At 41.2% G+C, this 72,089-nt stretch overlaps 2 protein-coding genes across 2 annotated transcripts; both read right to left on the reverse strand.

Moving 5' to 3' along the window:
- Positions 1-3,137: 3,137 nt before the first annotated feature.
- On the reverse strand, positions 3,138-20,929 carry LOC137003440 (GTPase IMAP family member 8-like; the record flags this gene model as incomplete). The annotated part of the gene is made up of 5 exons (XM_067363595.1): positions 3,138-3,754; positions 12,825-12,898; positions 17,297-17,522; positions 19,147-20,643; positions 20,899-20,929. Coding segments are annotated over 5 exons (2,445 nt in total), but the record flags the coding sequence as incomplete, so codon positions are not given.
- A 5,476-nt stretch (positions 20,930-26,405) lies between these two features.
- Positions 26,406-31,239, reverse strand: LOC137003448 (golgin subfamily A member 6-like protein 26). Its single transcript, XM_067363609.1, has 3 exons — positions 31,236-31,239; positions 30,453-31,097; positions 26,406-28,885 (listed from the first exon to the last, which is right to left on the reverse strand). The coding sequence occupies exons 1-3, from the start codon at positions 31,237-31,239 to the stop codon at positions 27,033-27,035; spliced, it is 2,502 nt and encodes an 833-aa protein (XP_067219710.1). The 3' UTR covers positions 26,406-27,032.
- Between the last annotated feature and the right edge of the window lie 40,850 nt (positions 31,240-72,089).

Here is a 72,089-nt window from a genome sequence, read left to right on the forward strand (position 1 = left end):
ACGTCAGTAACTGTTTGGCATGTCTGTTCTTCCTATGTAGAGTAGCGTATCAAATTAATGAGAGTATAAACCCTTTAAGTTAAACGTGCTCGTGTTAATAGCTTTTATAGTTCTGTTATGTTTGTTCTGAAAATAGACATGACTTCTTTCCTCAATCTAATTCCTACATAACTATTCTAAAACAATATTCTAAAACAAAATTCGGAAGCAATATTACAATTTTAAGATCCTGTGTACTAAAGTCTGTCAATCATCATTAGAGCGCCACCCTCAGGCTGAATAACACAAGGGCATTCGAATTCTGCCAAAAGTGTGTCTGATGTTTTCAGCGATTAGACTATAGCAAAATGGTTATCATAACCAACTCAAGCGCTAAGATCCAGAATATGCCCTACCGTCATTTCCCGTTAAAATAAAATTAAGTGAATTATTAAATAAATGAGTAAATAAATAACAAGCAAACTTAAACTTGTTTGCTTAAAACTTCTGCGAATAATTGGTTGATGCAGGTACAAAAAGACGTTTTGTACCTGCACAAAATAAATAAATACATACATAAATATATAAATAAATAAATTGTCCCCCATGTTTGTAGCTATAGCCAACATGCACTGTATGAGTTGCAATACATTGTATATAGTTGCCGGTGGGCTTAAATGGGTTAACATTCGTTAAACCAGTTGTCAAAAAAAAAAAAAGAAAAAAAAAAAAAAGGGAAACTATATAACCAGTTTCAAAAACGCTTAAGAATAAAGCCTCAGACTAAAATGCATGTTTGAACCATTTTAACTGAAAGAAACTTGCACTGACATATCCATTCGCGCAGTATGTGTTCTTTATAAAACGAGACATGCAGTTGAATATGTAAGTTGCGCAGCAACACCAGATTTCAAAGTAAAAATATATAAAATGTTTTATTTATAATCAGTGGAATATAATGAAATAACACTTTAGGCGGGGAAACAACAAAACAAGACATTCGGTTAGACTTTATTTTACAGTACTGTAGTTACATTGCACTTACTCAAATAAGGAGGCTACTGATTAACTAACTAGCCTACATGTACTTACTATACAGTTACAATTAGGGTTAGGGTTTGGTTTAGTGTTAGTTACTTGTAATTATGAATAATTTACTGTTATTACTATAGGAAGCACATGTAGTATCGTGTAACTACGGCACTGTAAAATAAAGTGTTAACAGATATACTTTCTAAAGGTTTTAAAAAAAAATCTTACCTTCAAAATTAAAATAAATCAAATACATAAAATATTCCCTTCCTCTCTCTGCTTAAAGGTACAATATGTAAAATTTTTGCAGTAAAATATCCAAAAACCACTAGGCTAGTGTTATATATTTTGTCCAGCTGATTACAAACAATATCTCTAATGTTTTCAACTACTTGTAAATCATGAGAAAATTCCCATTCTAAACAGTGACACGGGGCAGTACAGTCACCTGTCAATGACGTCAGTTACCCTTTGTTACCGCCTTTACTGACGTAGAAACCACATGACAACAGTGCCGTGGACAAATGCGGAAGTAGTGTCTAGCGTCCAGCAAACCACTAGCTTGCTTCAAGCAGTTCCTTATTTACTTCTTGCACGTTTTATGGTGTTACTTATTTATGGGACATAATTACTGTTTACCATCTGTCGCTGGTTCTGTCGACAAGGACAGCTCCCGTAAACTCATGACCGGAAAAGCGGAAGAGGCGCCGGCGGCTGTGTCATAATAAAAGTCCCGCTGCTCGTGAGGCGTGTGTTGATCAATCGCTCCAGCTCCTCGTTCAGCTCCCACAACACTTGGTCCTGCTCTGCTTCATACTACAGTAACGTTAATAAGCGCATCCACGAAAATGAGTTCTTCCAGACTCCAATCCCTATTCTTTTGCACCGTACGTTGAGATTGAGACCACATGTCCCAAGTTTCCGCTCTAAAACTTGGCGTCATCAAACTACGCCTTTGTTTTGAATAGGCTTCTAGTGACCTCTAGCGGGAAAAAATATCACAAATTGTACCTTTAAACACAACAGTAAATATAGAATTTAAAATTAAATGGCATCCACCTGCCTACAAATGATCCAAAAAAAAAAAAAAAAAATCTGACAAAAAAAATAAAAAATAAAATAAGCAATGTTTTAAGTAAGTGAACAAAAACAGAAGTTTTTCGTTTGCATTCTCTGTGTAGCCTACAGATGACAATGTTGTCAAAATGATCCCGTTCACACAGATCTGTGAAAAATCTAAAATCGCTGTATTACTAATGTCGCGTCAGTAGATGGCGATGTCACTGTTTTTTTACGAATTCATGTTTTTGTCGTTTACACAGGGATAATAATGGTATCATTTTCAACAACTTACACTTTGAAACTCAAAGAAAGTTTTCAGCTCCACAAAACACCATTGTCTTGTAAATAAACGGTCAAAAGACAGTTTTCTGTTTTCGGTTGAAAACGGTGTCATCAAAAATATCTTAATTCATGTTCTGAAGATGAATGAAGGTCTTACGGGTGTGGAACGACACGAGGTGAGTAATAAATGACAGAAACTTCATTTTGGTGTGAACTAACCCTTTAACGAGCTGGAGGTGTCAATACCAGACCAGTGAAGTGGATAGTGGGAGCAGTAACAGGGAAGAACAAACAGAGAATACTCAGAGACCAGCGCTACATCTTACACCAGCTACAAAAATAAACATACGTCTCTATGGAGGTAACAGTATATCCTAATTTCAGCAGGTCATTAGCATACTTATACTATAATTATACTATGATTTCCCATCATTGTTTTTCTTTGTTTGACTGAAATGATGCGATGGTCAAAATTATACTGTTTATAGAGCCCTTTGCATGTGATCCACATTTTGGAACAACAATTCAAAGAAAATAACACTGTTTAAGTAGAAAAAAAAAGATATCAATGCAATATTAATACATGATTTATGCAATAAGTTATGATTTACTGTCCTGTTCTTTATCATATAATATGTTAAACTTTTTAAATGAGGGAATATGTGGAGTGGAGCTGTTTTCATCAACTCTCGAAATAACCTTCAAATTGATTTACAGTAGTAAATAGTCATATGAGAATGACACAGTTGATTATCTGTGACACAACTCACAGCAGCAAGCTGTCAAATGTGAAACTTTAGTCTTCTTCTGATCTTTGGGAGGTTTTCTTTCACTTGTGTCTCTTCCACCTCCTGTCTCACATTCTTGCATTTGTGCTCATAAAAACGCTTAAACTCTTTAAAATGTTTGTCCTTCTTTTTCACTAACTCCTCCAGCTCTTTAATCTTCTGGTCTTTTTCCTGCCCGGATTCCTTCAGTTGTCTAATGTTCTCCTCCAGTTTGGTCTTTTCATCATAAAATTTGGCTGTTAATTTCTCTATCGTTTGACTGTATTCCTTTCTCAGCTTTTCCTCTTTCTTCTTCAGCATTTCTTCCACATTCTGAAACATGTCACTGGTGTAATACTGATCTCCATTCTTGAACAACATGTTATCAACCTTCTCCAGGAACTGTAAAACCTGTTTGCGGTCATGAATTTTTGTGTTGTCGAACACATGATACCGTCCACCACATGATTCAGTGAGCTGTGTTAAATCAGGTCCTGCTTCACTCAGAGTTTTCTCAATGTCTTCTGTCAGTTTATCACCGTGAGTGAAGAGGATGATTGTGTGTTTATCTGCTTCTTCTCCAAATATGGCACTGATCCTCTCCACTGAACGCTGTTCTTCTTCAGTGAACAGACAAGAACATGGGAACAAGTAAAAGTCAAGTACAACAACATTCTCCAAAATGGTAATCTTTTCTACTTCTACTGTTTAGTGTGTTTTACCAAAAAAATGTTCAATGATGTGTTTGTCTGTTTATAACAGCAACCAAGAAAAAGGCGGAGCAGAAAAAAACAGGTGGTGGGCCTGCACCCCCACATTATACCCCGGCAGAAGAGTTGGCCCTTGGGTTAAATGTGAACCGACCCATTGTGGAGGGCATCCCTGGGGGAAACCAGTAACAGCAACACCTTCATTTCTGGTAAAAGAGTTTTAAATGTATCTTGCTACACTGTAAATACTTTGTTGCTGCATTAAATTAAGTGTGCCTATAATCCAAATGGCTGGTACTGTCATTTCTACTGAATAAATATTGAGTAGTGATGAATTGCTTTGACTTGTGAAGTTGAAAACTGTATAACCTAATTCAAAAAATTGTTGCTATGTTACTGATCAATTTTTTTCCTAGTGTAGTTCATTGTAATCAGGGCTGGGGAGTAACGAAATACATGTAATGATGTTACGTATTTAAAATACAAAATTTGAGTAACTGTATTTCGTTACAGTTACATTTTAAATAGATGGTAATCAAATTAGAGTTACTTTCAAAAAGTATATTATAGTATTTTTACAGTACGTTTTGGAAGATCATTTAGTCCATCTCTGCAAGATGGACATTTCAGGATAAGAGATGGACTAAAAGTGAACTCCCACACCTTACTGCCAGATTCTGGAAGATAAATTCTTCAAACAGTGGTACAAGAGGATGTGGTGCTGGTCCTTCAAGAGTCACTCTCAAGCTGTCTGTCGATAAGGCCTATAAAAACCCAGTCTTCATGTATTTTATAACACTTCAGCTTGTGATTCTTATTAAGAGCGGGTCATTTTTTAGGATTCTTCACCTAACCTAAGTCTCTGAGATCCTGACACCTCACACTTCTGAAGACTCCAGGTAGGTTTCAGTACTGGGAAATGGTGGCGCTGGAGACTAAAGGGTTCCTGATGGTTTCACACTTAATTCTTCACCTTAATTCTTAATTATTTTGCAGTTAACATGTGTCTTTTCTTTTCCAGCTGTTTTTGTATGACCCTCTCTTTTTTGGCTCATTTTGCCTGTAAAAGAAAACCTGCCTAATAATTCTGCACACCTGAATATAAGGCATTTTTCATTTCCAGCCTTCATGAACAATTATATATCACTTATAAATTATTAAAAACAATATTAATAGTAGTTATTAAGATTGATGTGGATTGGAATTGGTAAAATGTGCTTGGAAAAAAAATATGATCAGAAAATCAACTTGCCTAATAATTCTGCACACAGTGTATAATGAAATGTGTTTGCTTTCAAACATGTATTTTACAGGATCTTCCTTCAATTTTTTTCCTTAATCTCTAGACCTTTCAGCTGATTTCTTGGGAGCCATTCTAGTTAAAAAAATAAGAAAAAATAGTTTTAGGAAGTAAGGCATCTCATTTAAGTTTCATTGTAAAATAACACTATTATGCTTCTTTAACTTAATTTATAAACACATAATATGATATAGATAGTGACACAAAACATGTCATTACCACCATCACTTGTCATTACCATCACAACAAGTTGTGTGTTGGTAATGACGTGTTGCGGTAATGACATTTTTTTTGTTTTTCAGGAAAAAAAGATGCTAGGTCATGGATTTGCTAACATCACTCAACAGCTAGTACAAAAAGAACTTTAAATACACATAAATCATGTGAATATATACATATATTTATCACAATATTGCCGCTACAGCATTAATGGTAATGACGCTGAATAAGTCTACTCAATGATCAGAAGGAATTCATGATTAAATTACTTACTTTTTCAGACATCAAATGTCACTGTTCTTCCATGGCTGACATGTGCTCCCCTGCTGGTCTTCATTTCCATGGTTACGGCATAAACAAGTCTTACCCTCAAAAAAATCCTTGTTGTAATCATAGACTGTCGCGGTAATGACAGTATTGTTGTGGACAATACTAAATTGTTAAAAATATTCACAAATTGCACAGATATGAACCCAAATTATGCATCAAGTGCCTTTTTAAGTTACTGTTTAAACATATATTGTGATTTTTTAATGAACTGATAACATTTTATCACATTTTCAGAGCAGACAAGTTTTAAAGTCTGGGTTGGGGACAAGGCTTGAGTAGCCAAATATTAGTGATGAAAACATTTTTAAACATGGAAATCATACTGATTTTTGTGTATAACATTTTTTGGTGGTGCAATAAATATTATTTGACATAACTAAACTATTTATTTTATAATATATTATTTTTTTAACATGAATGTATAATCTGGGGACATAAAAGTTCCCCTAATTGAAGAATCACCCATATATTGTTCCGGTAGTTTTATTTCCTCAAGGGAATGAAGCATTATGCGGTAACACTTTACAATAACAGTACATGAATAACCATGAACTAATGCCTAAATTAATAGTTACTTCCACATGAACTCATGATTAGATAAGATATGAACTAATCATGAACTAATGAAGAGTGATCCTTAACTACGACAGGAGTCATAAGGATTCATGCATGAAAACAGCAGCCTTAACTATGCGTTAATACATGTTTGATAATTAATGCATTAATTAACATTTAGGGGTAAATTAAATAAATCAGCCTCCATAAGAGTAAACAAGAAGTACTCTGAATTTGAATTAAACGTGATTTAATACTGTCATAATTTACATTGTAATATCATAATCTGCCATCTGCAGCTTTGTGACAAATAATTGCAATGGCACATGATTATTTAGCCATTACAGTTTTTTACAGATGCTAGGACACATTTCTCAATACTTAGGTCACTTTTGCAAAACTCTTCACACAGTGAGCACAACAGAAGTCTATGTGGGCTAAACTGAGGATCAATTATCATTGCTTTGGCACAAAATGCATTCAATGACTACATCTCTCAAATTTCATGAATTCTTTTCTCACTCAGACACAACAACTGCCCAAACTCTTTGTACGTACAGGCCAATTTGCACACGCTTACATACTGTTTTCAAAACTGTTAAACTTGTGTTCAAAACAAAAACATAATACAAAACTCAATAAGACAGCAATTTGCTACATTCCTACAGTAATATTTTAATGAAATATATTTTAAATCTTAAAATTAAATGCTATAAAAACAATTGAATTGTATCTGTATCAGTGGATGGTGTGTTACAAATTCTTGTATTTTGGAATTACTCAATGCAAAAAAATAAAAATAAATAAACGACATAAAATATTGACGAATTCTGCTTCATGTCTGATTCATTCCAGTAACATATATTGCAGTGAATTATAAACAGAGATGTGTCCTTGTTTTACACAAGAAAACATTGTATAATGCTACATGTTGTTAGTGTTTTTCAGGTCATTGTTTTGTGGGTGACAAAGTGTGTTTGTCGGCTGTCAACCTTTGCTAGTGTTCTGAAAGAATGAGTTGATTTGAGACCTGAATAAAGTGTTTTGGTAGATTTAGTGCATTTTGAATGTGAAATGAACTGCTTTGCCAAAATGAAAGTTGGTTAGGAGAACTGTGTGAAGAGTTTTGCAAAAGTGACCTAAGTATTGAGAAATGTGTCCTAGCGTCTGTAAAAAACTGTAATTACATAGATCTGTCTAATCAAATGTGGAAAATAGACTAACTACCACTAATAAATTTAATTTGATCTAAACTGTTTTCTGATTTTTACAGTTCATTTATATTTGAAGAGTTCATTTGCAAAAACCGATAAACGCCATTTAAAAAAAAATGAACTAAGTGCTGTGCATTATTCTCCATATATAGCACGTTCTGTACCCTAAATCCATTTTGTCAGAAGAGCCGGTTTTGCCCACTTTCAGGCATCGCAAGTTCACGTTTTACAGCAGAAGCCGACAAGCGCCCTTGTTTGTGTACAGACAGAAACCGATAAGTCCGTTTTAGCGAATCAGCGCGCAGTATTCAGGTCAGGTGACAAGGCTTCTAGTCACTTCAAAAAGACGCGCTAGCTGAGGGAAGTTTTATCAAAGCTCACTAAAAGTGATCGAGGATTTATGATTTCGACTCCTGTAAGTCTTTGTACACCATACACGACTTACATGCTGAAAAATTGGTTGTCCTTTTGCTTGTATGTGTGTGCGCGCGCGCGCGCACGTGCATGTTTGGATGAGTGCGTGTGTGTGTGCTTGTGTGCCGATCTGTGTGTGTGTGTGTGTGTGTGTGTTTGAGAGAGAGAGAGAGCGAGAGAGAGAGCGTGCGTGTGTGTGTGTGCGTGTGTGTGTGTGTGTGTGTGCGTGCGCGCGTGGGTGGGTGTGTGTGTGCGTTTGTATGCAAATGTGTGTTTGAGAGTGTTTTAAATGCAATTACTTGGGTTTTGTTTAACTATGGAACATGAAATGTGGAGTTATCTGCTTTTGCCAAAAAACGACTGTTGGAGTTATCTGCTTTTGCTAAAAAACAACATGCTTTCAATGAATTTTAATTTTTTAATTTACCTGTATTTTTTAGAGTTATCATTACTTAATCAAAACAGCCCAACTGCAGTTTGATTGTTATTACTTGGAATGCACAATAAAAAAAACATGATTTGTGAGAATTCATAAAAATGGAGTTATCTGTTTTTGCAAATAAACTCTTCATTTAGTCATAGCTAAATAGTCATAGTTTATTCCCGGAACTAAAGTATGAAGGGTTTGTTTCTGGCGGGACCCTCATTAGTGGCGCACGTTAGGTGTTCTCTTGGCGCGTTTGTTGTGTTGCTGGCATTTTAAACTAATAAATGTTGACTGCTTTGGTAAGCCGAATTAATAATTAAAGACATATTTACATGTATGTTTTATTGGGATTTTCAGGAGGTTATGTGCAGTTATTAACTGTATTTGTATTTTTGTCATTTAAATGTATATGCTTTGATTAGCATTAGCTTGTGGTCGCGCGCTATTTTACATGTACCTTATGTGTGTCTTTACAGGTATGTTTATGGCTTGCTTTCAAGTCCATATATGTTTAATTATATAAATAAAAATAAAATACAAATACTTTTTATTTTAGTTTTTTTGTACAGAAACAGAAACTGTTTAGGATGTAAAGGAATAAGGATGGAATAAGGATGACACTCTATAGTGTTTATTCATATATTAGTTAATGATGTGTGATATGTGCATCATGTCATGACTTTACTTGAGGGGGCACAATCATAATTAACTCATTATTAACTAAGCATATACTAACATCAACTAATGGCTTGTTAATGTATACTTATGTCATGACTTTACTTGAGGGGGCACAATCATAATTAATTCACTGTTAACTACTTATTAAATTCAGCTCATGATTATCATTAACTCACTATCAAATACACTTGTACTAACACAACTATATAAGTATTCAGCCCAGTTAAGTGATGTTGTGTGACTTTTCAAAAAGTCAGAGAATGGAGGTACAGTATATGATCACGGCCTGCGTCTGGATGGAGAGTGAACTTCTGAATCTGATCCCAGCAAACACTCCCTGACCTTAGTTCATGTTTCCTGTTTGGTTATTTTTTTGGGAACCGATTCCTAAGGAACTGATGTAAGTCACAGTAGTTTAGTTTGATAGGAAAGAATATCACAAAACAGATTAAGACCTTTTAAGATAAATAGTGTATTTAGTATTTTATATGTTTGATAAGGAGGATAAGTGAAAATAATGGAAAACTAATCCTGTGCCTTTCAGTGATGTTTATAATGAAGCTGCTGATGTCAGTAGTTTAAATTCTGACATTAATAAATTTTTTACATTTATTTCAAAGTCCAAATATGTATTATTCCTTCTTATAGAGACTATAGGAGTTTACCCTAAATGTTAATTAATGCATTAATTATCAAACATGTATTAACGCGTAGTTAAGGTTGCTGTTTTCATGCATGAATCCCTATGACTCCTGTCGTAGTTAAGGATCACTCTTCATTAGTTCATATCTCAACTAATCATGAGTTCATGTTGAAGTAACTATTAATTCAGGTATTAGTTCATGGTTATTCATGTACTGTTATTGTAAAGTGTTACCCATTATGCTATGTGGTAAAGAGCCAGGCGTCTCGAAAATCGAGAAATACCGCATAGAAACGGGAGGATTCATGTTTAAAATCATCGATGGCAGTCTTCAAACAGAATACGTGCTCATTCATTCCCTGCCTCTCTATGTATGCTTTTTGATTTGTTAACAATGTTCCTGATTCCACCAGCCAGGGTAAAATTCGGCATAAAATACACTTCATAAATACCTTGTATATAGTGGGGAGCAATGATATATCTCTCCAAGTGGAGGGATCTTCTGGAATCTTGTTCTTTTTAGGGATTCTATATATAAGAGCCCCCTTCCAGGAGTCAGGAACTTTCCGGTTAATTAAACAGACATTAAAAATCTGAGTTAATGTCGTTATTGAAAATTGTTTTGTTGCCTTGAGCACTTCGTAAGTCACACCATCTGCACCACATGCTTTGTTATTCGGAAGACTACAGAGCACGCTTGAGATTTCCTCTGCGGTGAAGTCCGAAGTAACGGGGGCATCTTTCGGGTCCTCCAAGTCGAGAGCACCGCACCACGGAGGACTGCCCACCTGCCGGTGCAACTGCGCTGGTTGGCATTTCGCAGCATAATACTCACAAACTTTATCCACGTCATTTATCGCAGGAGAAGGATCTGGATAAGTGCTATTGTTTAAAATTATATCTATTGCCTTACTCCTACGGTGTTCCCAAAGATAGGCTAGTTCGTTTTCGCTTACCACTCTGGGCTCTCTCATACTGTTAGAATTTGTCACTTTACTGAGCGCCGGCTGGATGGTTTCCCGTACGAAGCGCAGCTGCTGATTTATCCATTCAGTGAGCGTCTCTAAGTCGGGCCTCGGTGAGAGCGCTTTACAGAGGGGGAATTTCCGAAGGATTCTTAAGGATTGCTCTTTTTGATCTTCATCTATTAGATACAATACTCTAAATTTTACAATACTCTAAATTTTATTATTAACTATTGACTGCTGCTTTATGGTTATTTTACCTTTTGGTTTTATTAAGTATTTTCATTATCGATTAAAGTTTGTGTGTGAGGCTAAATTTAATTGTAATGAATAAATAATTCTTCATCAACTTTATCTACTGCCTGGATCTCATTTTCACAAGTTTTTGCATCACCTACTCATGTCAAAAAGTGAGACATTGATAGTATGATGGTAAGTGGTAGCTTTATCTTTTGAACTTACCATATCCAATAAAAAAAAAAAAAAAAAAAAAAAATGCAACTGGTGTTTAGAAAAATGACATTTTATCACTGATTCATTATTAAAGAAACCAATCATGTCATTTTTACTCCCCAATTTAAGCGCAATAAATCAAAATACTTATAAATAAATGCTAAAACAGATCATATTTGAAAATACAATCATATACAAACACACTGGCGCACGAGCTTTATGTCCAAAAAGGTATATGGTTGAGCGAAAAAAAACACACGCGCGCATACACACACACACACACACACACACACACACACACACACACACACACACACACACACAGTATTCTGTCAAATAAATGTGCTGTTTTCAGTAGCGCATCAGACAGCAAATGTGAGATAGCGCCTCCTTCCGGAGACAAACGGCACCACATGAGTCAAAAGTGAAAGTAGCCTAATTCTGACGTTAAATCAGTAATTTATAGGTGATTATTTATTTCTAACAAATTGACTACATTTTGTTCTGGATATTTGTGCATTCATATTTAGGTAAATAGGTAAGCTTACATTTTAAGTTAGTAGTTAGTACATACACCATGCACAATCTGCAAAATGATATAATAATGATGAGACAAAGTAAGAGGGATCATAAAAAGTGCATGTTTGCAATTTGTTTTTGTTTAGTAGGCCTACTGCCATGAATAAGCTATTTCACACAACAGTTGTTAACATACAGTCCATGAGACACAGTGATAATTGAGTTTACACAACTGAAGCAGTTGGAAAGTTTACATACCCTTGATTATTAACACTGTCGAATGTATCAGTGATCATTCCAGAGCTCAGACTCATGTTTATAAAGGAACATACATCTGCACCAACAGTATTTATAACTTGCTTTAAAAAACAAGCAGGCGTGACATCATGAGCACTGACTGTGGGTCTTAAAAGTTCAATGATCTTTTTGCAGGTAAGAGTAACAGCGTCAAAGGAAGAACAAATAGCAGAGCTCCATGTCTCATGGATGTCCGAATCCAATTGCAGACTCTTACATATACTTTCACAACATGTTCACACAAGGTCTCAGATACATCTGTAAAAACATCAACCACCGGATTTAAGACAGAATTAATTGTAGAGAACAATGTTCTAGGACAATTGCAGTTATTATTAATAATAGACAACTATAGACAGGACTAAACACAGGGCTTAAATACAAAAAATACAAAAGAGAGAAACTAACTAGTCACAACTGTACGGAAGAGGATTAGGGCCAAGCAATAATAAAAAAAATAAAACCATCTCGAGATTAAAGTTGTTAAATTTCGAGAAAAAAGTCGAGATAAAATGTTGAGAATAAACTCATTAAATTATGAGTTTATTGTCAACATTTTATCTTGACTTTTTTCTCGAAATTTAATGACATTTTTCTCATAATTTAACGAGTTTATTCTCGTAATTTAATGACTTTATTCTCAACATTTTATCTCGACTTTTTTTCTCGAAATTTAACAAGTTTTTTCTCATAATTTAAGGAGTTTATTCTCAACATTTTATCTCGACTTTTTTCTTGAAATTTAACTTTTAGGATTTTTTTTTTTTAGGAAAATAACAAGAAAAAATCTCACCAAAGTATATATCTGCCTCTACACTCATTAACTAGATTTCTTAATGCACTGTTGTTAAAATGAGTTTCTAGACTCTTTCAGCGAATCTCCATGAGTGAAGAAAGCAATGGAGTATTTCAACACCTCCTGACCAAACAGTGTTTTAATCATCTGAATAATCTGCTGCTCCTCCTCAGTCAATCTGACATTTACTCTGAGAAAAATGAGAAAAGCATGAGGTCCAGGACTGGATAAAGAATCACTTCTCTCTATCTCTGTCCTTGATTGATGCAAGTGTCAAAGAATGGAGTCAAAGAATGGAATTAAATAAAATCAAATTGGAATTAGAAGAAATTAACCTTAAGAAAGTACAATTTCAAAAACAGTGAATAAAATTATTACATTTTGAACATGATAATAAATCTGGGAAATATCTAGCTAATCTACTCAAACGAAATAAAGAAAAAACTCTAATAACAACCATTAAAAACTCAGACTATAAAATAATACATAATCCACAAGAAATAAATGAGACATTCAGGAATTTCTACCAATCACTATATAGTAATAAACAAAGGGAAAGTAGAAAAGCAATAGACTCATTTCTCCAAAACATAACAACACCAATATTAAATCCCACCCAAATACAATCCTTAGAAGAACCATTGACATTAGAGGAATACAGGAAAGCCCTTTTCTGTGCACTATCAAATAATAAAGCCCCAGGCCTTGATGGGTATCCAGAAGAGTTCTATAAACACTTAAGACATCAAACTCCAATCTACCATACCACAACACATGAACACAGCACTAATTACAGTTTTACTTAAACCAAATAAAGACGCATCATTGTGTTCCAGTTACCGCCCATTATTACTTATAAACACAGACTTGAAAGTAATTAGTAAAGCACTAGCAATACGTTTAGAATCAGTTATGCCAACTCTTATTCATCCGGACCAAACAGGCTTTGTGAAAGGACGTCAATCATCCAACAATACTCGTCGATTATTTAAAGGGGCTCTATGTAGTAATGACACCCAGTGTTCAAAATAGGTACTGCAGTTCAAATTCAAAATATTGTTTGGCCCGCCCCCTCGTTCAAAGACGCAGGTTGCCAGCTTTTACAGCATATGGTTGCCAGCAACAATAGGGAGCGCAATTGACAATGAAAGCTGAGGAGACTTAAACACTGTAAGCTGATGAGTTGATTTATCTGTTTTGTTCATAGAGATTTTTAGATGGATTCAGAGGCTTTTTAGAAGAGATGCACCGATTGAAATTTTCTTGTCCGATTCCGATTTTTTGTTAGTGTGATTGGCTAATCCCTATTTTTTGCCGATTCCGATTTTCTTTCTAAGAACTATAAATGACAATATAAACAAAAATCTACTTTTCTTCAATGCAGAGTTTTATTTTCATTAAAAAAAAAACAACAAAAAAAAACAAGTAAAAGTCAGTAATAAAATATAAACAGCTCAAATAAATGCAATAGAATAGAGAGCTATGAAACTAAGTTTTTCGGGTTAACTGGGTTTTAATTCAGGTAAGAAATACTACAGAAATCAAAGTAATCAAATGTAAAATAACACATTGTGCGTTTTAACAGTTTATGAACGGTGTTCAACGGACCCAATACTGTTACACACGACATGAGTTCACTTTCTTAGCTATTTAACGATTAAAAACTGACAGTGTTTATCTGTGTACTCGCCACGATTGCCTGTGCCGCTGGTTTTGACATACTTTTGTATGTATTTGACAGTTTAAGCACAGGAAGGCGCTTATTTTGGTACGTGTGACTCTGTTTGACTTCTGTCTCTGTTGAGCGTGGCTTGTTCGCTTCACTTATCTAGATCAGTAGTGCACGCGCTTTTGGTGTGGCCGCAAAACCTGCGGGAATTACTAAAATTTATGCGTAATACAAACACTACTTAACCGGATCGAATGAGACGAGTGAGAGAGAGGAGGCGCCCGCGCGGGTGTGTGTCACTTCACCGTGACAGAGAAGAGAGTTTGCTTCCCCGTTTGTTTGCTGGTTTCCATGGCTACAATACGCTGTGTTTTCCGCCAACTGGCAACCTGTGATGTCGAAATACTATTGGATAAACTGCAGCACACGGTTTCACACAGACCAAAACAAAGACAGACATTCCGACACGGAACGCACATTTTCAAAGTATAATATCTGGCTGTAGCATTGTTTTTCTGAGGAACAAGTAGGTGAGCTTAGCATGTTTCCTAAATATCTGCAAACATATTAGGGTATTTTTATGCTTTATTAAAGTGAAAATCTTACATAGAGCCCCTTTAATATAATAAATAACTCCACTAAACAAAAAACTGATTCAATTATTGTCTCTCTCGATGCGGAGAAAGCATTTGATAAGGTAAATTGGCAATTTCTATATACAACATTGGAAAAATGTGGCTTTGGGGAAACCTTTATACACTGGATTTAGTTACTCTACAATACTCTGATGGCATCAGTTATTACAAATGATATTACATCACCATCATTCCAGTTACAACGAGGCACTAGACAGGGATCTCCACTATCTCCTCTACTTTTTGCACTGTTTATAGAACCCCTTGCAGCAGCTATCAGACAAAATGACAATATTGCAGGTTATAAATCTGACAATATTACCCATAAAATATTATTATATGCAGATGACATTATACTCTATATACAAAATCCAGAAAAATCACTTACAGAACTTATCAAACTTATTAAGGACTACAATATATCAGATTACTCAATAAACTGGAATAAATCAATAATATTTCCATTAAATAAAACCTTCAATTCAGCTAAAAAACACAAACAAACAAAAAAAACAATGAATTTAAAATAGGCAACATTATATACTTGGGAATACAGTTTTCTTCAAATATATCGGATCTGTATGCTCTCAATTTTACCTCATTTTTTTAAAAAACAGAAAATGACTTAAATCGCTGGATGTATCTGCCATTATCAATCATCAGACGAGTAACCACAATCAAGATGTCTATATTACCAAAAATAAATGATCTCTTCACAATTATTCCAATATAACCTCCCAAAAATGGTTCAACACACATAATAGACAAGCATAATAAACAATAAACATAATAAACAAATGACAGCATAATAAACAATTTCGAGTCAACTGGATCATCCATTGTGAAGGCCTCATCGACACGACAGCCAGTGCCACAGTTCCTCAACAGACCGTCCATACCGGCGTGATGAATACAATCCTCAACTGGATGGAACTGAAATAAATACTTTAAATGTTGCGATCCTATTGGACTTATGATAGCAACCTGCATCGTAACAAAGCACTGTTCGCCAGAGGAGAACTGGCCCCCCGACTAAGCCTGGTTTCTCCCAAGGTTTTTTCTCTCCATTTTAACACCTATTTGCCACCTGATGTCACCTGATGGAGTTTGGGTTCCTTGCCGCTGTCGCCTTTGGCTTGCTTAGTTGGGGACACTTGACATTTGACTTGACATTCGATATTCAATAGTATTCTTGACATTTATTCAACAGTGCTTCTGATCTGCCTGCATTGACACTATTCTTTAAGAGCTGCTGTGCAGCCAAAATTTATGTACCAGTTATCACTGTAAAGCTGCTTTGACACAATCTGCATTGTAAAAAGCGCTATATAAATAAAGGTGACTTGACTTGACTACTGGAAAGGTAAGAAACCAAGAATTGCACTAAGAACATTACAAAAACCAAAAGAGCAAGGAGGACTATCAGCACCCAATTTTCAATATTACTATTTAGCCGCAGAATTACTTCATATGACCAAATGGGTCAATATAATAATCACTTTCAAAACCCCTGGATTCAACTTGAACAATCATCATGTAAAGAAATTCAAATATCTAATTTCCCGCGTCTTAGCAATACTATTAAAAAACATACCGAAATACCCTAACCCTAACCCGTATCGAAATACCGCAATACAGACAACATCTGTTGCATCTTTTTGGAATGAAATAGTTGAAATATTATCAATGAAATATTATCAATGATGTTTAACTGTAATACCATTTTCATACACTGGAAAAATAAAACACAAATTTCTATTACACAATGGCTCCGCTTCTTAAAAGAACATATTACAAATGAAAGACAAACCACTATAGAAAAAAACAAACTGCAGGATTTTACAATTCAATTCTCACCCCTCACCTCCTATCTAGATAACTAGACATAATTTAGAATAATCTAGGGTTACCTTTATATTGTACACAATGCATCAACAAACTATTAGTGAATTGATGCCCCAAACTATATAAAATCAGGATGTTTAGGTATATAATTATACATAGACATCATCAGTGATATATATTACCTACTTGACTCTGTCTTTTCTGTCTTTTTGTAATTATGTATATATGAGTGTCTATGTGCATGTAGGTATGTGTATTTATTTATATAACTAGATATAGATATATACAAAAGTATAGATATGTAATCATATGTGAGTGTGTATGGATGTATATATATGTAGATGGATGGCATAGATGTAGAAATGTTATCACGTATACTGTTAAACTTTTTCTTACTCCTCCCCCTTTGCTCTTCCATATACACATATATATGTTGCAAGTTTATAATTGCAAAAAAAAATAAATATAAAAAAAAATAATAAAAAAAATAAAAATAAATAAAAAAGTAAATAATGGAGTATCAACTACAGACACAGATCTGCCTGAAACAGTGGTGTGTGTCACTGAACATTCACGGGTTACTGATTCTGGTCCATGGTCAGGTTCAAACACTTTCCTTCCCAGTATTGTGTTTCCAGATGCACTTTTCCCAAAACCAGTTCTATCCAGAATAAGAACCCGTCTGGATGGGCGACTGTAAGCAGGAATATCACGCAGTTGTATTTTTGACCCTGTATGGAAAAACAGATCACACAATCACTTATTTCACCTTGAAATGTACACACTGAACACACTATGGTACATAAAACATCTACTAAATATACTTGTATATTAGAGTAAGCATACAGGAAATACTAATTCTGTAGTTTAATATTAAGTGACAATATTTGTTTTGGCCTGTTTCCTTCGTTTTACAAATTTACATTTTACAAGTTTAGAAACATGTTTTGAGTCCCATCAGCTGAACTCATTTTACTCCAAACAGGCAAAACTGAAACAAACAGAAAACACAAACCAAGAGTAACAGCTTCATTATTGGCAAAGCAATATCACATGGTAACAATTTCACATTCATTCAAATAATGAAAACAGATTATAAATTGGCATCATATCTAACAAAAATTAAAGACTACAAACAAAGTTTCTGACGACGTACGGTGTGAGTGAACAGTCTGAGGAGACGAGCTGACAGTGTGTACAGAGATGACAGACTGTATTCAGATTTCACTGATGGAGTCATGGGCCGTGAAAGAAGGTGCAGCACATTTAGCCCAGCACACAGCATTGTTTGAGATCTTTGGTAAGTTTCATCATGAAATATATTTAATAAAGGCCAGCCAATCAGGTTGTGAACATATGGTATCTTTAGGTTCTGTGTTAAAGGGTTAGTTCACCCAAAAATGAAAATTTCTGTCATTTATTACTCACCCTCATGCCGTTCCACACTCGTAAGACCTTCGTTAATCTTCAGAACACAAATTAAGATATTTTTGTTGAAATCTGATGGCTCCGTGAAGCCTCCATAGGGAGCAATGTCACTTCCTCTCTCAAGATCCATAAAGGTACTAAAAACATATTTAAATCAGTTCATGTGAGTACAGTGGTTCAATATTAATATTATAAAGCCACGAGAATATTTTTGGTGCGCCAAAAAAAACAAAATAACGACTTATTTAGTGATGGACGATTTCAAAACACTGCTTCAGGAAGCTTCGGAGCATAAATGAATCTGTGTGTCGAATCTGTTGTTCAGAGCGCCAAAGTCACGTGATTTCAGCCGCTGACAGTTTGACACACGATCTGAATCATGATTCGATACACTGATTCATTTATGCTCCGAATCTTCCTGAAGCAGTGTTTTGAAATCGGCCATCACTAAATAAGTCGTTATTTTGTTTTTTGGTGCACCAAAAATATTCTCGTCACTTTATAATATTAATATTGAACCACTGTACTTTAAATATGTTTTTAGTACATTAATGGATCTTGAGAGAGGAAATGTCATTGCTGGCAATGCAGGCCTCACTGAGCCATCGGATTTCAACAAAAATATCTTAATTTGTGTTCTGAAGATGAATGAAGGTCTTACAGGTGTGGAACGACATGAGGGTGAGTAATAAATGCCAGAATTTTCATTTCTGGGTGAACTAACCCTTTAAAATGCCAATGTGAACGCTAAGCAGACCAAACAACTTTTTTTTTTTCTTGCATGAACCAAGCACAAACCTCTCAGAGCTGCATGTAACAGATGATTGTAAAGTCAGAATCAGAGCAGAACTATTTCAGCAGCACTGAAAACAATCATAGTTAATGTAAATATGATGTTTCTTTAATGAAATTCTCTTTTTAACTCACGGTTTGTTAGACTTTGCTGTTTCTGTTTCTCCCATTCCTCTCGTTCTCTCTTAATCTTCTCTTTCATCTCTCTCTCTTTGTCTTTTATTCGTGTTTTATATTGTTCTCTCTCTTTAAACTCTTCTTCTCTTCTCTTCCTCTCTTTGTAATTATTCTGTTGTTCTTCCATCATCATCTTCATTCTCTCTTTCTCTTCTTCATGTTTCATCATCAGTTCTTCTCTTTCTCTGTTCAGTTTCTCCATCAGGATCTTCATCTTGTTTTCTTTTGCTTCATGTTTATATTGAAGATCTTTTTTCTCTCTTTTCATTCTCTCTCTCTCTTGTTTCAGTCTCTGGTTAAATTCACCATAAACTCTCTGTTCTTTCTCTCTTCTTTTCTCATCCTCTTCTTCTCTTCTCATCTTTTCCTCTAGTTTCTGTTTCTCCCATTCCTCTCGTTCTCTCTTCATCTCCTCATGGATCTTCTCCTCACTCTCTTCTTTCTCTTTTATTGCTCTTCTATATCGTTCTTCTCTCTCATTAAACTCTTCTTCTGTTTTCTTTCTCTCACTCTCTATTCTGTTCATCAGTCTGTCCATTACCATCTGAAGTTTTTCCTTTTCTTTCTTCACAGTCTCCTTTTCTCGCCTCATTTTCTCTATTTCTTGTTTAAATGTCTCTCGTTCTCGTCTCATCTCGTCTCGTATCTCTCTCTGGTGTTTCTCTTGTTCTCTTATTTCTCTTTTGAGTTCTTCTTCTCTTCTTTTTCTCTCTTTGTCATGATTCTGTCGTTCTTCCTCCATCATCATCTTCATTCTCTCTTTCTCTTCTTCTAGTTTCTTCATCACCTCTTCTCTTTCTCTGTCTCTGTCCATCAGGATCTTCATCTGTTGTTCTTGTTTCTCTCTCTCCATCTCTCTGAACATCTTACATGAGTAGAAACTCCCTCCGTTCGCTGTCACCATGTTGTCTATCTTCTCCAGTAGATCAGACACCTGTGTTCGGTCTCCAGTCTGATTATTATTGAACACATGGAATCTGTTTCCACACGCTTCAATCAGCTTCATTAAAGGAGATCCAGGTTTTCCCAAACACTGTTCAATAGTTTTCTCCTTCAGATCATCTCCTCTGGTGAAGAGCACCATGGTGAACATTAGAGATTTCTCACCGAATGTCTCTTGGATGATCTTCACTGATTTTGCTTCTTCTTTAGTGAATCGTCCCAGAGGAATCAGTAGGATGAACACATGTGGTCCAGGCAGGATCATGGAGATGCAGTGTCTGATTTCTCTCTGGATCTCCTCATTACTCAGTTCAGTATCAAACAGTCCTGGAGTGTCGATCACAGTAACGTGTCGGCCGTTGATTTCAGATGTTTCTCTCCGACTCTCTTTAGTCACTGATTCAAAAGATGCTTGTGCCTTAAACGCGTCTCTTCCTAAGATTGTGTTTCCAGTTGCACTTTTCCCAACTCCAGTTTTTCCCAGCAGCACAATCCTCACTTCACCTGTGTTTTCTTGTGAACCTTAAATTTTTAAAGATTAAAAAAGCATTTACAACAGAACAAACAATACTGAAATTTATCAACAAGGCGCTGGGGTAAGCTGTTCCACTGTTCACAATTTTGTTATTTTGATATTTTATTTTGTTTCAATTTTTTTTTTTATACCTGTACCAATTCAAACTCTGCTGTGTGTCAGTTTCCTTTAGCATAGCAAAAATAGCTTAAAGGATTAATTCACTTCAGAATTAGAATTTCCTGATAATTTACTCACCCCCATGTCATCAAGATGTTTTTGTCTTTCTTTCTTCAGTCGAAAAGAAATTTTGATTTTTGAGGAAACCAATTTAGGATTTTTCTCCATATAGTGGACTTTAACGGCTATCAAAGAGTTTTAGGTCCAAATTGCAATTTCAGTGCAGCTTCAAAGGGCTCTACATGATCCCAGACAAGGAATAAGAGTCTTATCTAGCAAAACAATCAATAATTATATTTAAAAAAAATCATATCAATTGATTTTAACTGGAAAAGAAAATGTATGCTGGTGCTCCTGTTTATCTGTAAGATTATAAAATTATAGTGAAACTTTAAGCCTCAATGCTCAAGTTGTTTGCGATTGAAAAAAATGATCGGTTTGAATATTTCTAATAATCCTGTGGAACAGCATCCTTGTTTTTAGTACAATCGGAATGTTTATGTTCTGAATTTTAAAATTTTAAATTTGTTAACTTTAGAATGTTGAATGTTGCAGTTCTAAATTCCACCTTTAACTGTTTAAAACACAAATGTATAAACAATGCTATAAAGCTCCTCTGTATAAATTATATATATATATTTTTTTTTTGTAATTTTTCTAGTTACATAATTTTAGACCCAAACTGATTTTCTGGTCATTACCCTGAGTCAGTAAATGTGTCTCCAGTGAATGAATTTTCTTCATCTCTTCATATTTCATCAGTTTTTTCATCTGCATCTCCAGAAATGTCTCTGTGGAGAAAAACTCTCCTCTGTTTTCTTTCAGCATCTTCTTAATGTTCTTCATCAATGTGGACACTTGTGTGTTGGGACCAAAGAAATGATGTCGTCCTCCAAATCTCTCAATGACAGACTGTGTTTCTTCATCGAGTTCTGCTGTCTGATGCTCTGAACTCTGCATTATGAGGATCATCATGTGTTTGTTGATTCTGGAGCTGAAGATCCTCTGGATCTCCTCCATTTCTGCTTTGTCTTCATTATTTAGAGGAGCATCAGGAATAATGAGGAGGAAAACATGAACTCCAGGATCACAGAGAGACACACAGCGGAGAGTCTGACGCATCACTTGCTCCTCTGAGAGATGAGTGTTGAACAAAGCTGGAAGATCCACCAGACTGATCTGACGTCCATGAAGCTCCACGTTTCTCAGGATCTGCTCTGATATGGAGGATTTCAATGTCCCGCCACTTCCACACACAACCAGATTCAGCTTCACACCCTCTGAAAATGACAGTAGAAGAAGAACATTTAAAAACTGTTAATTTATCACTAGAAACATCAAATATCGTCACACTCACGTCTTTCTGTGGCTTGTTGCTTCATTGTGAAATACTGTGAACCTTCTGCACAATCCAGGTGTCCTCCATCATTCATTTTCACAATGTCCTCAAACGCCTGCAGAAGATCATCAGGAGAGCTGCTCCTCTGAAGACTGAAGTGTCTGTTGAAGCATTTCTGAATGATCTTCTGTAGGATGTCATTGGTTTCAGTGGGCTCTTGTGTGGTGAGCACCATGGTGTGTTGATAAACCCTCTCAGAGAAAGAGTCCAGCACCTTCTCCACACACTCCTGATCTTCTGCTGAACACTGATCATGTTTGAGGAGCAGAACGATCACATGAGGTCCTGGATCAGACAGAGACACACACTCTCTCACCGTCTGTGTGATCTGATGATCTGAGATGTTTGTCTGGAGCAGCTGAGGACTGCTGATGACCATCACATGTCTGTCCTTCAATCTTCCTCCGACTCTCTCTACAACATCTAGAGGAGCTTCACTGTCAAACGCTGCTCGTCCCAACAGGAAGTTTCCCACTCCACTGTTTTCTGACACACTCTTCCCCAGAAGAACAATCCTCAGAGGACTCACATGACTCACTGAAACACACACAAGTAACATGTTATAACACCAAGATCATCAACATAAACTAAAACACAATAGCTTCTTTCAGAATTTGAATATAAAATTTAGTTTTTAAGTGAGTAAATCTTTCAATACAAACTTACTGTAGGGTGGTTTCTCTTTGCTTTTTCTTCTTCTGCGAGAGGAACCACGAACAAAAACTGCAGGAACAAAAACACTTACATTTGACACTTCAATATGACAAAAAAGATAACAGGTCAAAAAAATAGGATCAAATTGATTGATTATCTAAAAGTGTTACTGTAGTGCACAGGAACATCTTAAGGTGTAGCAGCTCAAACAAAGACAAAGCGCATAAAAAGTGTTATTTAATAAACATTTTTCTTAAATATCCCCTAATCCAACAAATTTTTCTCCCTCTATGTTTCTTCTCAAATTCTTCTTTTATATGAGAGCATGATAAAGCTGCAGCTCAGAACTATTAACTACATACAAAATGAAAAAGCAGAGGATATATGAATATATGAGTGGATGATCCAGGAAGCATGAGCATTTAAATGTGATTCACACGTGTTTCCTCCTCATCATCTGTCTTTATCTGTGTTTATATCAGTGATGGAGTGAATCAGCTCATGTGTTCATCTGTGTGATGCAGTGGTTGTGTCTATATGATGAGTTATTACTGATGTTTATTCAACTATTAATATGTTTCATAGAACTATAATCTCTCACCTCTGCTCTCTCTGCTGGACATGATGATATTGTGTTCTTTCTTCAGTCTTCAGTCCATCATCTTCTCTGACTCCTGATGTCTGTCTCTTCATCACCCTGTCAGAGATTACACTCATTTTACTTCATCAGTAATAAGATTCTTACCATACTACATGCACAATATTTAATATTGCTAATAATAATAATAGTATCAGTAATTACCTATTAATTTTACACTGCTTAAAATAATAATAAAAAAATGTTAATATTAGATATATATCAATATGATAATGATTGTTTTTCTGTGAATCTGAGCATAAGATATTGTCAGAACTTTACAACTTTACATGATTTTAGTCACACAGGTGTGTTTTTGGTTTTCTGCCAAACATAAAGTGAAAGTGAAATCAACGATTTCTGCAGCAGCAGCTCATAGTTATTAATGGTCATAATTACACCAAAATCTTCCTTTTGTGTCGTATGTCATCTTTACGTTATATTCTACGCTCCGAAAAGAGAGTATTTAAAGTAAAAGAGATACCTGCATATCTGTCATTCCCTTTATCGAAGCAGGAAGAAACCTGTGTGTGGGCGGGGTTTGTGACGAAACACTTTTCGCTGCCCTGAGGAACATGATCATGTGATATCCAGGTCACCGATAATAAAATAACACCATACAGACACACAGGGGCGTAGCAGCCATTTTAAAAGTGGGGGGGGGGGGGGGGGGGGGGGGACAGCTGTATGGTGATGTGACCCAAAGCTGATGTTCATAATAATAAATTCTAAATAGAATACCAATTGGCATTTTACAGCACCCTAGTGGCAATTTTGGGAACATGCCGTGATAGCTTACAGGAACCTATTTTTGTGAAATCATCCTCAAAATTTAAAAATACTGCAGGACTTTGAGACCAATGTGAGACCATCTATACTTTATTTAGATAAAGATATTTTTTTTATTTATTATATTTTATGATATTTAAAATATTCTCTGCATTCAATAATAAAATGCCTTAAACTGGAAATTCAGTGTTTAATCTTGTCAGCGTCTCTCACAAGCGTCTCCATGGTTGCAAGGCACGTTCCCTGTGCAAGCAGGGGCTCACGGGCGCTGCGTAATATCATTGCACTGCTGCAGCCATGGAACAGCAGCAAAGTTCCTTGATTATTACGCCTGAATGAGAGTATAGTTCCTAGCCTATCAGCCTAGAAAATCACAACTTTTTATTTTTCGTCGGTCTTAGTACACGATTTAACTACAGAAGAGTCAAGTTTTAAATAGGAAAAATATCAAAACTCTTTGGTCATTTTTAAGCGCGATGCTAACGGTCTAATCAGATTCAATGAACTATGCTAAGCTATGCTAAAAGTGGTACCGCCAGAACCGGAGATCGGCTGAATGGATTCGAAAACGGTAAAACTCAACTCTTTAACTCTAGGGGAGTTGGAAAATGAGCCTATTTTCAAAAAAAGTGGAGTGTTCCTTTAAGTTCAAAGTGATTTTTTTGTTAAGCGAGTTATAAACAGTCAAGGGTATTGTAAGGCTACAGTCGTAAAAATTCTATACAGCAGAACTATAGTTTTTGTCAGCTTAAGATATATTTCAAATTAATGCATAAACGAAGTGACATTTAAAATGTGTCAATACATTGTGGAGGTGGATCTGGTTTGAATTTGTTAAAGAAAACAAAAAAACTGGTGCAAATAAATCTACAGAAAATCAAGGTTTTCGTGGGCACTGATTGTGGGGGCAACAATAAATAAGCTAAATTAATCTTTAATAAATATAGTTTTGAAAGGTGGGTAAGTATTATACTATGTCATGAGTCATGCCTCGATTCTTGCTAATTTCTTGGAGCCCCGTTAAAAGTTTTTAGTGACCTACTACTAGCTGCTGATTCAGGTGATTGTGCCGTTCTCATGCTCTTGGATCTTAAAGCTGCATTTGATACTGTAGAGTAGACCATAACATACTGATTTTCATTATATTTACTTCCCTTAGGGTCTATTTTTAGGAAACATGGAATCTTGTTTAATTTTTATGCAGATAATACACAACTTTATCTCCCTTTAAAACAGAAAGATGTAAATTCCATAGCATCATTGTTGATAGAGTTCAATGAAGGGAAAACAGAAGTCATAGTATTTGGACTTGGTAACACCTGTGATCCCACCCACCTAATCCCACCCTATAAAATCATATGTAAAGCCCAGTGTTAAAAACAAGGGTGTCATAATGGACAGTGATTTTAAATTGGATAAACAAATGAACTCTGTTATTAAATCCAGTTTTTTTTTTTTTTTTTTTTCCAATTGAGGCAATTATCCAAAGTCAAATCTTTTCTGTCTTTTAATGATTTCGAAAGGGTCATGCTGTTATCTCGACTCGCCTGGACTACTGTAATGGCCTATATGTAAGTATTAGTCAAAAATTCCAATAATTAGAAATTCCAAAGCCATGAAAAGCCTTTTTTTAAAAATAGATCCGCAATGCAACGTCATAATGATGGAGGAGCACATACTGTAGTGCTGTTGTCATTCCTAGAAATGTTTTTACCATTTTTGTCCGCATATTTTAAAGTGATAATATCTTATTCATATTAAAGTCCTGTGACTTATTCGCATAAGACTCATTTAAACTCATCTCAGTGTCACAACACCTCCTGCTGGAGAAATATATCGTCACATGAATCAAAAGTGAAAGTGAAAGTAAAAATAATTTCGGACGGGAGGACATTTTACCTCTCGTCCACCACAAAGTCGACAAGACTAATAATTAAGTCTTGTTGCACATTTAATACGTTTTCCCTGCAAATCATCTCAGCTGTTAACTCTGCATTTAAATTAGCAGCACAAACAAACAACAACAAATAGGTTTGTTTATTTGAAATAAATACATGAACCTTAAATGAAATGAACCTTAAGCAATTTTTAAGCCAGTGATCTTTAATATTTAACGTACATTTGAAGAATGTTGTTCAAGAAGTTTTCTGATAACATTATGAGAATATTAATCAAAAATTCATTTCATGGAACATTGTTTTGAAAGTGTTTTAAATTCTAACACTTGTATAACCTTTACATAAATTTCAGAGAAAAGTCAGGCACAATATATATGGGACAGGCTACAAAACTTCCCCACCTTCCAGGATATTCTTTTAAAACAGCCAGACAATCTTATTTATTTGAAGTCAGTCGTTGTAAGTGTTTTAAAGATGTTCTAAGAATGTTCTAAGAGTGTTTTCTCCCAACATTGACATAAAAAAAACAACTACGAAACAAAATTTACAAATTATGTTTTTGTGCTAACCTTTTGAGAACATTAATAAAGGCCTGGTAACATTGAACAAAAATTCTATTAATGTTACTGGAAGAACATTTGTTCCTAACTGAGAGAACCTTGTCAGAATTATAGTCGAAGTTATGTAAATGTTCCCTAACTGGTTCCCTGTTAGCTGGGCCCTTCTCTCCCCAAATGTAATTTCAATCAAATAACATACAAAAAAAGGTATTTTAAGCTTGTAAATTGGCACTAATTTTTATGAAACATCATATTTGTGCTTTAAAAATGATCACATAACAACACAACTTTTTTTATTTTTCAGTTTTTCAATTTCTTGTAGTAGCTCTTGTCTTTCCTTTTCTTTCTTGTTTTTTTGTTCTCTGAAATCATTCAGTTCTTCTGCTTGTTTTCTGGCTTCATCTTCATGTTTCTTCTTCATGACTTTTATTTCCTCTTCATGTTTCTTTTTCACTTCTTCTCGAGCTCCCACTTCTCTTTCTAGTCTGTTCTTCTCCTCTGTTTCTCTTGTTCTTTTCTCTTGCTCTTGCTCACGTTTCAGATCTTCAATCATTTTATTCCATCTCTTTCTCTCTTCTTCTCGTTTCTCTTCATCTGCTTGTTTTCTTCTCTCCCATTCCTCTTTTCTCTCTCGCTCCAGTCTTTCATAATGTCTTTCCATTTTAGTTTTCTTTTCCTCATATTCTCTCTCTTTTCCTTCTCGTTCATGTCTCTGTTTCTGTCTCTCATCCTCTATCTTCTGTCTTTCTTCTTCTCTCTCTCTTTCAAATCTCTTTCTCATTTTCTCCAGTTCTTCTTGTTTTTCTCTCAGTTGTTCCTCATGTTTCTCTTTTCTCTTTCTTTCCTCTTCTTCTCGTTCTCTCATCTGTCGTTTCTTTTCATCCTCCCATTCTCTCTGCTGTCGTTTAATTTCCTCTTGAATCTCTTTTTTGTCATTTTCAGCCTCTTTTATTTTTCTTATCCATGTCTTTCTCTCTTCTTCTTCTTCTTTATTCCTCATTTTCTCCTCAGATTCTTTTTTTTTAATTTCTTCTTTTTGTTTCATTTGTAACTGAGCTATAATTAGTTCTTGTTCATTTTTCATCTTTTCTTGATCTTGTCTGTATTTCTCTTCTCTCTTTCTATCTTCTTCTTCTCTTTCTTTTTGCTGTTTTTCATACTGTAATCTCTGATTTTCAATCTCTCTCTTCATTTCTTCTATTTTCTGATGATATTCAGCTTTTTGCTGTTTTTCCTCTTCTGATCGTTTCTGGTTTTCAATCTCTCGAATCTTCTGTTCTGTTTTTTCTCTTTCTTCAGACTCCCTTCTGAGTTTTTCCTCTTTTTCTCTGAAATGATTCTCCATTTTCTTTCTCTCCTCATCTGCTCTTTGTTTCTCTTCCTCGAGTCTCTTCATCATATCTTTCCTTTCTCTGTCATATTTGGTTTGTAATTCTTCTCTCTGATTCTGCATTTCTCTTTCTTTATCTTTCATTATTTCCTCCATTCTTCTTTTAATGCTCATCTCTGCCTCCTCAAACATGCTGTTAGTGAAGTATCGACCCTCATTAGTATTTTTCAGCTCTTCTATCATGTTTAACAATTGAATCACTTGAGTTTTCTCTTGATTTTCATTGTTATTGAAAGCCAGGAATCTGTTTCCACAATCTCTGATTATCTTCTTGAGTTCTGCAGACTTACTTCTCTTAACATAATCCTCTATAGACTCATTCTTCAGATCATCTCCTCTAGTGAACAGAACGATGCTGAACTGAGCAGATTTTGGACCAAAGATCTTCTTTATCAGATCTACAGTATCTGTTTCTTCTTTGGTGAATCTTCCCAAACTCAACACAATGACAAACACATGAGGTCCAGGTGACGACAGTGAAACACATTTCATTATTTCTTCCATCACATGATCATTTGACAGTGTTGTATCAAAGAGACCTGGAGTATCAACAACTGCTACTGATCGACCATCAGCTTCACCAACTCTCTTCTCACAAACAGTCGTCACTGAATCTGTGCTCGATTGGCTATGAAACTCCTCTCTTCCCAGAATAGTGTTTCCTGTTGCACTCTTTCCACTTCCTGTTCTCCCGATCAGCACAATCCTCAGACCCCCTGGATCATCTGATTGATCTGCAGCACATGAAACGCACAAAATAATATTTGAGATCACAGCAGAATTTAAATACCTGTGCAAAGCAGGATGCTGCTCTTCTTTGTTAATTTGTATTATACAATAATGAAACAGTAACAAAAGTGGTAGAAAACGTAGCATTTAAGTATACGTAAGTATGCATCACACTGCATTTCTAGAATTCAAAAGCATAAATGTTGTGTTGTCAACTCAGTAATCAGTCTGAACATTTGAACATCTGAACATCATTTCAGACTGATACATTGTGTATATTTTAGTATGTATTTGTATCACTCAAATCTGAAAGAGAGCAACAACGACACAAACCTGTGACCCAGCCACATTAACTACATATAATCATACTCAAAACAATCAAGTCACACCATCACAAATGCATTTGTTGTTAAATGATACCATATTTTTTAAGTGTTAAGTTCCTAAACTTTGTTACTAAGACATGGTTATGAAATTTGATGATTACTGAATAAACAATAAATGCTGCCCTAATTTCATACATTAACACACAGCAAAAAAACACAAAAAGAACACAGAAGCAGTATTAAAGTTAATGAGATAATTAAGTTATAACTGAGTAATGATTGGTCAGTAGTGATGAACGCCTGATGATAACAAGCAAAATCACTAAAATAAAGAGTGTTTGCTTTAGGGCTCTTGACTCCTGACTTTTTAACATACAATTTTTCTTGGCTGTTGTAACCGAGTTATAGCAGCTAGAAAAGCCAAGCTATAATGTTATCAGGTGTTGTTGGTTTTGTTTGGACATAACCATCATGTTGCGACCTGTTTGTTTAGGGAGACATGCAAAACATGCGTGGTGTGGCATATTTTGGAACCTAATCTCTGAGTATGATTTATCTTATTGATTTCAGCAACATTTTCAATATAAGGATTTTTTTTTAAAAATTGTTCTATTCAGAAAACTTTAAACTACTCTATTATTTAAACACACAGAAATAAAATATCAGCAGACAAATCTCATCAATGGAAATCAAAAAGCATGTTGCAGTTTATTCTGGGTGCACCAATCAAAACTCATCCATGGCTATCAGAACGCATTACGGCATTAATAAATTATGAGCTGTATTGTCTTAGTACTTTCTTTTACTCTTAATATTTTCTTTTTGCTGTTTTTTATGTTTTATGACTATCAGATGCTTGTTTATTGACTGTTTATCTGAATATGCTGTTCGTCACCATTAGATCAACATGATGATTCTTGTAGTTGTTTTTTTTTTTTGTGCAGAATCTCAAACTGTAACATTACAGGGCTGCTGTCATCAGTAATACAAAATGAACACATCACTCATATAACCAGAGAATGGAATTAGAATTATATCAGTTATTCAGGTCACTATGTGGTGATTATATCACTGTTTTTTTTGTGTGTGTTTATGTCACAGATGTGTTTCATAAACCCAGTTAAAGCAGCCAGGAAAAAAAAAAAAGTGACCTAAAAATGGTGACCAAATGGTATTTTTTATTTATTTTCTGCTGTGAAAATCATAATGGGTCCTATCAGAGATTTTGAGAGTAAAATACACTCACCCTGTGATGGAATCTTCTGTTTTAAATCTTTATTTTCATTCTCCAATCTCTTCATCTTTTCTTCATATTTCTCCTCTGTTTCACATTTGACTCTGTTCTCTTGAGCTTTCACATACATCAGAAGTGAATAGGGTTCAGTCTTAATTTTTTCTATATAATCCAACAGTTCTGGGATCTGCCTTGAGATTTCGGGATTCTTCAATCTCATCACTCTGTACTGATCCCCATATAGTTTTATTAATCTCAGAGTTTCTGGGTTGGATTTGACTAAATCTGTCACTAAGTCTCCAACAGGAAGGTCTGTGGTGAAGAGCAGCATGAAATGCTTTCTGGAATTGAATATCTTCTGGATCTTCTCTATTTCTGCTTTGTCTTCATTATTAATTTGGGTATCAGGAACAATGATGAGGAAAACATGAACTCCAGGATCACAAAGAGACACACAGCGGAGAGTATGACGCCTTACTTCATCCTCTGGGAGCCGAGTGAGAGCTGGAATCTTTACCAGACTGATCTGACGACCATGAATCTCCGCGTCTCTCCTCCCACACTTTGATCTTCTGTCTGTCTGCTGCAGGATCAGGTCTGATATGGAGGTTTTTAATGTCTCCCCTCTCCCGCACACAACCAGATTCAGCTTTGACACTGAAAAATGTACAAAAACATATATTGGACATTTATATCAAGTAGAATACATTGAGACTTACACAGAGACTTACTGTTAGGGCGATAACCATCTGGACTTCTCTCTCTTTTGTTCCCTGCAGTCAAAATAAAACATACACATGCTTGTTATGTTATTATTTGTAATTTGCATTCAATAGAAAGATCTGCTAAATTAGTAAATACCAATTTTAACTATATTGTGACACCGGTAAAACCACAGTATAGGGAACACATATTCACTATTAACCACAACTTTTTCCTCAGAAAACGCTTTATTTACTTCTTATCAATAGTTAGTAAGGTAGTTGTTAAGTTTAGGTACTGAGAATTAAGAATGTAGAATAAAGTTGTGCAGAATAGGACATTAATATGTGCTTAATAAGTATAAACAGCCAATATTTGAGTAATATGCATGCTAATAAGCAACTAGTTAAAATACCTTAAAATAAAGTGTGACCGTGACACCAAAGTGTGACATAATATTGTTAATAACTAAAGATTTTGGTCATGAATAAAAGTGGCTAAATAAATAAGACAACTATGTGTTTAAGATATTAATACATCAGATCAAGTGTGTGTCAACATGTTCCACTCTATGCTACAGCATTTGATTTTGCATTTTGTCATTAAATGCAATTGACCCTTCGCCAGGAGTTTGATTGACAAGCGATCTAACCAATCAGAACGCATAATCCACCATTTTGTCCGACAAAGCAGTCAGGAGTTACAGAGATTAACCTTGGTGGAATTAAACTTGAAAAATTGTGTATATAGATGTTTTTCCGCATTTGAAACAACATTGATTCTCATGTTCATTTATGTTTATTTGATGCTATAAATGAACTATGAACTAGTAGTAAGAGATGATCGGTTTACGAGCCTCCTGAGCTGAGGCACTACAGCAATCTGTCACGACACTTTAAAGAGCCACAAAACGGTATTTATTGCTTGAATTTCTTTAAAAAAAAAAAAAAAAACTACACAGTTTTAAAGCTGGGGCTTTGTTTAATATCATCAGTAACCTGCTCTGTCTTGTCTGTCGACGTGTTGTCAGTGTCCTCTTTGCTCTGCGATGTACTTTTCACTCTATGTGGCATGACAGCGTCTTTGCAAATGGTCAATTACATTAATTTGTACATAATTCAAGCTTATTTAAGTATCTAAAATGCTCTTTGAGGCACAATTTTGAAGACTTACAAGGTTTTGGGATATCCAGGAAACCGGAAACACTGCCTGTTTCTTCCTTTTTCTCTTTATGGCTCTTAACGGATGTTTTAACCTCTTTGAGAGAATGCACAGGTCTGCTGTCATCTTTGTGCACGGGTGAGCCGGTTTTAGTTGCCTCTTTAACATCACGTGTGCTTTCATCAGTTGTGCGTTTAATTGAATCTTCACTGAATAATTTCTGCATTTGTTTCACCCTGCTCATCTTTTCCTTCGTTTTTATACTGCAGTTCTAGTATGAACACACAAGATCCTGGATCAGATTCACACACGCTCTCACTGATCTGAGATGTTTGTCTGGAGCAGCTGAGGACTGTTGATGATGGTCACATGTACTCTCTTCAATCTTCCTCTGACTCTTTCTACAACATCTGGAGGAGCTTCACTGTCAAACACTGCTTGTCCCAAAAGGAAGTTTCCCACTAAACTGTTTTCTGACATGCTCTTCACTCTGTAAAACACACACAGACATTTTGACCTTTATAACAGCTTTTCATTATTTTTTCACAGGAGTGATGCTGAAAATTCAACTTTGAAATCATGGAAATAAATTTTAAGTATATTCACATAGAAAACAGGTATTTTAAATAGAAAATATTTCACAATATTACTTTGCTGTGTTTTGGATCAAATAAATGCAGCCTTGGTGAGTAGAAGAGACCGGTAGTGTATGTAAAAAAACAAAACAAAACAAAATGGAGAAAGCTTTGTTATTTACTTCCGATGCAAAGTTTGAAAGCCAATCATACTGGATATGTACTTGTTTAAAAGGTAATATTGATAGGGACACAACAGTGCAAAATATTATTTTATGCAAACAACTCATAAATAAGCTTTCAAAAGAAGCGACATATGTGCTGTTATTATTCTTTTCTACACAGATTTCAATTTGAATTGTATAATGTGCAAAATTCAATGTGAAATTGAAAACATTGAAATGTAAAATAATTAAAACAAAGCCCTCGAAAAAAACAGGAATTAAGTATTATATTAAACGTATTGGTTATATTTTACAAGTGTCCTTGTCTTTCAGTACCGGAAGCTTGTCAGAAGAAGAACAAAGCAGTACTAAAATATATGTCAACTGCACACAAACTGTAACATATCTTAACGTTTTAAAGAGAGCTTTAAAGAGAGATTAACATACCTTCACTGTGCTCCATTTTATCACCAACTTCTATCACTTTTGATAAGACCTGTGAGTGATATTCACATGCGTCCCCCTGCAGAGGAGTTTTCTGATGGCATTAAATAATGTAAAACTGTGTCACATTGGCTTTTCTCTTCCAAATTTCACGTAACAACAGTTTTGTGCTAATTTACACATCTCTTGTGGTTACATATTTTTTTTTGGTATTTCTTGGTATTTTACTAAACAACAGCACCTAGTTTGTTTGTGTGAGCTGAAGTACTTAAATCACGATTTGCAGCTCGGCAGCAAACCAAAGTCATTTCCGTTACAGACACACAGGATGTGGTACATTTTCTTTTGCCTCTCAAAGAAGACTGTAATTAATCGCAGTTATCTAGCTGAGACATGACATGTCATGTCATGACATTATTTACTTTTTTTAATTTAATTTTATTTTGAATTTTAGTAATGTATATATATATATATATATATTACAAATTTATTAAAATAAAATATATTAATATATTAAATATATATCAAAAATAAAAATCTTTTAAGAATTGATTTACATAAGAAAATTGATGTCCTCCATTTTTTGTCAATACTGAAACACACACAAATGTCACTCTGTACTAATGAAATATTTGGCCACACCCCAAACCATGTGACCAGGAAGGAAGACGAATTAAGCAGTGGATTTCAAACCTCTATCACTTAGTGAGTAGATATTTAACAATTGCAGTGAAGCAGGAAAACCTTGTTTAAAAATGGAAGTTTTGATGCTATATTAGGTCAATTTAAATTCTTAATTTTCCAGATGGTTGTTCTCTTTTCCTCCTGAGCTATAATGCCTCTCTCTACCAGGCTCATATTTTATGTTTTATTAGTGCCACTGGAACTCTTTTTAGAGTTTAAAAGAAGTTTATTTTTTAGTTTAAAAGATGTATACTAATAGCACACTTGAATAGACTTCCTTTTCACAAGAGATTTAGCCAAAAAACACACAATATCTGTTACATTTCTGTTACCTTGAACAGCTACAGTGAAAAATTGCAGCTCCTTACATCAAACTTTCTCCCTCTCAGCCACAGAGACACCATCCACTTTCACCTCCTCAACCTCCGTCTTCAATTTGAATAAATTGATATTGAACATCTTCAGTGTTTTCAGCCTCACTAATTTTGCACCCTGGCTCAAGCTGAAAAGGCTAAACAGATGACATTTTTTGTAAAACAGTGGAATCAAGATAACCGAGCAGAGATCGGAGCAACCATTTGACGTCCTTACCCAGAATGCGATGTAAACAACCACTGATCATTTTTTACAAACTTTAAAAAAAAAACTAAGACATATTTTGTGAAATGTAATCATACTTTTATACAATGATAATCTAGTAAGGCATGCAAGTCTTAATACCTGGGGTTTCTTTTAAAAACAAAGGAGCATTTCTAAAATGGCCTTATTTCGTAAACCATTTTTCACTCAGGCGACTGTTGGTCCTACTTTAAGGAAAACCTTTCATACTAAATAACTTCTGCAATTAAAAAAAATGTCTTTGTTAAATGTCATGTTTAAATGCACTGCACATGTAGTGACTGAAAACATTACTGATGTAATTCATTTCTCCTTTTGTGATGTGTTCATCCGCGATTACCACCAGAGGGCACTCCAACCCGGACTATTACCACACCATCACAGACTCCATTCCCCATAATCCTTTGCCCAGATAAATCAGATTATATTCAGTTGTGTCTAATTATCTTATTACCTCTGCCTATAAAAGTCATGCATCTCTCAGTCAGTCTTTCTGTTTGTCATACTGCATTTCTCAGTGTTTCCTTGCTTCCGGTCTCTTGGTTTTAATTCTTCTTCGCCATTGTTCTGGATTAACCTTTTGCCTGTGTTTATTGCCCTGTTGTGTTTGTTTGGTTTGATTGCTATGTGAATGACCTTTGCCTGGAGTTGGATTATGATTGTGGATTTCCATCCTTTAATAAATAATGTATCTTTCATATTGGCTTTTGTGCTCAACAGTAGAAATAAACTCCTACAGGTTTGGAGAAAGTGTAGGGAGAGTAAAGGTGGCATACTTTTAATTTTGGGGTAAACTGTCCCTTTAAGACAAAATATTTTTGATTGATGAATCCACAGGCCACACCTATTCACTTTAAAATTATTTGAAGAGACTCTCTGCACCTGTCCGATGTGATGGCAAAGAGTAGAAACCATGTATGAATAAACTCTCCATAATACATTTGTCACGGTGCACACAAAAACAAGAAGATAGGATCCAATAGCAGCAGAAGTTTAATGGGTAATCCAAATCGTAATCCAAGAACAGGCAAAAAGGTCAAAAATCCAGAAGTCAGTCCAAACAAAAACAGAAGTGCATGTAACATTAAACAAAGAACCACAAACAAAGGCAGAAACAAACCAGGTATAAATAGACACACTAATGATGTGATACAAAACAGCTGGTGCAATGAACATGGGATAATGAGTCCGGGGAGTGCGTTATGGGTAATGTAGTGAATGCAAAGGGTGGAAACGAGAGTCCGGAATGGAGTGCCCTCTAGTGGCTGAAAGGGCACTCTCACTGGTGATCATGACATTACCCCCCCCTCAAAGGAGCGGCTACCAGACGCTCCACCAGACAAAACACAAAAACAAAAAACTCAGGAGGGAGGTGGACCGGAGGAGGATCAGGGGGAGGGATGGCGGGCCAGATCCAGGGTGCCCCCACTGAAAGCCAGGGCGGTGCTGGAGGAATTAACCAGGCGGGCACTGGCAGGTTTGGAGTCCTGGCTGTTTGCCAGGGCGGCGCTGGAGGAATTAACCAGGCGGGCACTGGCAGGTTTGGAGTCCCGGCTGATTGCCAGGGCGGCGCTGGAGGATTAGACCAGGCGGGCACTGGCAGGTCTGGAGTCCTGGCTGTTTGCAAAGGCGGCGCTGGAGGAACTGACCAGGCGGGCACTGGCAGGTCAGGAGTTCTGGCTAATGGCCAGGGTGGTGCTGGAGAAACTGACCAGGCAGATTTCAATGGTTCAGGCGACCTGGGCAGAGGAAGCAGGGCAGAAGGCTTGGGCAGTGGTGGCAGAGCAGAGGGCTTGGACGACGGTGGTAGGACTGGCGGCAGGGCTGGCGGTCGGGGCGGCGGCCCGGGGGGCGCCGGCAGGGCAAGGCGCTTGGAGAACCCACAAACAACCCCTAGAGTGGTCTCCAGGCCTTGTAGGACGGAGGAAGCCCTCTTCCTCCTTCTCCTCCGCTTATGAGGGTGAGGCGGTGGCTCACCCAAAATGGACTCACTGGCTGGAGCGGACTCGCTGGCTGGAGCGGGCTCTGGAGCGGACTCGCTGGCTGGAGTGGGCTCTGGAGCGGACTCGCTGGCTGGAGCGGGCTCTGGAGCGGACTCGCTGGCTGGAGCGGGCTCTGGAGCGGACTCGCTGGCTGGAGCGGGCTCTGGAGCGGCCTCGCTGACTGGAGCGGGCTCTGGAGCGGACTCGCTGACTGGAGCGGGCTCTGGAGCGGACTCGCTGACTGGAGCGGGCTCTGGAGCGGACTCGCTGACTGGAGCGGGCTCTGGAGCGGACTCGCTGACTGGAGCGGGCTCTGGAGCGGACTCGCTGACTGGAGCGGGCTCTGGAGCGGACTCGCTGACTGAAGCGGGCTCTGGAGGGACTCGCTGACTGGAGCGGGCTCTGGAGCGGACTCGCTGACTGGAGCGGGCTCTGGAGCGGACTCGCTGACTGGAGCGGACTCGCTGACTGGAGCGGGCTCTGGAGTGGATTCACTGACTGGAGCGGGCTCTGGAGCGGACTCACTGACTGGAGCGGGCTCTGGAGCGGACTCACTGACTGGAGCGGACTCACTGACTGGAGTGGACTCACTGACTGAAGCGGGCTCTGGAGCGGATTCACTGACTGGAGCGGGCTCTGGAGCGGACTCACTGACTGGAGCGCGCTCTGGAGCGGACTCACTGACTGGAGCGCGCTCTGGAGCGGACTCACTGACTGGAGCGGACTCACTGACTGGAGCGGACTCACTGACTGGAGTGGGCTCTGGAGTGGATTCACTGACTGGAGCGGGCTCTGGAGCGGACTCACTGACTGGAGCGGGCTCTGGAGCGGACTCACTGACTGGAGCGGACTCACTGACTGGAGCGGACTCACTGACTGGAGCGGGCTCTGGAGTGGATTCACTGACTGGAGCGGGCTCTGGAGTGAACTCACTGACTGGAGCGGGCTCTGGAGTGGATTCACTGACTGGAGCGGACTCACTGACTGGAACGGGCTCTGGAGCGGACTCTCTGACTGGAGCGGACTCTGGAGTGGACTCACTGACTGAAGCGGGCTCTGGAGTGGATTCACTGACTGGAGCGGGCTCTGGAGTGGACTCTCTGACTGGAGCGGACTCACTGACTGGAGTGGACTCACTGACTGAAGCGGGCTCTGGAGTGGATTCACTGACTGGAGCGGGCTCTGGAGTGGATTCACTGACTGGAGCGGGCTCTGGAGTGGACTCACTGACTGAAGAGGGCTCTGGAGCGGATTCACTGACTGGAGCGGGCTCTGGAGCAGACTCACTGACTGAAGAGGGCTCTGGAGCGGATTCACTGACTGGAGCGGGCTCTGGAGCGGACTCACTGATAATAATAAAGACGCATTATAATAATAAAGACGCATTATATTAATAAAGACGCATTTGGATTGGCATTTGCAGATATTTTAAACTCTATTGGAGTTAGACAACACGTGTCAGGACCCACTCATTGTCGTAATCATACCCTAGATCTAATACTGTCGCATGGAATAGATATTGATGCTGTTGAAATTCTACAGCAGAGCGATGATATATCAGATCATTATTTAGTCTTGTGTATAATACAATTAGCCAAGGCTACAAAACCACCACCCAGCCATAAATATTGTAGAACAATCACGTCTGCCACTAAAGATTGCTTTATAAATAATCTCCCCGAGCAGTTTCATCGCCTTAGTATACCTGACAACTTAAAAGAACTCGATGCTGCAACAGAAACTATTGGCTCTCTCTTTTCCAGCACATTAGATGCGGTCGCTCCTTTACGTCTAAAGAAGATTAAGGAAACTAATCCAACGCCGTGGTATGATGAGCACACTCGGGCTCTAAAACGAGCTGTTAGAAAAGCTGAACGTAGTTGGAAGAAAACAAAACTAGAAGTTTTTCGCCTTTCGTGGAAAGAAAAAATGATTGAGTACAGAACAGCCATAAGAAATGCTAGATCTACTTATTTTTCAAATCTCTTAATAGAAAACAAACATAATCCTAGGTATTTATTTGACACAGTGGCTAAATTAACTAGAAACAGAGATTCAACTGCTGACGTTTCCATAGAGCACAGCAGTAATGACTTTATGAACTTCTTTACTTGCAAGATTGATAATATTAGAGAGAAAATTATAAACATGCAACCGTCTACAGTTTCTCTTCAGACAGTGCACTGTAGTGTCCCTGAGGTAAAACTAGAATCATTCGCCGCTATAGGAGAGGAAGAATTATCTAAACTTATCAAATCATCAAAATCAACGACATGTATGTTAGACCCAATGCCGACTAAACTACTGAAAGAAATGCTTCCAGAGGTCGTAGGTCCACTTCTTGATATAATTAATTCATCTTTAACACTAGGACACGTGCCAAAAACCTTTAAGCAGGCTATTATCAAACCTCTTATTAAAAAACCTCAACTAGATCCGAGAGATTTAGTAAATTACAGGCCAATCTCGAATCTACCTTTTCTGTCAAAGATACTAGAAAAGGCAGTTTCAACACAACTGTGTTCCTTTTTAGAAAGAAATGGAATCTGTGAGGATTTCCAGTCAGGATTTAGACCATACCATAGTACTGAGACTGCTCTCGTTAGAGTTACAAACGATCTACTCCTATCATCCGATCGTGGCTGTATTTCTCTATTAGTGTTATTAGATCTCAGTGCTGCTTTTGACACTATTGATCATAACATTGTTTTAAAAGATTTGAAAACTATATTGGCATTAGTGGAATTGCTTTGGCATGGTTCAAATCATACTTATCTGACCGTTATCAGTCTGTGGTAGTTAATGAAGAGATGTCGTATCGATCACAGGTTAAATATGGGGTACCACAAGGCTCAGTATTAGGACCGTTGCTTTTCACTCTGTACATGCTGCCCTTAGGAGAGATAATTAGGAAGCATGGTGTTAGTTTTCACTGCTACGCTGACGATACTCAGCTCTATATTTCCTCGCGCCCTGACGAAACCTACAAATTCACAAAACTAACAGAATGCATAGCTGACATTAAAAACTGGATGACAAGAAATTTCTTATTATTAAATTCAGAAAAAACTGATTTCCTAATCTTTGGACCAAAAACTTCCTCACGAAAAAACCTTAAATACTCTCTAACATTTGACGGGTGCTCCATTAAACCTTCGTCCTCAGTTAGGAACCTGGGTGTGCTCTTTGATACCAATCTTTCATTTGAAAGTCATGTTTCTAGTATCTGTAAAACCGCCTTCTTCCATCTAAAAAATATATCTAAATTACGACATATGCTCTCAATGACAAATGCGGAACAGTTGGTTCATGCATTCATGACCTCAAGACTAGATTATTGTAACGCTCTACTGGGTGGTTGTTCTGTTCGGCTTTTAAACAAACTACAGTTGGTCCAAAATGCGGCAGCTAGAGTTCTTACTAGAACCAGAAAGTATGACCATATTAGCCCAGTTCTGTCAACATTACATTGGCTCCCTATTAAACATCGTATAGATTTTAAAATCTTGCTACTTACTTATAAAGCTCTAAATGGTTTAGCTCCCCAGTACCTAAGTGAGCTCTTAATGCATTATAGTCCTTCACGTTTATTGCGATCTCAGAATTTAGGCCAGTTGATAATACCCAGAATATCAAAATCAACTGAAGGCGGCAGATCCTTTTCCTATTTAGCACCTAAACTCTGGAACAATCTTCCTAGCATTGTTCGGGAAGCAGACACACTCTGTCAGTTTAAATCTAGACTAAAAACACATCTCTTTGCTCTTGCATACACATAACACATTATCAATACATTAACATTTTTCAAATCCGTTAAAGGATTGTTACGCTGCAATAATTAGGTCGGCCGGAACCGAGAACATTTCCTATAACACTAGATATACCTGTACATCAGAATAAGAATGGCATCTACGCTAATATCTGTCTCTCTGCTTATCCTGAGGTTTGCCGGGTGCTGGATCCAGGCCGTATCCAGATCAGATGGAGAACCTGCGTCTGGACCTGACTACGACGTAGCCCAGGAGAAAATGGGCCTAAAGATCCAATTCTGGCTGCATCTATAATTCAGATTTTTAATCCCCGTATCCGCTTACATACATTTATATATAATCGATTTTTAATCTCTATAATAAAAATGTACAATTCAGATTTTGATCTCCATATACATTTACATATATATATCTTCCAAGGGGTTTTTCCCTCCTAGGCCTTTTTTCCCAGGGCTAGCACGCTGGGTTTTTCTCCTAGGGTTCTTTTTTTTTTTTTTTTTTTCCACCCCTGGAAGTCAGCCGACATTGGCTTAATGTAGCACCATCTTGTATATGTTACATATTACCACACTTTTTTGTACAGTTTTAACCACTTCCCTTTTTTTCTGTGCTTCTAATATGTAAAGCTGCTTTGAAACAATTACAAATTGTAAAAGCGCTGTATAAATAAATTTGACTTGACTTGACTTGACTTGACTCACTGACTGGAGCGGACTCACTGACTGGAACGGGCTCTGGAGCGGACTCACTGACTGGAGCGGGCTCTGGAGCGGACTCACTGACTGGAGCGGGCTCTGGAGCTGACTCGCTGACTGGAGCGGGCTCTGGAGCGGACTCGCTGACTGGAGCGGGCTCTGGAGCGGACTCGCTGACTGGAGCGGGCTCTGGAGCGGACTCGCTGACTGGAGCGGGCTCTGGAGCGGACTCGCTGACTGGAGCGGGCTCTGGAGCGGACTCGCTGACTGGAGCGGGCTCTGGAGCGGACTCGCTGACTGGAGCGGGCTCTGGAGCGGACTCGCTGACTGGAGCGGACTCGCTGACTGGAGCGGGCTCTGGAGTGGATTCACTGACTGGAGCGGGCTCTGGAGCGGACTCACTTACTGGAGCGGGCTCTGGAGCGGACTCACTGACTGGAGCGGACTCACTGACTGGAGTGGACTCACTGACTGAAGCGGGCTCTGGAGCGGATTCACTGACTGGAGCGGGCTCTGGAGCGGACTCACTGACTGGAGCGCGCTCTGGAGCGGACTCACTGACTGGAGCGCGCTCTGGAGCGGACTCACTGACTGGAGCGGACTCACTGACTGGAGCGGACTCACTGACTGGAGTGGGCTCTGGAGTGGATTCACTGACTGGAGCGGGCTCTGGAGCGGACTCACTGACTGGAGCGGGCTCTGGAGCGGACTCACTGACTGGAGCGGACTCACTGACTGGAGCGGGCTCTGGAGTGGATTCACTGACTGGAGCGGGCTCTGGAGTGAACTCACTGACTGGAGCGGGCTCTGGAGTGGATTCACTGACTGGAGCGGACTCACTGACTGGAACGGGCTCTGGAGTGGATTCACTGACTGGAGCGGGCTCTGGAGTGAACTCACTGACTGGAGCGGGCTCTGGAGGGGATTCACTGACTGGAGCGGACTCACTGACTGGAACGGGCTCTGGAGCGGACTCTCTGACTGGAGCGGACTCTGGAGTGGACTCACTGACTGAAGCGGGCTCTGGAGTGGATTCACTGACTGGAGCGGGCTCTGGAGTGGACTCTCTGACTGGAGCGGACTCACTGACTGGAGTGGACTCACTGACTGAAGCGGGCTCTGGAGTGGATTCACTGACTGGAGCGGGCTCTGGAGTGGATTCACTGACTGGAGCGGGCTCTGGAGTGGACTCACTGACTGAAGAGGGCTCTGGAGCGGATTCACTGACTGGAGCGGGCTCTGGAGCAGACTCACTGACTGAAGAGGGCTCTGGAGCGGATTCACTGACTGGAGCGGGCTCTGGAGCGGACTCACTGATAATAATAAAGACGCATTATAATAATAAAGACGCATTATATTAATAAAGACGCATTTGGATTGGCATTTGCAGATATTTTAAACTCTATTGGAGTTAGACAACACGTGTCAGGACCCACTCATTGTCGTAATCATACCCTAGATCTAATACTGTCGCATGGAATAGATATTGATGCTGTTGAAATTCTACAGCAGAGCGATGATATATCAGATCATTATTTAGTCTTGTGTATAATACAATTAGCCAAGGCTACAAAACCACCACCCAGCCATAAATATTGTAGAACAATCACGTCTGCCACTAAAGATTGCTTTATAAATAATCTCCCCGAGCAGTTTCATCGCCTTAGTATACCTGACAACTTAGAAGAACTCGATGCTGCAACAGAAACTATTGGCTCTCTCTTTTCCAGCACATTAGATGCGGTCGCTCCTTTACGTCTAAAGAAGATTAAGGAAACTAATCCAACGCCGTGGTATGATGAGCACACTCGGGCTCTAAAACGAGCTGTTAGAAAAGCTGAACGTAGTTGGAAGAAAACAAAACTAGAAGTTTTTCGCCTTTCGTGGAAAGAAAAAATGATTGAGTACAGAACAGCCATAAGAAATGCTAGATCTACTTATTTTTCAAATCTCTTAATAGAAAACAAACATAATCCTAGGTATTTATTTGACACAGTGGCTAAATTAACTAGAAACAGAGATTCAACTGCTGACGTTTCCATAGAGCACAGCAGTAATGACTTTATGAACTTCTTTACTTGCAAGATTGATAATATTAGAGAGAAAATTATAAACATGCAACCGTCTACAGTTTCTCTTCAGACAGTGCACTGTAGTGTCCCTGAGGTAAAACTAGAATCATTCGCCGCTATAGGAGAGGAAGAATTATCTAAACTTATCAAATCATCAAAATCAACGACATGTATGTTAGACCCAATGCCGACTAAACTACTGAAAGAAATGCTTCCAGAGGTCGTAGGTCCACTTCTTGATATAATTAATTCATCTTTAACACTAGGACACGTGCCAAAAACCTTTAAGCAGGCTATTATCAAACCTCTTATTAAAAAACCTCAACTAGATCCGAGAGATTTAGTAAATTACAGGCCAATCTCGAATCTACCTTTTCTGTCAAAGATACTAGAAAAGGCAGTTTCAACACAACTGTGTTCCTTTTTAGAAAGAAATGGAATCTGTGAGGATTTCCAGTCAGGATTTAGACCATACCATAGTACTGAGACTGCTCTCGTTAGAGTTACAAACGATCTACTCCTATCATCCGATCGTGGCTGTATTTCTCTATTAGTGTTATTAGATCTCAGTGCTGCTTTTGACACTATTGATCATAACATTGTTTTAAAAAGATTTGAAAACTATATTGGCATTAGTGGAATTGCTTTGGCATGGTTCAAATCATACTTATCTGACCGTTATCAGTCTGTGGTAGTTAATGAAGAGATGTCGTATCGATCACAGGTTAAATATGGGGTACCACAAGGCTCAGTATTAGGACCGTTGCTTTTCACTCTGTACATGCTGCCCTTAGGAGAGATAATTAGGAAGCATGGTGTTAGTTTTCACTGCTACGCTGACGATACTCAGCTCTATATTTCCTCGCGCCCTGACGAAACCTACAAATTCACAAAACTAACAGAATGCATAGCTGACATTAAAAACTGGATGACAAGAAATTTCTTATTATTAAATTCAGAAAAAACTGATTTCCTAATCTTTGGACCAAAAACTTCCTCACGAAAAAACCTTAAATACTCTCTAACATTTGACGGGTGCTCCATTAAACCTTCGTCCTCAGTTAGGAACCTGGGTGTGCTCTTTGATACCAATCTTTCATTTGAAAGTCATGTTTCTAGTATCTGTAAAACCGCCTTCTTCCATCTAAAAAATATATCTAAATTACGACATATGCTCTCAATGACAAATGCGGAACAGTTGGTTCATGCATTCATGACCTCAAGACTAGATTATTGTAACGCTCTACTGGGTGGTTGTTCTGCTCGGCTTTTAAACAAACTACAGTTGGTCCAAAATGCGGCAGCTAGAGTTCTTACTAGAACCAGAAAGTATGACCATATTAGCCCAGTTCTGTCAACATTACATTGGCTCCCTATTAAACATCGTATAGATTTTAAAATCTTGCTACTTACTTATAAAGCTCTAAATGGTTTAGCTCCCCAGTACCTAAGTGAGCTCTTAATGCATTATAGTCCTTCACGTTTATTGCGATCTCAGAATTTAGGCCAGTTGATAATACCCAGAATATCAAAATCAACTGAAGGCGGCAGATCCTTTTCCTATTTAGCACCTAAACTCTGGAACAATCTTCCTAGCATTGTTCGGGAAGCAGACACACTCTGTCAGTTTAAATCTAGACTAAAAACACATCTCTTTGCTCTTGCATACACATAACACATTATCAATACATTAACATTTTTCAAATCCGTTAAAGGATTGTTACGCTGCAATAATTAGGTCGGCCGGAACCGAGAACATTTCCTATAACACTAGATATACCTGTACATCAGAATAAGAATGGCATTTACGCTAATATCTGTCTCTCTGCTTATCCTGAGGTTTGCCGGGTGCTGGATCCAGGCCGTATCCAGATCAGATGGAGAACCTGCGTCTGGACCTGACTACGACGTAGCCCAGGAGAAAATGGGCCTAAAGATCCAATTCTGGCTGCATCTATAATTCAGATTTTTAATCCCCGTATCCGCTTACATACATTTATATATAATCGATTTTTAATCTCTATAATAAAAATGTACAATTCAGATTTTGATCTCCATATACATTTACATATATATATCTTCCAAGGGGTTTTTTCCCTCCTAGGACTTTTTTCCCAGTGCTAGCACGCTGGGTTTTTCTCCTAGGGTTCTTTTTTTTTTTTTTTTTTTTCCACCCCTGGAAGTCAGCCGACATTGGCTTAATGTAGCACCATCTTGTATATGTTACATATTACCACGCTTTTTTGTACAGTTTTAACCACTTCCCTTTTTTTCTGTGCTTCTAATATGTAAAGCTGCTTTGAAACAATTACAAATTGTAAAAGCGCTGTATAAATAAATTTGACTTGACTTGACTTGACTTGACTCACTGACTGGAGCGGACTCACTGACTGGAACGGGCTCTGGAGCGGACTCACTGACTGGAGCGGGCTCTGGAGCGGACTCACTGACTGGAGCGGGCTCTGGAGCTGACTCGCTGACTGGAGCGGGCTCTGGAGCGGACTCGCTGACTGGAGCGGGCTCTGGAGCGGACTCGCTGACTGGAGCGGGCTCTGGAGCGGACTCGCTGACTGGAGCGGGCTCTGGAGCGGACTCGCTGACTGGAGCGGGCTCTGGAGCGGACTCGCTGACTGGAGCGGGCTCTGGAGCGGACTCGCTGACTGGAGCGGGCTCTGGAGCGGACTCGCTGACTGGAGCGGGCTCTGGAGCGGACTCGCTGACTGGAGCGGACTCGCTGACTGGAGCGGGCTCTGGAGTGGATTCACTGACTGGAGCGGGCTCTGGAGCGGACTCACTTACTGGAGCGGGCTCTGGAGCGGACTCACTGACTGGAGCGGACTCACTGACTGGAGTGGACTCACTGACTGAAGCGGGCTCTGGAGCGGATTCACTGACTGGAGCGGGCTCTGGAGCGGACTCACTGACTGGAGCGCGCTCTGGAGCGGACTCACTGACTGGAGCGCGCTCTGGAGCGGACTCACTGACTGGAGCGGACTCACTGACTGGAGCGGACTCACTGACTGGAGTGGGCTCTGGAGTGGATTCACTGACTGGAGCGGGCTCTGGAGCGGACTCACTGACTGGAGCGGGCTCTGGAGCGGACTCACTGACTGGAGCGGACTCACTGACTGGAGCGGACTCACTGACTGGAGCGGGCTCTGGAGTGGATTCACTGACTGGAGCGGGCTCTGGAGTGAACTCACTGACTGGAGCGGGCTCTGGAGTGGATTCACTGACTGGAGCGGACTCACTGACTGGAACGGGCTCTGGAGTGGATTCACTGACTGGAGCGGGCTCTGGAGTGAACTCACTGACTGGAGCGGGCTCTGGAGTGGATTCACTGACTGGAGCGGACTCACTGACTGGAACGGGCTCTGGAGCGGACTCTCTGACTGGAGCGGACTCTGGAGTGGACTCACTGATTGAAGCGGGCTCTGGAGTGGATTCACTGACTGGAGCGGGCTCTGGAGTGGACTCTCTGACTGGAGCGGACTCACTGACTGGAGTGGACTCACTGACTGAAGCGGGCTCTGGAGTGGATTCACTGACTGGAGCGGGCTCTGGAGTGGATTCACTGACTGGAGCGGGCTCTGGAGTGGACTCACTGACTGAAGAGGGCTCTGGAGCGGATTCACTGACTGGAGCGGGCTCTGGAGCAGACTCACTGACTGAAGAGGGCTCTGGAGTGGATTCACTGACTGGAGCGGGCTCTGGAGTGGATTCACTGACTGGAGCGGGCTCTGGAGTGGACTCACTGACTGAAGAGGGCTCTGGAGCGGATTCACTGACTGGAGCGGGCTCTGGAGCAGACTCACTGACTGAAGAGGGCTCTGGAGCGGATTCACTGACTGGAGCGGGCTCTGGAGCGGACTCACTGATAATAATAAAGACGCATTATAATAATAAAGACGCATTATATTAATAAAGACGCATTTGGATTGGCATTTGCAGATATTTTAAACTCTATTGGAGTTAGACAACACGTGTCAGGACCCACTCATTGTCGTAATCATACCCTAGATCTAATACTGTCGCATGGAATAGATATTGATGCTGTTGAAATTCTACAGCAGAGCGATGATATATCAGATCATTATTTAGTCTTGTGTATAATACAATTAGCCAAGGCTACAAAACCACCACCCAGCCATAAATATTGTAGAACAATCACGTCTGCCACTAAAGATTGCTTTATAAATAATCTCCCCGAGCAGTTTCATCGCCTTAGTATACCTGACAACTTAGAAGAACTCGATGCTGCAACAGAAACTATTGGCTCTCTCTTTTCCAGCACATTAGATGCGGTCGCTCCTTTACGTCTAAAGAAGATTAAGGAAACTAATCCAACGCCGTGGTATGATGAGCACACTCGGGCTCTAAAACGAGCTGTTAGAAAAGCTGAACGTAGTTGGAAGAAAACAAAACTAGAAGTTTTTCGCCTTTTGTGGAAAGAAAAAATGATTGAGTACAGAACAGCCATAAGAAATGCTAGATCTACTTATTTTTCAAATCTCTTAATAGAAAACAAACATAATCCTAGGTATTTATTTGACACAGTGGCTAAATTAACTAGAAACAGAGATTCAACTGCTGACGTTTCCATAGAGCACAGCAGTAATGACTTTATGAACTTCTTTACTTGCAAGATTGATAATATTAGAGAGAAAATTATAAACATGCAACCGTCTACAGTTTCTCTTCAGACAGTGCACTGTAGTGTCCCTGAGGTAAAACTAGAATCATTCGCCGCTATAGGAGAGGAAGAATTATCTAAACTTATCAAATCATCAAAATCAACGACATGTATGTTAGACCCAATGCCGACTAAACTACTGAAAGAAATGCTTCCAGAGGTCGTAGGTCCACTTCTTGATATAATTAATTCATCTTTAACACTAGGACACGTGCCAAAAACCTTTAAGCAGGCTATTATCAAACCTCTTATTAAAAAACCTCAACTAGATCCGAGAGATTTAGTAAATTACAGGCCAATCTCGAATCTACCTTTTCTGTCAAAGATACTAGAAAAGGCAGTTTCAACACAACTGTGTTCCTTTTTAGAAAGAAATGGAATCTGTGAGGATTTCCAGTCAGGATTTAGACCATACCATAGTACTGAGACTGCTCTCGTTAGAGTTACAAACGATCTACTCCTATCATCCGATCGTGGCTGTATTTCTCTATTAGTGTTATTAGATCTCAGTGCTGCTTTTGACACTATCGATCATAACATTCTTTTAAAAAGACTTGAAAACTATATTGGCATTAGTGGAATTGCTTTGGCATGGTTCAAATCATACTTATCTGACCGTTATCAGTCTGTGGTAGTTAATGAAGAGATGTCGTATCGATCACAGGTTAAATATGGGGTACCACAAGGCTCAGTATTAGGACCGTTGCTTTTCACTCTGTACATGCTGCCCTTAGGAGAGATAATTAGGAAGCATGGTGTTAGTTTTCACTGCTACGCTGACGATACTCAGCTCTATATTTCCTCGCGCCCTGACGAAACCTACAAATTCACAAAACTAACAGAATGCATAGCTGACATTAAAAACTGGATGACAAGAAATTTCTTATTATTAAATTCAGAAAAAACTGATTTCCTAATCTTTGGACCAAAAACTTCCTCACGAAAAAACCTTAAATACTCTCTAACACTTGACGGGTGCTCCATTAAACCTTCGTCCTCAGTTAGGAACCTGGGTGTGCTCTTTGATACCAATCTTTCATTTGAAAGTCATGTTTCTAGTATCTGTAAAACCGCCTTCTTCCATCTAAAAAATATATCTAAATTACGACATATGCTCTCAATGACAAATGCGGAACAGTTGGTTCATGCATTCATGACCTCAAGACTAGATTATTGTAACGCTCTACTGGGTGGTTGTTCTGCTCGGCTTTTAAACAAACTACAGTTGGTCCAAAATGCGGCAGCTAGAGTTCTTACTAGAACCAGAAAGTATGACCATATTAGCCCAGTTCTGTCAACATTACATTGGCTCCCTATTAAACATCGTATAGATTTTAAAATCTTGCTACTTACTTATAAAGCTCTAAATGGTTTAGCTCCCCAGTACCTAAGTGAGCTCTTAATGCATTATAGTCCTTCACGTTTATTGCGATCTCAGAATTTAGGCCAGTTGATAATACCCAGAATATCAAAATCAACTGAAGGCGGCAGATCCTTTTCCTATTTAGCACCTAAACTCTGGAACAATCTTCCTAGCATTGTTCGGGAAGCAGACACACTCTGTCAGTTTAAATCTAGACTAAAAACACATCTCTTTGCTCTTGCATACACATAACACATTATCAATACATTAACATTTTTCAAATCCGTTAAAGGATTGTTACGCTGCAATAATTAGGTCGGCCGGAACCGAGAACATTTCCTATAACACTAGATATACCTGTACATCAGAATAAGAATGGCATCTACGCTAATATCTGTCTCTCTGCTTATCCTGAGGTTTGCCGGGTGCTGGATCCAGGCCGTATCCAGATCAGATGGAGAACCTGCGTCTGGACCTGACTACGACTTAGCCCAGGAGAAAATGGGCCTAAAGATCCAATTCTGGCTGCATCTATAATTCAGATTTTTAATCCCCGTATCCGCTTACATACATTTATATATAATCGATTTTTAATCTCTATAATAAAAATGTACAATTCAGATTTTGATCTCCATATACATTTACATATATATATCTTCCAAGGGGTTTTTTCCCTCCTAGGACTTTTTTCCCAGTGCTAGCACGCTGGGTTTTTCTCCTAGGGTTCTTTTTTTTTTTTTTTTTTTCCACCCCTGGAAGTCAGCCGACATTGGCTTAATGTAGCACCATCTTGTATATGTTACATATTACCACGCTTTTTTGTACAGTTTTAACCACTTCCCTTTTTTTCTGTGCTTCTAATATGTAAAGCTGCTTTGAAACAATTACAAATTGTAAAAGCGCTGTATAAATAAATTTGACTTGACTTGACTTGACTTGACTCACTGACTGGAGCGGACTCACTGACTGGAACGGGCTCTGGAGCGGACTCACTGACTGGAGCGGGCTCTGGAGCGGACTCACTGACTGGAGCGGGCTCACTGACTGGAGCGGGCTCTGGAGCGGACTCACTGACTGGAGCGCGCTCTGGAGCGGACTCACTGACTGGAGCGGACTCACTGATTGAAGCGGGCTCTGGAGTGGATTCACTGACTGGAGCGGGCTCTGGAGTGGATTCACTGACTGGAGCGGACTCACTGACTGGAACGGGCTCTGGAGCGGACTCTCTGACTGGATCGGACTCTGGAGTGGACTCACTGACTGAAGCGGGCTCTGGAGCGGACTCTCTGACTGGAGCGGACTCACTGACTGGAGTGGACTCACTGACTGAAGCGGGCTCTGGAGTGGATTCACTGACTGGAGCGGGCTCTGGAGTGGACTCTCTGACTGGAGCGGACTCACTGACTGGAGTGGACTCACTGACTGAAGCGGGCTCTGGAGTGGATTCACTGACTGGAGCGGGCTCTGGAGTGGACTCACTGACTGAAGAGGGCTCTGGAGTGGATTCACTGACTGGAGCGGGCTCTGGAGTGGATTCACTGACTGGAGCGGGCTCTGGAGTGGACTCACTGACTGAAGAGGGCTCTGGAGCGGATTCACTGACTGGAGCGGGCTCTGGAGCGGACTCACTGACTGGAGCGGACTCACTGACTGGAACGGGCTCTGGAGCGGACTCACTGACTGGAGCGGGCTCCGGAGCGGACTCACTGACTGGAGCGGGCTCCGGAGCGGACTCACTGACTGGAGCGGGCTCTGGAACGGACTCACTGACTGGAGTGGACTCACTGACTGAAGCGGGCTCTGGAGTGGATTCACTGACTGGAGCGGGCTCTGGAGTGGACTCACTGACTGAAGAGGGCTCTGGAGTGGATTCACTGACTGGAGCGGACTCACTGACTGGAACGGGCTCTGGAGCGGACTCTCTGACTGGAGCGGACTCTGGAGTGGACTCACTGACTGAAGCGGGCTCTGGAGTGGATTCACTGACTGGAGCGGGCTCTGGAGTGGACTCTCTGACTGGAGCGGACTCACTGACTGGAGTGGACTCACTGACTGAAGCGGGCTCTGGAGTGGATTCACTGACTGGAGCGGGCTCTGGAGTGGACTCACTGACTGAAGAGGGCTCTGGAGTGGATTCACTGACTGGAGCGGGCTCTGGAGTGGATTCATTGACTGGAGCGGGCTCTGGAGCGGACTCACTGACTGAAGAGGGCTCTGGAGCGGATTCACTGACTGGAGCGGGCTCTGGAGCGGACTCACTGACTGGAGCAGACTCACTGACCGGAACGGGCTCTGGAGCGGACTCACTGACTGGAGCGGACTCACTGACTGGAGCGGACTCTCTGACTGGAGCGGACTCTGGAGTGGACTCACTGACTGAAGCGGGCTCTGGAGTGGATTCACTGACTGGAGCGGGCTCTGGAGTGGACTCTCTGACTGGAGCGGACTCACTGACTGAAGCGGGCTCTGGAGTGGATTCACTGACTGGAGCGGGCTCTGGAGCGGACTCACTGGCTGAAGAGGGCTCTGGAGCGGATTCACTGACTGAAGAGGGCTCTGGAGCGGATTCACTGACTGGAGCGGGCTCTGGAGCGGACTCACTGACTGGAGCGGACTCACTGACTGGAACGGGCTCTGGAGCGGACTCACTGACTGGAGCGGGCTCTGGAGCGGACTCACTGACTGGAGCGGGCTCTGGAGCGGACTCACTGACTGGAGCGGGCTCTGGAGCGGACTCACTGACTGGAGCGGGCTCTGGAGCGGACTCACTCTCTGGAGCGGACTCACTGACTGGAGCGGGCTCTGGAGCGGACTCACTGACTGGAGCGGGCTCTGGAGCGGATTCACTGACTGGAGCGGGCTCTGGAGCGGACTCACTGACTGGAGCGGGCTCTGGAGTGGACTCACTGACTGAAGAGGGCTCTGGAGCGGATTCACTGAGTGGAGCGGGCTCTGGAGCGGACTCACTGACTGGAGCGGGCTCTGGAGCGGACTCACTGACTGAACAGGCTCTGGAGCAGATTCACTGACTGGAGCGGGCTCTGGAGCGGACTCACTGACTGGAGCGGGCTCTGGAGTGGATTCACTGACTGGAGCGGACTCACTGACTGGAACGGGCTCTGGAGCGGACTCTCTGACTGGAGCGGACTCTGGAGTGGACTCACTGACTGAAGCGGGCTCTGGAGTGGATTCACTGACTGGAGCGGGCTCTGGAGTGGACTCTCTGACTGGAGCGGACTCACTGACTGGAGTGGACTCACTGACTGAAGCGGGCTCTGGAGTGGATTCACTGACTGGAGCGGGCTCTGGAGTGGACTCACTGACTGAAGAGGGCTCTGGAGCGGATTCACTGACTGGAGCGGGCTCTGGAGCAGACTCACTGACTGAAGAGGGCTCTGGAGCGGATTCACTGACTGGAGCGGGCTCTGGAGCGGACTCACTGATAATAATAAAGACGCATTATAATAATAAAGACGCATTATATTAATAAAGACGCATTTGGATTGGCATTTGCAGATATTTTAAACTCTATTGGAGTTAGACAACACGTGTCAGGACCCACTCATTGTCGTAATCATACCCTAGATCTAATACTGTCGCATGGAATAGATATTGATGCTGTTGAAATTCTACAGCAGAGCGATGATATATCAGATCATTATTTAGTCTTGTGTATAATACAATTAGCCAAGGCTACAAAACCACCACCCAGCCATAAATATTGTAGAACAATCACGTCTGCCACTAAAGATTGCTTTATAAATAATCTCCCCGAGCAGTTTCATCGCCTTAGTATACCTGACAACTTAGAAGAACTCGATGCTGCAACAGAAACTATTGGCTCTCTCTTTTCCAGCACATTAGATGCGGTCGCTCCTTTACGTCTAAAGAAGATTAAGGAAACTAATCCAACGCCGTGGTATGATGAGCACACTCGGGCTCTAAAACGAGCTGTTAGAAAAGCTGAACGTAGTTGGAAGAAAACAAAACTAGAAGTTTTTCGCCTTTCGTGGAAAGAAAAAATGATTGAGTACAGAACAGCCATAAGAAATGCTAGATCTACTTATTTTTCAAATCTCTTAATAGAAAACAAACATAATCCTAGGTATTTATTTGACACAGTGGCTAAATTAACTAGAAACAGAGATTCAACTGCTGACGTTTCCATAGAGCACAGCAGTAATGACTTTATGAACTTCTTTACTTGCAAGATTGATAATATTAGAGAGAAAATTATAAACATGCAACCGTCTACAGTTTCTCTTCAGACAGTGCACTGTAGTGTCCCTGAGGTAAAACTAGAATCATTCGCCGCTATAGGAGAGGAAGAATTATCTAAACTTATCAAATCATCAAAATCAACGACATGTATGTTAGACCCAATGCCGACTAAACTACTGAAAGAAATGCTTCCAGAGGTCGTAGGTCCACTTCTTGATATAATTAATTCATCTTTAACACTAGGACACGTGCCAAAAACCTTTAAGCAGGCTATTATCAAACCTCTTATTAAAAAACCTCAACTAGATCCGAGAGATTTAGTAAATTACAGGCCAATCTCGAATCTACCTTTTCTGTCAAAGATACTAGAAAAGGCAGTTTCAACACAACTGTGTTCCTTTTTAGAAAGAAATGGAATCTGTGAGGATTTCCAGTCAGGATTTAGACCATACCATAGTACTGAGACTGCTCTCGTTAGAGTTACAAACGATCTACTCCTATCATCCGATCGTGGCTGTATTTCTCTATTAGTGTTATTAGATCTCAGTGCTGCTTTTGACACTATCGATCATAACATTCTTTTAAAAAGACTTGAAAACTATATTGGCATTAGTGGAATTGCTTTGGCATGGTTCAAATCATACTTATCTGACCGTTATCAGTCTGTGGTAGTTAATGAAGAGATGTCGTATCGATCACAGGTTAAATATGGGGTACCACAAGGCTCAGTATTAGGACCGTTGCTTTTCACTCTGTACATGCTGCCCTTAGGAGAGATAATTAGGAAGCATGGTGTTAGTTTTCACTGCTACGCTGACGATACTCAGCTCTATATTTCCTCGCGCCCTGACGAAACCTACAAATTCACAAAACTAACAGAATGCATAGCTGACATTAAAAACTGGATGACAAGAAATTTCTTATTATTAAATTCAGAAAAAACTGATTTCCTAATCTTTGGACCAAAAACTTCCTCACGAAAAAACCTTAAATACTCTCTAACACTTGACGGGTGCTCCATTAAACCTTCGTCCTCAGTTAGGAACCTGGGTGTGCTCTTTGATACCAATCTTTCATTTGAAAGTCATGTTTCTAGTATCTGTAAAACCGCCTTCTTCCATCTAAAAAATATATCTAAATTACGACATATGCTCTCAATGACAAATGCGGAACAGTTGGTTCATGCATTCATGACCTCAAGACTAGATTATTGTAACGCTCTACTGGGTGGTTGTTCTGCTCGGCTTTTAAACAAACTACAGTTGGTCCAAAATGCGGCAGCTAGAGTTCTTACTAGAACCAGAAAGTATGACCATATTAGCCCAGTTCTGTCAACATTACATTGGCTCCCTATTAAACATCGTATAGATTTTAAAATCTTGCTACTTACTTATAAAGCTCTAAATGGTTTAGCTCCCCAGTACCTAAGTGAGCTCTTAATGCATTATAGTCCTTCACGTTTATTGCGATCTCAGAATTTAGGCCAGTTGATAATACCCAGAATATCAAAATCAACTGAAGGCGGCAGATCCTTTTCCTATTTAGCACCTAAACTCTGGAACAATCTTCCTAGCATTGTTCGGGAAGCAGACACACTCTGTCAGTTTAAATCTAGACTAAAAACACATCTCTTTGCTCTTGCATACACATAACACATTATCAATACATTAACATTTTTCAAATCCGTTAAAGGATTGTTACGCTGCAATAATTAGGTCGGCCGGAACCGAGAACATTTCCTATAACACTAGATATACCTGTACATCAGAATAAGAATGGCATCTACGCTAATATCTGTCTCTCTGCTTATCCTGAGGTTTGCCGGGTGCTGGATCCAGGCCGTATCCAGATCAGATGGAGAACCTGCGTCTGGACCTGACTACGACTTAGCCCAGGAGAAAATGGGCCTAAAGATCCAATTCTGGCTGCATCTATAATTCAGATTTTTAATCCCCGTATCCGCTTACATACATTTATATATAATCGATTTTTAATCTCTATAATAAAAATGTACAATTCAGATTTTGATCTCCATATACATTTACATATATATATCTTCCAAGGGGTTTTTTCCCTCCTAGGACTTTTTCCCAGTGCTAGCACGCTGGGTTTTTCTCCTAGGGTTCTTTTTTTTTTTTTTTTCCACCCCTGGAAGTCAGCCGACATTGGCTTAATGTAGCACCATCTTGTATATGTTACATATTACCACGCTTTTTGTACAGTTTTAACCACTTCCCTTTTTTTCTGTGCTTCTAATATGTAAAGCTGCTTTGAAACAATTACAAATTGTAAAAGCGCTGTATAAATAAATTTGACTTGACTTGACTTGACTTGACTCACTGACTGGAGCGGACTCACTGACTGGAACGGGCTCTGGAGCGGACTCACTGACTGGAGCGGGCTCTGGAGCGGACTCTCTGACTGGATCGGACTCACTGACTGGAGCGGGATCTGGAGCGGACTCACTGACTGGAGCGCGCTCTGGAGCGGACTCACTGACTGGAGCGGACTCACTGATTGAAGCGGGCTCTGGAGTGGATTCACTGACTGGAGCGGGCTCTGGAGGGGATTCACTGACTGGAGCGGACTCACTGACTGGAACGGGCTCTGGAGCGGACTCTCTGACTGGATCGGACTCTGGAGTGGACTCACTGACTGAAGCGGGCTCTGGAGCGGACTCTCTGACTGGAGCGGACTCACTGACTGGAGTGGACTCACTGACTGAAGCGGGCTCTGGAGTGGATTCACTGACTGGAGCGGGCTCTGGAGTGGACTCTCTGACTGGAGCGGACTCACTGACTGGAGTGGACTCACTGACTGAAGCGGGCTCTGGAGTGGATTCACTGACTGGAGCGGGCTCTGGAGTGGACTCACTGACTGAAGAGGGCTCTGGAGTGGATTCACTGACTGGAGCGGGCTCTGGAGTGGATTCACTGACTGGAGCGGGCTCTGGAGTGGACTCACTGACTGAAGAGGGCTCTGGAGCGGATTCACTGACTGGAGCGGGCTCTGGAGCGGACTCACTGACTGGAGCGGACTCACTGACTGGAACGGGCTCTGGAGCGGACTCACTGACTGGAGCGGGCTCCGGAGCGGACTCACTGACTGGAGCGGGCTCCGGAGCGGACTCACTGACTGGAGCGGGCTCTGGAACGGACTCACTGACTGGAGTGGACTCACTGACTGAAGCGGGCTCTGGAGTGGATTCACTGACTGGAGCGGGCTCTGGAGTGGACTCACTGACTGAAGAGGGCTCTGGAGTGGATTCACTGACTGGAGCGGACTCACTGACTGGAACGGGCTCTGGAGCGGACTCTCTGACTGGAGCGGACTCTGGAGTGGACTCACTGACTGAAGCGGGCTCTGGAGTGGATTCACTGACTGGAGCGGGCTCTGGAGTGGACTCTCTGACTGGAGCGGACTCACTGACTGGAGTGGACTCACTGACTGAAGCGGGCTCTGGAGTGGATTCACTGACTGGAGCGGGCTCTGGAGTGGACTCACTGACTGAAGAGGGCTCTGGAGTGGATTCACTGACTGGAGCGGGCTCTGGAGTGGATTCATTGACTGGAGCGGGCTCTGGAGCGGACTCACTGACTGAAGAGGGCTCTGGAGCGGATTCACTGACTGGAGCGGGCTCTGGAGCGGACTCACTGACTGGAGCAGACTCACTGACCGGAACGGGCTCTGGAGCGGACTCACTGACTGGAGCGGACTCACTGACTGGAGCGGACTCTCTGACTGGAGCGGACTCTGGAGTGGACTCACTGACTGAAGCGGGCTCTGGAGTGGATTCACTGACTGGAGCGGGCTCTGGAGTGGACTCTCTGACTGGAGCGGACTCACTGACTGAAGCGGGCTCTGGAGTGGATTCACTGACTGGAGCGGGCTCTGGAGCGGACTCACTGGCTGAAGAGGGCTCTGGAGCGGATTCACTGACTGAAGAGGGCTCTGGAGCGGATTCACTGACTGGAGCGGGCTCTGGAGCGGACTCACTGACTGGAGCGGACTCACTGACTGGAACGGGCTCTGGAGCGGACTCACTGACTGGAGCGGGCTCTGGAGCGGACTCACTGACTGGAGCGGGCTCTGGAGCGGACTCACTGACTGGAGCGGGCTCTGGAGCGGACTCACTCTCTGGAGCGGACTCACTGACTGGAGCGGGCTCTGGAGCGGACTCACTGACTGGAGCGGGCTCTGGAGCGGATTCACTGACTGGAGCGGGCTCTGGAGCGGACTCACTGACTGGAGCGGGCTCTGGAGTGGACTCACTGACTGAAGAGGGCTCTGGAGCGGATTCACTGAGTGGAGCGGGCTCTGGAGCGGACTCACTGACTGGAGCGGGCTCTGGAGCGGACTCACTGACTGAACAGGCTCTGGAGCAGATTCACTGACTGGAGCGGGCTCTGGAGCGGACTCACTGACTGGAGCGGGCTCTGGAGTGGATTCACTGACTGGAGCGGACTCACTGACTGGAACGGGCTCTGGAGCGGACTCTCTGACTGGAGCGGACTCTGGAGTGGACTCACTGACTGAAGCGGGCTCTGGAGTGGATTCACTGACTGGAGCGGGCTCTGGAGTGGACTCTCTGACTGGAGCGGACTCACTGACTGGAGTGGACTCACTGACTGAAGCGGGCTCTGGAGTGGATTCACTGACTGGAGCGGGCTCTGGAGTGGACTCACTGACTGAAGAGGGCTCTGGAGCGGATTCACTGACTGGAGCGGGCTCTGGAGCAGACTCACTGACTGAAGAGGGCTCTGGAGCGGATTCACTGACTGGAGCGGGCTCTGGAGCGGACTCACTGATAATAATAAAGACGCATTATAATAATAAAGACGCATTATATTAATAAAGACGCATTTGGATTGGCATTTGCAGATATTTTAAACTCTATTGGAGTTAGACAACACGTGTCAGGACCCACTCATTGTCGTAATCATACCCTAGATCTAATACTGTCGCATGGAATAGATATTGATGCTGTTGAAATTCTACAGCAGAGCGATGATATATCAGATCATTATTTAGTCTTGTGTATAATACAATTAGCCAAGGCTACAAAACCACCACCCAGCCATAAATATTGTAGAACAATCACGTCTGCCACTAAAGATTGCTTTATAAATAATCTCCCCGAGCAGTTTCATCGCCTTAGTATACCTGACAACTTAGAAGAACTCGATGCTGCAACAGAAACTATTGGCTCTCTCTTTTCCAGCACATTAGATGCGGTCGCTCCTTTACGTCTAAAGAAGATTAAGGAAACTAATCCAACGCCGTGGTATGATGAGCACACTCGGGCTCTAAAACGAGCTGTTAGAAAAGCTGAACGTAGTTGGAAGAAAACAAAACTAGAAGTTTTTCGCCTTTCGTGGAAAGAAAAAATGATTGAGTACAGAACAGCCATAAGAAATGCTAGATCTACTTATTTTTCAAATCTCTTAATAGAAAACAAACATAATCCTAGGTATTTATTTGACACAGTGGCTAAATTAACTAGAAACAGAGATTCAACTGCTGACGTTTCCATAGAGCACAGCAGTAATGACTTTATGAACTTCTTTACTTGCAAGATTGATAATATTAGAGAGAAAATTATAAACATGCAACCGTCTACAGTTTCTCTTCAGACAGTGCACTGTAGTGTCCCTGAGGTAAAACTAGAATCATTCGCCGCTATAGGAGAGGAAGAATTATCTAAACTTATCAAATCATCAAAATCAACGACATGTATGTTAGACCCAATGCCGACTAAACTACTGAAAGAAATGCTTCCAGAGGTCGTAGGTCCACTTCTTGATATAATTAATTCATCTTTAACACTAGGACACGTGCCAAAAACCTTTAAGCAGGCTATTATCAAACCTCTTATTAAAAAACCTCAACTAGATCCGAGAGATTTAGTAAATTACAGGCCAATCTCGAATCTACCTTTTCTGTCAAAGATACTAGAAAAGGCAGTTTCAACACAACTGTGTTCCTTTTTAGAAAGAAATGGAATCTGTGAGGATTTCCAGTCAGGATTTAGACCATACCATAGTACTGAGACTGCTCTCGTTAGAGTTACAAACGATCTACTCCTATCATCCGATCGTGGCTGTATTTCTCTATTAGTGTTATTAGATCTCAGTGCTGCTTTTGACACTATCGATCATAACATTCTTTTAAAAAGACTTGAAAACTATATTGGCATTAGTGGAATTGCTTTGGCATGGTTCAAATCATACTTATCTGACCGTTATCAGTCTGTGGTAGTTAATGAAGAGATGTCGTATCGATCACAGGTTAAATATGGGGTACCACAAGGCTCAGTATTAGGACCGTTGCTTTTCACTCTGTACATGCTGCCCTTAGGAGAGATAATTAGGAAGCATGGTGTTAGTTTTCACTGCTACGCTGACGATACTCAGCTCTATATTTCCTCGCGCCCTGACGAAACCTACAAATTCACAAAACTAACAGAATGCATAGCTGACATTAAAAACTGGATGACAAGAAATTTCTTATTATTAAATTCAGAAAAAACTGATTTCCTAATCTTTGGACCAAAAACTTCCTCACGAAAAAACCTTAAATACTCTCTAACACTTGACGGGTGCTCCATTAAACCTTCGTCCTCAGTTAGGAACCTGGGTGTGCTCTTTGATACCAATCTTTCATTTGAAAGTCATGTTTCTAGTATCTGTAAAACCGCCTTCTTCCATCTAAAAAATATATCTAAATTACGACATATGCTCTCAATGACAAATGCGGAACAGTTGGTTCATGCATTCATGACCTCAAGACTAGATTATTGTAACGCTCTACTGGGTGGTTGTTCTGCTCGGCTTTTAAACAAACTACAGTTGGTCCAAAATGCGGCAGCTAGAGTTCTTACTAGAACCAGAAAGTATGACCATATTAGCCCAGTTCTGTCAACATTACATTGGCTCCCTATTAAACATCGTATAGATTTTAAAATCTTGCTACTTACTTATAAAGCTCTAAATGGTTTAGCTCCCCAGTACCTAAGTGAGCTCTTAATGCATTATAGTCCTTCACGTTTATTGCGATCTCAGAATTTAGGCCAGTTGATAATACCCAGAATATCAAAATCAACTGAAGGCGGCAGATCCTTTTCCTATTTAGCACCTAAACTCTGGAACAATCTTCCTAGCATTGTTCGGGAAGCAGACACACTCTGTCAGTTTAAATCTAGACTAAAAACACATCTCTTTGCTCTTGCATACACATAACACATTATCAATACATTAACATTTTTCAAATCCGTTAAAGGATTGTTACGCTGCAATAATTAGGTCGGCCGGAACCGAGAACATTTCCTATAACACTAGATATACCTGTACATCAGAATAAGAATGGCATCTACGCTAATATCTGTCTCTCTGCTTATCCTGAGGTTTGCCGGGTGCTGGATCCAGGCCGTATCCAGATCAGATGGAGAACCTGCGTCTGGACCTGACTACGACTTAGCCCAGGAGAAAATGGGCCTAAAGATCCAATTCTGGCTGCATCTATAATTCAGATTTTTAATCCCCGTATCCGCTTACATACATTTATATATAATCGATTTTTAATCTCTATAATAAAAATGTACAATTCAGATTTTGATCTCCATATACATTTACATATATATATCTTCCAAGGGGTTTTTTCCCTCCTAGGACTTTTTTCCCAGTGCTAGCACGCTGGGTTTTTCTCCTAGGGTTCTTTTTTTTTTTTTTTTTTCCACCCCTGGAAGTCAGCCGACATTGGCTTAATGTAGCACCATCTTGTATATGTTACATATTACCACGCTTTTTTGTACAGTTTTAACCACTTCCCTTTTTTTCTGTGCTTCTAATATGTAAAGCTGCTTTGAAACAATTACAAATTGTAAAAGCGCTGTATAAATAAATTTGACTTGACTTGACTTGACTTGACTCACTGACTGGAGCGGACTCACTGACTGGAACGGGCTCTGGAGCGGACTCACTGACTGGAGCGGGCTCTGGAGCGGACTCACTGACTGGAGCGGGCTCACTGACTGGAGCGGGATCTGGAGCGGACTCACTGACTGGAGCGCGCTCTGGAGCGGACTCACTGACTGGAGCGGACTCACTGATTGAAGCGGGCTCTGGAGTGGATTCACTGACTGGAGCGGGCTCTGGAGTGGATTCACTGACTGGAGCGGACTCACTGACTGGAACGGGCTCTGGAGCGGACTCTCTGACTGGATCGGACTCTGGAGTGGACTCACTGACTGAAGCGGGCTCTGGAGCGGACTCTCTGACTGGAGCGGACTCACTGACTGGAGTGGACTCACTGACTGAAGCGGGCTCTGGAGTGGATTCACTGACTGGAGCGGGCTCTGGAGTGGACTCTCTGACTGGAGCGGACTCACTGACTGGAGTGGACTCACTGACTGAAGCGGGCTCTGGAGTGGATTCACTGACTGGAGCGGGCTCTGGAGTGGACTCACTGACTGAAGAGGGCTCTGGAGTGGATTCACTGACTGGAGCGGGCTCTGGAGTGGATTCACTGACTGGAGCGGGCTCTGGAGTGGACTCACTGACTGAAGAGGGCTCTGGAGCGGATTCACTGACTGGAGCGGGCTCTGGAGCGGACTCACTGACTGGAGCGGACTCACTGACTGGAACGGGCTCTGGAGCGGACTCACTGACTGGAGCGGGCTCCGGAGCGGACTCACTGACTGGAGCGGGCTCCGGAGCGGACTCACTGACTGGAGCGGGCTCTGGAACGGACTCACTGACTGGAGTGGACTCACTGACTGAAGCGGGCTCTGGAGTGGATTCACTGACTGGAGCGGGCTCTGGAGTGGACTCACTGACTGAAGAGGGCTCTGGAGTGGATTCACTGACTGGAGCGGACTCACTGACTGGAACGGGCTCTGGAGCGGACTCTCTGACTGGAGCGGACTCTGGAGTGGACTCACTGACTGAAGCGGGCTCTGGAGTGGATTCACTGACTGGAGCGGGCTCTGGAGTGGACTCTCTGACTGGAGCGGACTCACTGACTGGAGTGGACTCACTGACTGAAGCGGGCTCTGGAGTGGATTCACTGACTGGAGCGGGCTCTGGAGTGGACTCACTGACTGAAGAGGGCTCTGGAGTGGATTCACTGACTGGAGCGGGCTCTGGAGTGGATTCATTGACTGGAGCGGGCTCTGGAGCGGACTCACTGACTGAAGAGGGCTCTGGAGCGGATTCACTGACTGGAGCGGGCTCTGGAGCGGACTCACTGACTGGAGCAGACTCACTGACCGGAACGGGCTCTGGAGCGGACTCACTGACTGGAGCGGACTCACTGACTGGAGCGGACTCTCTGACTGGAGCGGACTCTGGAGTGGACTCACTGACTGAAGCGGGCTCTGGAGTGGATTCACTGACTGGAGCGGGCTCTGGAGTGGACTCTCTGACTGGAGCGGACTCACTGACTGAAGCGGGCTCTGGAGTGGATTCACTGACTGGAGCGGGCTCTGGAGCGGACTCACTGGCTGAAGAGGGCTCTGGAGCGGATTCACTGACTGAAGAGGGCTCTGGAGCGGATTCACTGACTGGAGCGGGCTCTGGAGCGGACTCACTGACTGGAGCGGACTCACTGACTGGAACGGGCTCTGGAGCGGACTCACTGACTGGAGCGGGCTCTGGAGCGGACTCACTGACTGGAGCGGGCTCTGGAGCGGACTCACTGACTGGAGCGGGCTCTGGAGCGGACTCACTCTCTGGAGCGGACTCACTGACTGGAGCGGGCTCTGGAGCGGACTCACTGACTGGAGCGGGCTCTGGAGCGGATTCACTGACTGGAGCGGGCTCTGGAGCGGACTCACTGACTGGAGCGGGCTCTGGAGTGGACTCACTGACTGAAGAGGGCTCTGGAGCGGATTCACTGAGTGGAGCGGGCTCTGGAGCGGACTCACTGACTGGAGCGGGCTCTGGAGCGGACTCACTGACTGAACAGGCTCTGGAGCAGATTCACTGACTGGAGCGGGCTCTGGAGCGGACTCACTGACTGGAGCGGGCTCTGGAGTGGATTCACTGACTGGAGCGGACTCACTGACTGGAACGGGCTCTGGAGCGGACTCTCTGACTGGAGCGGACTCCGGAGTGGACTCACTGACTGAAGCGGGCTCTGGAGTGGATTCACTGACTGGAGCGGGCTCTGGAGTGGACTCTCTGACTGGAGCGGACTCACTGACTGGAGTGGACTCACTGACTGAAGCGGGCTCTGGAGTGGATTCACTGACTGGAGCGGGCTCTGGAGTGGACTCACTGACTGAAGAGGGCTCTGGAGCGGATTCACTGACTGGAGCGGGCTCTGGAGCAGACTCACTGACTGAAGAGGGCTCTGGAGCGGATTCACTGACTGGAGCGGGCTCTGGAGCGGACTCACTGATAATAATAAAGACGCATTATAATAATAAAGACGCATTATATTAATAAAGACGCATTTGGATTGGCATTTGCAGATATTTTAAACTCTATTGGAGTTAGACAACACGTGTCAGGACCCACTCATTGTCGTAATCATACCCTAGATCTAATACTGTCGCATGGAATAGATATTGATGCTGTTGAAATTCTACAGCAGAGCGATGATATATCAGATCATTATTTAGTCTTGTGTATAATACAATTAGCCAAGGCTACAAAACCACCACCCAGCCATAAATATTGTAGAACAATCACGTCTGCCACTAAAGATTGCTTTATAAATAATCTCCCCGAGCAGTTTCATCGCCTTAGTATACCTGACAACTTAGAAGAACTCGATGCTGCAACAGAAACTATTGGCTCTCTCTTTTCCAGCACATTAGATGCGGTCGCTCCTTTACGTCTAAAGAAGATTAAGGAAACTAATCCAACGCCGTGGTATGATGAGCACACTCGGGCTCTAAAACGAGCTGTTAGAAAAGCTGAACGTAGTTGGAAGAAAACAAAACTAGAAGTTTTTCGCCTTTCGTGGAAAGAAAAAATGATTGAGTACAGAACAGCCATAAGAAATGCTAGATCTACTTATTTTTCAAATCTCTTAATAGAAAACAAACATAATCCTAGGTATTTATTTGACACAGTGGCTAAATTAACTAGAAACAGAGATTCAACTGCTGACGTTTCCATAGAGCACAGCAGTAATGACTTTATGAACTTCTTTACTTGCAAGATTGATAATATTAGAGAGAAAATTATAAACATGCAACCGTCTACAGTTTCTCTTCAGACAGTGCACTGTAGTGTCCCTGAGGTAAAACTAGAATCATTCGCCGCTATAGGAGAGGAAGAATTATCTAAACTTATCAAATCATCAAAATCAACGACATGTATGTTAGACCCAATGCCGACTAAACTACTGAAAGAAATGCTTCCAGAGGTCGTAGGTCCACTTCTTGATATAATTAATTCATCTTTAACACTAGGACACGTGCCAAAAACCTTTAAGCAGGCTATTATCAAACCTCTTATTAAAAAACCTCAACTAGATCCGAGAGATTTAGTAAATTACAGGCCAATCTCGAATCTACCTTTTCTGTCAAAGATACTAGAAAAGGCAGTTTCAACACAACTGTGTTCCTTTTTAGAAAGAAATGGAATCTGTGAGGATTTCCAGTCAGGATTTAGACCATACCATAGTACTGAGACTGCTCTCGTTAGAGTTACAAACGATCTACTCCTATCATCCGATCGTGGCTGTATTTCTCTATTAGTGTTATTAGATCTCAGTGCTGCTTTTGACACTATCGATCATAACATTCTTTTAAAAAGACTTGAAAACTATATTGGCATTAGTGGAATTGCTTTGGCATGGTTCAAATCATACTTATCTGACCGTTATCAGTCTGTGGTAGTTAATGAAGAGATGTCGTATCGATCACAGGTTAAATATGGGGTACCACAAGGCTCAGTATTAGGACCGTTGCTTTTCACTCTGTACATGCTGCCCTTAGGAGAGATAATTAGGAAGCATGGTGTTAGTTTTCACTGCTACGCTGACGATACTCAGCTCTATATTTCCTCGCGCCCTGACGAAACCTACAAATTCACAAAACTAACAGAATGCATAGCTGACATTAAAAACTGGATGACAAGAAATTTCTTATTATTAAATTCAGAAAAAACTGATTTCCTAATCTTTGGACCAAAAACTTCCTCACGAAAAAACCTTAAATACTCTCTAACACTTGACGGGTGCTCCATTAAACCTTCGTCCTCAGTTAGGAACCTGGGTGTGCTCTTTGATACCAATCTTTCATTTGAAAGTCATGTTTCTAGTATCTGTAAAACCGCCTTCTTCCATCTAAAAAATATATCTAAATTACGACATATGCTCTCAATGACAAATGCGGAACAGTTGGTTCATGCATTCATGACCTCAAGACTAGATTATTGTAACGCTCTACTGGGTGGTTGTTCTGCTCGGCTTTTAAACAAACTACAGTTGGTCCAAAATGCGGCAGCTAGAGTTCTTACTAGAACCAGAAAGTATGACCATATTAGCCCAGTTCTGTCAACATTACATTGGCTCCCTATTAAACATCGTATAGATTTTAAAATCTTGCTACTTACTTATAAAGCTCTAAATGGTTTAGCTCCCCAGTACCTAAGTGAGCTCTTAATGCATTATAGTCCTTCACGTTTATTGCGATCTCAGAATTTAGGCCAGTTGATAATACCCAGAATATCAAAATCAACTGAAGGCGGCAGATCCTTTTCCTATTTAGCACCTAAACTCTGGAACAATCTTCCTAGCATTGTTCGGGAAGCAGACACACTCTGTCAGTTTAAATCTAGACTAAAAACACATCTCTTTGCTCTTGCATACACATAACACATTATCAATACATTAACATTTTTCAAATCCGTTAAAGGATTGTTACGCTGCAATAATTAGGTCGGCCGGAACCGAGAACATTTCCTATAACACTAGATATACCTGTACATCAGAATAAGAATGGCATCTACGCTAATATCTGTCTCTCTGCTTATCCTGAGGTTTGCCGGGTGCTGGATCCAGGCCGTATCCAGATCAGATGGAGAACCTGCGTCTGGACCTGACTACGACGTAGCCCAGGAGAAAATGGGCCTAAAGATCCAATTCTGGCTGCATCTATAATTCAGATTTTTAATCCCCGTATCCGCTTACATACATTTATATATAATCGATTTTTAATCTCTATAATAAAAATGTACAATTCAGATTTTGATCTCCATATACATTTACATATATATATCTTCCAAGGGGTTTTTTCCCTCCTAGGACTTTTTCCCAGTGCTAGCACGCTGGGTTTTTCTCCTAGGGTTCTTTTTTTTTCCACCCCTGGAAGTCAGCCGACATTGGCTTAATGTAGCACCATCTTGTATATGTTACATATTACCACGCTTTTTTGTACAGTTTTAACCACTTCCCTTTTTTTCTGTGCTTCTAATATGTAAAGCTGCTTTGAAACAATTACAAATTGTAAAAGCGCTGTATAAATAAATTTGACTTGACTTGACTTGACTTGACTCACTGACTGGAGCGGACTCACTGACTGGAACGGGCTCTGGAGCAGACTCACTGACTGGAGCGGGCTCTGGAGCGGACTCGCTGACTGGAGCGGGCTCTGGAGCTGACTCGCTGACTGGAGCGGGCTCTGGAGCGGACTCGCTGACTGGAGCGGGCTCTGGAGCGGACTCGCTGACTGGAGCGGGCTCTGGAGCAGACTCGCTGACTGGAGCGGGCTCTGGAGCGGACTCGCTGACTGGAGCGGGCTCTGGAGCGGACTCGCTGACTGGAGCGGGCTCTGGAGCGGACTCGCTGACTGGAGCGGGCTCTGGAGCGGCCTCGCTGACTGGAGCGGACTCGCTGACTGGAGCGGGCTCTGGAGTGGATTCACTGACTGGAGCGGGCTCTGGAGCGGACTCACTTACTGGAGCGGGCTCTGGAGCGGACTCACTGACTGGAGCGGACTCACTGACTGGAGTGGACTCACTGACTGAAGCGGGCTCTGGAGCGGATTCACTGACTGGAGCGGGCTCTGGAGCGGACTCACTGACTGGAGCGCGCTCTGGAGCGGACTCACTGACTGGAGCGCGCTCTGGAGCGGACTCACTGACTGGAGCGGACTCACTGACTGGAGCGGACTCACTGACTGGAGTGGGCTCTGGAGTGGATTCACTGACTGGAGCGGGCTCTGGAGCGGACTCACTGACTGGAGCGGGCTCTGGAGCGGACTCACTGACTGGAGCGGACTCACTGACTGGAGCGGACTCACTGACTGGAGCGGGCTCTGGAGTGGATTCACTGACTGGAGCGGGCTCTGGAGTGAACTCACTGACTGGAGCGGGCTCTGGAGTGGATTCACTGACTGGAGCGGACTCACTGACTGGAACGGGCTCTGGAGTGGATTCACTGACTGGAGCGGGCTCTGGAGAGAACTCACTGACTGGAGCGGGCTCTGGAGCGGACTCACTGACTGGAGCGGACTCACTGACTGGAGCGGACTCACTGACTGGAGCGGGCTCTGGAGTGGATTCACTGACTGGAGCGGGCTCTGGAGTGAACTCACTGACTGGAGCGGGCTCTGGAGTGGATTCACTGACTGGAGCGGACTCACTGACTGGAACGGGCTCTGGAGTGGATTCACTGACTGGAGCGGGCTCTGGAGTGAACTCACTGACTGGAGCGGGCTCTGGAGTGGATTCACTGACTGGAGCGGACTCACTGACTGGAACGGGCTCTGGAGCGGACTCTCTGACTGGAGCGGACTCTGGAGTGGACTCACTGACTGAAGCGGGCTCTGGAGTGGATTCACTGACTGGAGCGGGCTCTGGAGTGGACTCTCTGACTGGAGCGGACTCACTGACTGGAGTGGACTCACTGACTGAAGCGGGCTCTGGAGTGGATTCACTGACTGGAGCGGGCTCTGGAGTGGATTCACTGACTGGAGCGGGCTCTGGAGTGGACTCACTGACTGAAGAGGGCTCTGGAGCGGATTCACTGACTGGAGCGGGCTCTGGAGCAGACTCACTGACTGAAGAGGGCTCTGGAGCGGATTCACTGACTGGAGCGGGCTCTGGAGCGGACTCACTGATAATAATAAAGACGCATTATAATAATAAAGACGCATTATATTAATAAAGACGCATTTGGATTGGCATTTGCAGATATTTTAAACTCTATTGGAGTTAGACAACACGTGTCAGGACCCACTCATTGTCGTAATCATACCCTAGATCTAATACTGTCGCATGGAATAGATATTGATGCTGTTGAAATTCTACAGCAGAGCGATGATATATCAGATCATTATTTAGTCTCGTGTATAATACAATTAGCCAAGGCTACAAAACCACCACCCAGCCATAAATATTGTAGAACAATCACGTCTGCCACTAAAGATTGCTTTATAAATAATCTCCCCGAGCAGTTTCATCGCCTTAGTATACCTGACAACTTAGAAGAACTCGATGCTGCAACAGAAACTATTGGCTCTCTCTTTTCCAGCACATTAGATGCGGTCGCTCCTTTACGTCTAAAGAAGATTAAGGAAACTAATCCAACGCCGTGGTATGATGAGCACACTCGGGCTCTAAAACGAGCTGTTAGAAAAGCTGAACGTAGTTGGAAGAAAACAAAACTAGAAGTTTTTCGCCTTTCGTGGAAAGAAAAAATGATTGAGTACAGAACAGCCATAAGAAATGCTAGATCTACTTATTTTTCAAATCTCTTAATAGAAAACAAACATAATCCTAGGTATTTATTTGACACAGTGGCTAAATTAACTAGAAACAGAGATTCAACTGCTGACGTTTCCATAGAGCACAGCAGTAATGACTTTATGAACTTCTTTACTTGCAAGATTGATAATATTAGAGAGAAAATTATAAACATGCAACCGTCTACAGTTTCTCTTCAGACAGTGCACTGTAGTGTCCCTGAGGTAAAACTAGAATCATTCGCCGCTATAGGAGAGGAAGAATTATCTAAACTTATCAAATCATCAAAATCAACGACATGTATGTTAGACCCAATGCCGACTAAACTACTGAAAGAAATGCTTCCAGAGGTCGTAGGTCCACTTCTTGATATAATTAATTCATCTTTAACACTAGGACACGTGCCAAAAACCTTTAAGCAGGCTATTATCAAACCTCTTATTAAAAAACCTCAACTAGATCCGAGAGATTTAGTAAATTACAGGCCAATCTCGAATCTACCTTTTCTGTCAAAGATACTAGAAAAGGCAGTTTCAACACAACTGTGTTCCTTTTTAGAAAGAAATGGAATCTGTGAGGATTTCCAGTCAGGATTTAGACCATACCATAGTACTGAGACTGCTCTCGTTAGAGTTACAAACGATCTACTCCTATCATCCGATCGTGGCTGTATTTCTCTATTAGTGTTATTAGATCTCAGTGCTGCTTTTGACACTATCGATCATAACATTCTTTTAAAAAGACTTGAAAACTATATTGGCATTAGTGGAATTGCTTTGGCATGGTTCAAATCATACTTATCTGACCGTTATCAGTCTGTGGTAGTTAATGAAGAGATGTCGTATCGATCACAGGTTAAATATGGGGTACCACAAGGCTCAGTATTAGGACCGTTGCTTTTCACTCTGTACATGCTGCCCTTAGGAGAGATAATTAGGAAGCATGGTGTTAGTTTTCACTGCTACGCTGACGATACTCAGCTCTATATTTCCTCGCGCCCTGACGAAACCTACAAATTCACAAAACTAACAGAATGCATAGCTGACATTAAAAACTGGATGACAAGAAATTTCTTATTATTAAATTCAGAAAAAACTGATTTCCTAATCTTTGGACCAAAAACTTCCTCACGAAAAAACCTTAAATACTCTCTAACACTTGACGGGTGCTCCATTAAACCTTCGTCCTCAGTTAGGAACCTGGGTGTGCTCTTTGATACCAATCTTTCATTTGAAAGTCATGTTTCTAGTATCTGTAAAACCGCCTTCTTCCATCTAAAAAATATATCTAAATTACGACATATGCTCTCAATGACAAATGCGGAACAGTTGGTTCATGCATTCATGACCTCAAGACTAGATTATTGTAACGCTCTACTGGGTGGTTGTTCTGCTCGGCTTTTAAACAAACTACAGTTGGTCCAAAATGCGGCAGCTAGAGTTCTTACTAGAACCAGAAAGTATGACCATATTAGCCCAGTTCTGTCAACATTACATTGGCTCCCTATTAAACATCGTATAGATTTTAAAATCTTGCTACTTACTTATAAAGCTCTAAATGGTTTAGCTCCCCAGTACCTAAGTGAGCTCTTAATGCATTATAGTCCTTCACGTTTATTGCGATCTCAGAATTTAGGCCAGTTGATAATACCCAGAATATCAAAATCAACTGAAGGCGGCAGATCCTTTTCCTATTTAGCACCTAAACTCTGGAACAATCTTCCTAGCATTGTTCGGGAAGCAGACACACTCTGTCAGTTTAAATCTAGACTAAAAACACATCTCTTTGCTCTTGCATACACATAACACATTATCAATACATTAACATTTTTCAAATCCGTTAAAGGATTGTTACGCTGCAATAATTAGGTCGGCCGGAACCGAGAACATTTCCTATAACACTAGATATACCTGTACATCAGAATAAGAATGGCATCTACGCTAATATCTGTCTCTCTGCTTATCCTGAGGTTTGCCGGGTGCTGGATCCAGGCCGTATCCAGATCAGATGGAGAACCTGCGTCTGGACCTGACTACGACGTAGCCCAGGAGAAAATGGGCCTAAAGATCCAATTCTGGCTGCATCTATAATTCAGATTTTTAATCCCCGTATCCGCTTACATACATTTATATATAATCGATTTTTAATCTCTATAATAAAAATGTACAATTCAGATTTTGATCTCCATATACATTTACATATATATATCTTCCAAGGGGTTTTTCCCTCCTAGGACTTTTTTCCCAGTGCTAGCACGCTGGGTTTTTCTCCTAGGGTTCTTTTTTTTTTTTTCCACCCCTGGAAGTCAGCCGACATTGGCTTAATGTAGCACCATCTTGTATATGTTACATATTACCACGCTTTTTTGTACAGTTTTAACCACTTCCCTTTTTTTCTGTGCTTCTAATATGTAAAGCTGCTTTGAAACAATTACAAATTGTAAAAGCGCTGTATAAATAAATTTGACTTGACTTGACTTGACTTGACTCACTGACTGGAGCGGACTCACTGACTGGAACGGGCTCTGGAGCAGACTCACTGACTGGAGCGGGCTCTGGAGCGGACTCGCTGACTGGAGCGGGCTCTGGAGCTGACTCGCTGACTGGAGCGGGCTCTGGAGCGGACTCGCTGACTGGAGCGGGCTCTGGAGCGGACTCGCTGACTGGAGCGGGCTCTGGAGCGGACTCGCTGACTGGAGCGGGCTCTGGAGCGGACTCGCTGACTGGAGCGGGCTCTGGAGCGGACTCGCTGACTGGAGCGGGCTCTGGAGCGGACTCGCTGACTGGAGCGGGCTCTGGAGCGGACTC

This window comes from Chanodichthys erythropterus, chromosome 3, assembly GCF_024489055.1.
Source record: "Chanodichthys erythropterus isolate Z2021 chromosome 3, ASM2448905v1, whole genome shotgun sequence".
In the NCBI taxonomy this organism is placed as follows: domain Eukaryota; kingdom Metazoa; phylum Chordata; class Actinopteri; order Cypriniformes; family Xenocyprididae; genus Chanodichthys; species Chanodichthys erythropterus.

Coding starts and splice junctions, on each gene's coding strand:
- LOC137003448 (XM_067363609.1), bottom strand. Junction 28,886..30,452: donor ACAGAAGATTCCATCACAGG/GTGAGTGTATTT, acceptor CATGTGCTGCAG/ATCAATCAGATGATCCAGGG.